The sequence below is a fragment of the Sinohyriopsis cumingii genome, chromosome 12, assembly GCF_028554795.1.
Source record: "Sinohyriopsis cumingii isolate HCF-2022 chromosome 12, ASM2855479v2, whole genome shotgun sequence".
In the NCBI taxonomy this organism is placed as follows: Eukaryota; Metazoa; Mollusca; class Bivalvia; order Unionida; family Unionidae; genus Sinohyriopsis; species Sinohyriopsis cumingii.
The window spans coordinates 86,238,741-86,310,829 of NC_142972.1; the positions used below are offsets into that span (position 1 = coordinate 86,238,741).

Consider the following 72,089-nt stretch of genomic DNA (forward strand, 5'->3'; position numbering starts at 1 on the left):
CGGCTATTATTACGTCATAACTGAGAGTCAAATTGAAACAATACTTAAATGTGCATCCGTTTGTCTGCACAAAACGACTATTTATATTTTGTATGGATAAGATGAATTTAGTGACTTGTTCGTTTGTTCAGTTATTATTCTGAAAATTGTATTTTCACGAAAATACATCTTTTATTGGCGTTATAATGCCATGAATTTGTCGATGTTAAAGTGCACACTTGCAATCTTCTTTTTTCCTTGATATGAACAATAAATACCAATATCTGAGATGAATGGAGAAGGAGTCGAGGTCTGAGATGAATGGAGAGAGAGTCGAGGTCTGAGATGAATGGAGAGAGAGTCGAGGTATGATATGAATGGAGAGGGAGTCGAGGTCTGAGATGAATGGAGAGGGAGTCGAGGTCCGAGATGAATGGAGAGGGAGTCGAGGTCTGAGATGAATGGAGAGAGAGTCGAGGTCTGAGATGAAGAAAAAAAAACAAGTAAGAAAAAGTTATGGGAGCGAGCAATGCGGTCGTGTGCCTTTATGTTCTGAAAAATACAACTGTGTGTTGAACTTCGTTCTTTAAGTTATTACATAACAAAGTCGAGACCAAAATGTTGTTGATTTGTTCCTAACAGCGCAAGTTTGAAATATTGCAAAGATCGTACAGGTTCATACACTTATAGACTTTTATCTTTAGACCCCAGGAGAGATCAAACATTCTACACGTGAAATGACGAAGAATGACAAGATAAAAATGGCAGATGTTTCTGACACTCCACTCACTCGAAATTATTTTAAATACTATCAATTTTGTAATCAAGGCTTTCGGGAAATTACAGTGTTTGATCTGGAACCCTTCCTATAGTACGTATTAACACTACCAACACTATTAACACTACCAATGCTAGACGCCAGCAATCTCCAACTTTCTATAGTGTACAAGTTACTGATGGGCAGATTACTTAAAGCCTTGGACTCGAGTTCGGTACCCGCCCAGGCAACCACGGGCAGGCTGCATGGATGTGTCCTTGGGAAAAGGGAACCTAGCACCCATTTCCTCGGCACGATATAACCAAACAGATGCAAAAAAATCCATTACGTATAGCATAACTGTTTGTTTATTAATGTTACCGTAATTTTTCCAGTCAGATATATATAACAATTATAACATTGCATCATAGAAGCAACATTCACGGACTTAGAACGCAAATAAACACAAAAGGCTACATATGTATTTTGTCCGGAGTCTGTGAAAAGAATGAATTTGATATGTCGTAGGGACCCCTATTTGACGTCGTTAAGGGAACTTAATACCAGGGTAATTAACATGTCGATACCGTATATACTCACTTATAAATTGAGTCCAACTGCAAACAATATAAACACTGATCTGTCGGCACATAATGTGCCGGCAGATCTTGCTTTCATTTAAATGATTGCAGCGAACAAGCGGTATACGCCCAGATCTGCCCGCGCATTATGCGACGGCAGATATGAATCTTTTCAGTTTGCAATAGGACACTACTTATAAGCAAGTGCAAGCGGTATGTAATTGGCATTGCCGATCTACTACGAACATCATGATTTATCTTTGTACAGTATACTCTCTCTACTAAACTGGTTTGTAATCATTCGAACAGACTCTGATGAAAATCCTCCCCTGTATGTATATTATGCAATTTGAAGAATATGCCAACAACAACTGTAAAATATCGATAAAACCTTCTGTAATTAATGCTTTTCTCAAACAGATTTCACCAATTCGAACTTTGAATTCTACGCATCGGTTTATCAATTTGGCCTTTATTCCACGATTGCTGAAAATTACTCTACGCAATTTTTTAATGATTTTCCGTTAAGATAAAGCAGGCAATATTAGATCTTCACTACAGAGAAAGTTCGTGAAATCCGTACTCAAGAATGTAAGGGCGCATAAAATGATGGTTGCCATATGCTCTGCTACCATAAAAAAAGAAAATGTTTGTCACTAGGACATAGGAGGCAGGGTCCAGTTTCGTAAATTGGCAAATTTCTTAAGGCCATTGTGTGACTTTTTCAGCTATTATTGTTTATATATATATATATATATATATATATATATATATATATATATATATATATATATATATATATATATATATATATATATATATATATATATATATATGAACTAGGTGTTTCGGGCTTGTGTTGTTCTTGATATTGACATCTGGCTTGTACACGTTCCAGTGTTACTCTGCAGTATGTTGATTGTGAAATACCAATAGTCGGCTAGGTAGAAGAACCAGACTCCCATAGCAGTAAATACTTGGGTTTGGGGGAAGTAGAATATCTCAAAAAACGGCTTAGATGACAACTATTTTCAATAGCATCGGAATGTTTAGTACACACTGGTTTGCACAACGGTCATCTAGGAAAAGGGCTTGTGTTTGCACTGTGAGCATCACATGGTGTCAAAAATGACCTTAGGACATGAAAATTGCAGCTATAAATTTGGGATTGGGGTGCACAACTGCTTCTGGTATGAACTGCCATTGACTTCTCTGGTCAAGTGGATAATATCCTTATGCTTTGTTTTAATATAGGTATCCAAAAATATGGACCTTTCTGACCTCACTTGTGTATTTGATTTTTGATGATTTTTTTTAATACTAGGTCGCTGATTGCGGCATTATTTTTTTTTGCATAAAAACTGCCCCGTCCCCTTAAGAATTTTATGCTGATTACATATTACCGAAATGAAGGCATATTTCAGCCAAACAAATCTAGATTCTGGATATGTTAGGATCTTGAAATAACAGGTCGGCATACGACGGTCATTATTATTATCTTTTCGGCAAATATCAATATAGATTTCCTGATGAGATTCAGAAATTCAATAAATATAAATGATGGCGTATATAACTCATCCGAGACAAACAATCAATTCGGTTCGCAGCATTGATGACAATGAGAACGTTATTTCTCCACTATATTTAATGAGTACTTATTTAATTTCCAAGACTGATATTACGCGTGCTGACATGGCTGGTCAATATTGCAATAAAGAAATATAACTTTCTGCAGCAGAAGTGTATTCCAGCAGACAAAGCTTGTTCAGCAATTAGTAGCGCGAAGAAAATATTCATTATTATATTACGTCGTATTTTATAAAGTTCCTTTGTACTTCGTCCCTGGGTCTCCAAATTGTAATCCACTGAAGACATCACACACACACACACACACACACACAACCACCCACCCTCCCACCCCACATACACAGTATGTACTGCAGGTGCACCCAACCACACCGAAAGTAACGTTATAGTCATCCTGTGCTTTGAAGAAAACTCCAATACTGTATATGACATGCGTTCTGACTGGTGTAGACTCAAATTCAGATTATGGCACACACACACACACACACACACACGTGCGCGCGTACATAGATTTGTATCCTAAGTAGAAGTTCAAAAGTATGTCAACTTTTACATATGCTTTCCCTTTACTGTTTTCAAATCTAACTTTTGCAACGTTTATCTTGATAATATTATAATTTATCCCTTTTTGTCAAGAACAGCGCATAAATAAATCAAAGATAGCAAACGTGTTTCTCATTTGACATTAGAGGTGTCAACTACCTATCCAAACATGCTTATTCCAGTTCTGAATTTCCATCAAAACGTATGTGCGATGTACCAACTGCCTTTCTAACTTCTCGTTATAATTAACTTGATTGAAGTCTAAAGGATCTAAATGTGTATTTAATTATAACTATTTCAACAAACGAATCTAAATTAAAGGAACGATATTTAATTTATTCTTCTTTTCTTCTTTTAAAATCACCTCCATACCAATACAAATAAAATATATCTAAACAGAAAGCATAGCGTCCATATGTAATGTGTTCGTATTCGTCCTTAATACAGCATTGAAAGCGAGATCTTTGTGTGATACAACGCAATAAATATTCTGTTGTTTCTGTTTTATATGTAAGACTAAAGAAGAAAATAGTTCCAGTTTTAACATGGTAAGACCTACATCTCTCGAGTTTATCTTGACGTTTCGCTGATCCGTGGGCATCTGCAGGAAACCGTTGACAGTGAAAAGTGGTCTCTTTTGTGAAGAGTGATAAGAAGGGAGGTCATTATAGAACGGGGAAACTTAATTTATATTGGTTTTTTTTTTTTTTTGAGCATTAAAATTGTTGCAACATCAATAAGATAAGAAAGAAAGCGATAAGTACTCAAATTCTACGGATTATTTAATTACTGTTGATAACGATAAGAGTTTAAAGAAATAAGACATAATAAATGTGAATATAAACAAAAGCGATCAATTCAACGAAGAGCTTGGGAAGCTGCGGTACAGAATGAACTATAAAGCTTGTTAGGGATTCTCACTGTATCTGTTTTAAAGAGAGATACGTACAAAATAAACGTAAATCTATTTACAGTATAGCGATAATTCATATTAGACTGGCAAATTGTTATTAAAAGATTTACAACTGTAATGATAACGTGATTTGAAAATCTTAAAATTTATATCGACCTAAAGGAAGAATTGCGTCATTATGGTAAATGTATTTTTCTACGAAAATGAATTTATTGCAAAGACTTCTTAGCTAGCACGGCCCGCTAACACGTACGAGTGGAAGCAAAAACCTATAGAGTGTAAAAAATGATATTTTAGATGGCATGCAAGAGACAATGAATTTCTTCTGCTATTAATGTTCTTTTAGAATGAGGTATAACGAAAAGTTAATATTTGAAAAGTGTGGTGCATTAAATTGGTGTAAAAACAGATAAACGCCTTATTAGTTTTGTTTGAGTCTGAACACTCCATATTTGTTGACTTCCGGTGGATTTAGACCTGATAATTCTATTGATTTCAGCACACACCCTTCCCCAAAATACAAAAAGACAAAAAGATCTAATCATATGTTATTATCCACATTTGCATGAATTGTCAAATATGCACAATAAATGTGGCGTTATGAAATGAACCTGCCATTAACATCGCGGGTATTTCACTGCCTACAATATGTGATGGGGCAAATTTCTGGCGATCTATGAAGAATACATTAGTTTGAGAACAATTAGTTATATTTATGGAGGCAGGCGGCTTGTTAAATTGCTATACGGCGAGAATTTCTAAATATCTGGTCGGTGACTGTGGTGATTCCTAATTACACTTTTGTTTATATATCAGCCAGACGGACTATTAGGGACATGGTAAACTTCGGTTTCAAAGTGGAACTGTAAAAATTGAAATTTTCCATGAACCTGTAGTTGCAACGTAGAAGGTCAAATTGACCCCATATTTGGCGCCTAGTTATAAAAAGACCGCAAATATATTTAATCCTGATTGGTTACGCTAAATAAGGGGCGTGTTTCCCACACTAAATTTCCTAGTTTTAATATCGCCACATCAAACATTTTAATTAGTCTAAGCTTTTCTGCAAGAGAAAACAAGTATAAGAAGACACCGGGAGTAAATTTGGGAGAAATTCTCTCGTAAAACTGTTGTCCAAGAGGACTCTTGTCGAGGAAAACCGACGAACAAATTTGGCGGTAGAAGCGAGGAACGCTGAAAGCTCAAAGGTATTTGTGACAATTCCATGTAATTTGTTGATGTCATATATAATGCTTTGCTGAATTTATTTACTTATATTTGCATGAATCTATATGCTACATTCGTATATCAATTTGCTTTATGAAGTATACCTGTGTTGAGTTTATGCATAGGAAGTCGTACATTAATCTTTAGAGAAGTTTGACGAATTGTTTGAATTTGTCGTCTTGTTTGCATAAGAATTAGGTTCTAATAATTTCATGCATTACATTAGTTAATATGAGTTACGAGAATCCGTGTGAATTAACCGAATTTAGAAGATTTCACTTATGATTAAGCTTGAGTGTGTATTCGCCTAATATGACGTAGTAAGGCATGTAATGTATTTCATTCATTCACATGTGTAAATTGCGGCTGGCTGGGATCCGTTATGCCTCGTGTAGTGTTAATGTGTGGTGTTAATGCGTGATGAATTAGCCATTAGACTAACTAGGGTCATTATAGGACACGTGGAGCCGACTGATAGCCTTAGCATCTATTTAGCACCGATAGTAAGATCTGATAACGAGAGGGGGATAATGCAAGCCCCTGTTATCATAAGCAACAGAAAATTTAGGTTGTCTCTACTTATATTTTTTAAAAGGGAGAAAATAGCTCTTGAAACGTATTATCTCTGAGACGTATCCTGGAACGTATTCTGAGACGTATCCTGTGACGTATTATCTATGAGACGTATTCTGAGACGTATCCTGAGACGTAAAGTGAGACTATTATCCTGAGATCCAGGTATCTGTGAATATACGTGCTGAGGACCGAAAGAGGAAAGAACAGAGGGAAGTCGAAGGAACAGCTACAGTGGAAGTGGAGTTAACCGGAGAAGCAGGTTATACAATTGAACAAGGCATTGCCTTCGATTGTTCACTCGATCTTATGATGAACTAAATCTATCAGTAAAACAGATCGGCTACTTTATTTAAATATATTTGTGTTTTGTAATTCGGTGAAAGATTTATTTCTAGAAGCAGAGTATATTCCTGATGTAATGGATTCACACAGTTGTTTTATGCAATTGATTAAATTGCTGTTTGCTTTTATGGGGGCTCGTGTTGGTCTGTTCTATATCTCTGCTCAGATCTCTATCTATTCCACCTATAAGTTTCACCACTTATATTTATATTTACTCGAACCGGGCAATAACATCGAGGGCTGTCAACCTCTAGGTAACGAGAGCCAAATTAAGCGGACACCTTGAAAGAAGGTACAATCCGCCAACCCACAAACCTCTTGAAAGAAGAGCGACTTTGTGTAAGGTTTCTACAAAGTGGGCCGTGGGTCGCTCACACAATCCTTGAGGATTATTTTGACATTTCCTGGTTGGAACCACGTGTATTCGCCGAGTAAAATTGCAAACAATATCGACCCCGATCAGCTGTGTTATATTGCGCCGGAAGAACAGGCTATGTGTAGTTTGTTCTACTGATTACTCCTGACAAGCTGGATAGTACCTGATTTTGAGACTGAATATCTAGATTTGTGCATTTTAGAGTTGGGTTCGACTGATAACATGTATTTACAAAAGAGGTAAGCTTCAATGTACATGGGGGCCCCGAGTGGCCGAGTGGTCTAAAGCGCTCACTGTTATGGATCACTGCCATCTCACCTCTGTCGCTTGGGTTCGAGTCTCGGGCTCGGCCATTGTGGGTACATGGGAAAGCTTGCTACTAGCTTCTCGTGGGTCGGTGGTTGTTCCCGGGGTTCTTTCTCCACAATTTATACTGGCCGCCATGTATAGGCTATATATCGTGTGCTGAAAAATGGATTTAAACCCTACAACATCAGTGCAGATGTTACATTAGTAGCAGTAGTGGTTGTAGTAGTAGTAGTAGTAGCAGTAGTAGTAGTTGAAGTACTAGTAGTAGAAGTAGTAGTATTAGAAGTAGTCGATGCAGTATTAGTATTAGTAGGGGTAAAACAGATGTTTTAGATATTCATTTTAGGAATAATTAATGGTTCTTGGACGATTAGAATTATCTGCTGGGATGAAAATTATAATCGAGAAAACCTAAAACAAAAATGGATATAGTTGGGAGTCAAGAACAAATGCCACTCTGATCAGGGTTACTTCTCAAAGCTGACCTTGACAAGAGCACACATATCGCTCGGAGGGGCGTAAATGAGACCTCCCACTCCAGATAACTTTACCGACTACTATTAATTATACGAGTATTCGAGAAGTGGTAGGATAACCCTTTGATCTTCACTGAGATTCAACTAGAAATGTCGTGCGCTGAGCCAAATCAAGATATCCTTCTAACGAGAGGAGAAGAATATATGATCCCTGGAGGTGTCATTATTGACCCTTTACGACGGAAATTTTTTTTTATTCACTTACGCTCGACAGATACTCTTCTTTGACTCATGACAGTTAATCTGAAACTCTTGCATGGATCCACGAATTTTCAAGTCAGCGTCAGTTACGTACAATGAAGCCTAAGTAAACTCATCATCTTCACGTAAATTATAAAGGTCATATTCTCCTCCTTTTCAAGTGTATGATCAAGGACTAGATATATGACAGAATTTGGAAATGGTGGAGCATGTAATTCCATTTTCTTACAGTAAATGCGAGATACACATTAACTTTAATAAAAGACGATGTCAGATTATTTCTTCACAAATCAATTCCTTCAATGAGCAATGTGTGCTTCATGCTCATACAAACCTACCAAAGGCCACTAAAGATAATTCCCAAAAATCAAGTGTAGGAAAAAAGCAACTACGTTTATGCTCTCTAAAAAGGAAACAAAGGTCATGGTGCTCGTTGTTTACATGTATAGCTTATTCAGGTTAACTTGAAGGTCCTTATAAATGTGACATTATTCGTTCCGGAAGTGAAGATGTCTTATAAAAGAGTGGTTTGGTTGAATACTTTATCTCGCCTGCAGACATCACTATTAACACAAGATCTTTGAAACTGGTATGTATTTGCTTGGTGAGTGACGCAAGATAGTCATACAAGATAATCACACGTTCTAGGGAAATAAAGACTATAAAGAAAGAAAAACTGAATTCTGAAATAAAAATAAATTAAAATATGTTATTTTTTCATTCATCACTTCAGTACTATTAGTCGTGCAAAATATAATCACAAACGTGATTGAGAGTGATTCCAAGAAACACATACTACGCGAGTGTTTTTAGCTGAACATGTATCGTGTTGCTTTGAATCTGTCCCCTTAAAGTGGACAGTGTTACTCTGTGTTACGATATAGCCACTTCCATGCAAAACCCCAATACAGACACCTAGCTGGAAATTTTTGAGTATTGTATAATATTTACAACAAAAGGTACAGAAAGAATACTTGCTGCCAATTCTTTGCCTACTGTACATAAAGTTAGTTAACGAGTGTAGCATGGGTTGATCATAATCAATTCATGAAATACGGATACGAATATACAGTTGCTGAAATTCAAGCGTGATCAACCAATTTATTTGCTACTATATTTTTCAGTTTAGTAACAAACCGACATTTGTATTTTAAAAAAATGAGATAGACAAAAATACATATACATTCTTTCGTGATGTATTGTTTGTATTGAATAACAAGAATATGATATATGCGATAATTATTACAATTGTTACATTAGAATTGATTTCCCAATGACAATGACTTCACTACTTTCACTATTAGCATAAATATTCCACAAGGCAATTCTTCGTATATTCTTCCACACATGGTTGGGGGGGGGGAGAGGCATAAGGAGCACGTACTCCGGGTACCCTGTTTGCGGGTGGCCATTGGTTCATGTGGATAAAATTACATGTATAAAATAAACTATCCAAACCTTATAATACTTAGCCTAATATCATTTTAATAATTACACACGTATAAGGGACAGTTCAAGGACTCCTTCCAGGTTGTATAGGTAGATCGATAGGGGCCACCTTATTTTAAGTGCCGCACAACGCCATAAAGCCTTAATTCGGTCCTGCACACGCTCACACTCGCATATATATGTAGCTAGATAAACACAGATCTTTTGTAAACAAGAAAATTAATACAGTATATAAAACCAAATGATATTTTCTTTCTCGTGATAATTGCGATCTCCTCTCCATTAATAAGTGGAATTCCACGTTAGCGTGTGAGTTCTTAACACAACAATAATCATGCCCTTAGCAAAGATTAACTACCAGTGCATTTATGTCAAGAAAATATTTCTCAATTAGACAATTTCCCTTCAGTTATATAAATCTCTCAATATTGTCCTTTACCTTGATTAACCTTCAAGGGGGATATCATTCCAATTTTATTCTCGTTTCGTCCATTACTATAAAATTTACTTTATTTTATTTGAAAAAGACGTCGAACTTCTCGGTAGAAGACAAAATTATTGGCAGCAACATCGACTTGCAGAAGTATCCCTATGTAAAAGCATTCAAGCAATTTGATTCTAAATGTATAGTTTTATTATGAAAATATTTCCACGGCTTGCACATTGTGCTTTTGGGTTTCAATGTCATACAAAATAATAGCTGCAATCTTCCATGAAAATGACGTGCCAATAGAAAAAAGTATGATTCTATTTTATGCAATAAAATTACATATATATCCCTTTTTGTGATTATTTTCTACTTTATTTTCATAAATTCATCAGCATTCGCAATCCAGTATCCCAATGTAGCTCTTAAACACAATGTTGCAGGAAGTTCACGTTAACCTTGATACACACAATGGCACTGAGTACACGTAAGAGATTCTGAGATATTTTGGAGCGGATGAACCGAAAAGTTGTTATTAAAATGTAATAATACTTGAAATTGAGGTGTTATAAAAGACATTGTAAATGTATGAAAGGTTCTAATCACAAATGAACAAAGAAGGGAATGAGATCGTTATGTAAAGATAAACTACCATATATGGAGACCCATTAACCCCGTCACACACTACCATGGGAAAATGACTAACCACTTCATAAATGTAAAGTGAAAATGTGTTCCATTACTATTATATTAGCTTTTGAATCTAGTTGCTAAATTTAGATCATAATATCAGTATTAGTATACTGAATACCCGTGAGAATTTGCAAGACTGATAAAAAATGAACGTGCATTGAAGAGTCATGTTATATGTTCGCATTTTGTTTATCTTTTTGTAAAGCAGAAGCTAACGTGGGAGATGAACACTGACAACATATTTAGTGTAACTATTCAAGTAATATGATTGGTGTCAAAGGTGGGATATGTGAAGTCCCACTCGTTACGGTGCTTTGGTTATCGTTATCTAGAGATGATAGACCACTGTGTTATTGTCCGGATCGAGTAAACAAAAAGAAAATATGAAATTAATGGATGGAATAACAAAGATTCTGACCAGAGATATAAAAAATATAACAACATAATCAATTACATAAGCATAATTAAACTGAACATGACATTCGAATGATTCACTTTCTCTTAGAAATACAGTTGCAAAATTTATGCGAAATTCAATTATCCGTTCTGTTGTAGACTGTGGTCTTTTCCACTGTGCAGTACACGTATTCTTCCTTCAAAAAAATATAATACCCACTCTAAATACGTGTCAGGTTTTTCCGTCTGCGATCAAACACAATTCTAACACTTGTTTACGTCAGATATTATCTTATGGGAATTCAACAGAACAAAGATATGGTCTTCCATTTATCTTAATGTTATCCGTTTGGCTGTAATTAAAATTAAATTCTGCCTCCAGCCAAGAGAGGTTAGCCATTACAAGCTACCAAGTTATTGTGAGCCTAGTCCATACGTCAGTCTTGATGGTGATGTTTCCAAATATCAGTTCATATACGGCATAAAAATACATATAGGTTGTTTAGTGCTGAAGAAATTGAGTGCCCCAGGACACACAGACGTAGCTGAACCAGGATGGTCTAATGGCAAGAATCCAACCTGCACCCTTTTGATCGTGAATCATGCTCCCTAACCACTAAGCAAACTGCAAGCGCAGCTCCCACGGTTGTATTTGAAGGAGGTAACCAGATAATGCATATATATATTGGTGGATACTCACCCTAAAGACGTCCATAGGATATTAACACATATATTGTTTTGTTCTGATTACATAAAATAGTCACTTGTTTCATGTCATATCTAAGAACTTTTCTTGTCTATCTATATAAAGTAATCACTTATTTCTTATTATATATAAGAACTTTTCCTGACTGAATAAAGTAATCACTTATTTCTTATTATATCTAAGAACTTTTCCTGACTAAATACAGTAATAACTTATTTCATATCTAGGCATTTTTCCTGACTAAATAAAGTAATCACTTATTTCATATCTAAGAACTTTTCCTGACTAAATACAGCAATAACTTATTTCATATCTAGGCACTTTTCCTGACTAAATAAAGTAATCACTTTTTCATATCTAGGCACATTTCTTGACTAAATAAAGTAATCACTTATTTCATATCTAGGCACATTTCTTGGCTAAATAAAGTAATCATTTATTTCATATCTGGGCACTTTTCCTGACTAAATAAAGTAATCACTTATTTCACATCATATTCAGATTATCATTATATGTGATTGATTTATACATTGACGACAACACAGTGTATCTTCATGCTGCATGAAATGAAGGAATCGAGATTAACCAAAAAACATTTTTTTTTTTTACGAAAGACTCGACACCCACCCCTTTCCGTGTATGAACGAAGAAAATATGGTTCAGAATGCGAGGCTACGATTTTATATACAGCACAATACCATTTTGAATAAATTTTGTCCTTAAATATTCTTGAGCAGAAATAAAATTAATGAATTTAATTAAAATGTATTGAAACTTCCCTTGAATATTATGTCTCCATCAAATTCTTTTTCAGAATACGTGAAAATGATTTCTTCATAGATGACTCGGATGATAAGAAAACAAATGTAAATAAATTAAGAACAACCGATAGAACATCACCTTGAATAAGAAAACAAATGTAAATAAATTAAGAACGACAGACAGAACATCACCTTGAAATATGACTATGCGTGAATGCACAGGAAAAGTTTTGATTTTGCTTTTACTAGTTTTAAAAGCAATTTTAAAAACATAATTGTTATTCCGTGCCGAGGACACAGACACGGAAACTATGTATCTTGCTAACTACTGCTGCTCACTTACCAGAAGCGGAATTTTAGTCACACGATAAGTTACAGGAATGAATTGAAAATGTCATTTTTATTATATGCTGAATTAAGTAATTTTTTAAATTATGAAAACATTAGATGGTTAAAACAGATTGGCAGAGATACTTTTATGTTGTTCAGAATGGTCATTTTTGTGAAACAGGGGACAGTCATCTCAATCTTAGACGCTTTATCAAGCACTCTTTCAGTCTGAGCAAAAATTAATACTGCTGACAAAAGGAGCTTGAAAGGAACAGGCAGGGCAAATGTTACAAGTATGACGATATTTTACCGGTCTACAATATAAATCATTGTCTCTCTTGTGTGCGTCTGTTTGTAATACAAATTCATATGATTGTATCCTAGTGTATTTGTCTTCCTTTTATCACCATTTAATCCCCTGTCCATAGCTGTATGATTGTATCCTAGTGTATTTGTCTTCCTTATATCCCCATTTAATCCCCCTGTCCTTAGCTGTATGATTGTATCCTAGTGTATTTGTCTTTCTTATATCCCCATTTAATCCCCTGTCCATAGCTGTGTGATTGTATCCTAGTGTATTTGTCTTCCTTATATCCCCATTTAATCCCCTGTCCATAGCTGTGTGATTGTATCCTAGTGTATTTGTCTTCCTTTTATCACCATTTAATCCCCTGTCCATAGCTGTATGATTGTATCCTAGTGTATTTGTCTTCCTTATATCCCCATTTAATCCCCTGTCCATAGCTGTATGATTGTATCCTAGTGTATTTGTCTTCCTTATATCCCCATTTAATCCCCTGTCCATAGCTGTATGATTGTATCCTAGCATATTTGTCTTCCTTATATCCCCATTTAAAATCCCGTGTCCATAGCTGTATGATTGTATCCTAGTGTATTTGTCTTCCTTATATCCCCATTTAACCCCCTGTCCATAGCTGTATGATTGTTGTGAGATCAGTCTCTTGATGAATTAAATACACTTTAGGAATTATAGCTATTGAGGGTTGTTTTAAGAAACAAGATGAAAACTGTTTCTTATTTGTTTTAAGGTAATGTTGTGAATTTTGTCATAAGTAAATAGCAAAGGGAGAAAATTCGTTTTTCATACATCGTTTTCACAGACATTCTAATTTAGTTTACGAGGGGATGAGAACCGAGTGGCCGTAATGAATTTATATATTGGCAAATACAGAGACTGCACTGTTTACATTTCTGCAAGAAAACATTTTGGATTTAAATACCAAGCAACATTTCCGCAGCATGAAAATGGAGTCAAACTGATTATTTCTCAGAATGTTCAAATAGTGATTTATCTGCACAGTGGCGGCGCCAGGATTCCAGGCACACTTGGGTAATGTTCCCCCCCCCCCCCGCAATAATAGTTTTCTGAGGAATTGCTGACGTTATACTAAGGTGAAGGTAAAATAATTCGCTTGGCGGGGGGAAGGGGAGGGGGCTTCTATGAGCCTGAGTGGGCTGCTGTGTTGTAGTCCCGGGCAAAGGACGCTACTACAATTGCAATCCATACAACACCAACTCAGATGGCAGGGCCCAGTTTCGTAAATTGGCCCCTGGCAAATTTCTTAAGATAAGGCTATGATGTGACTTTTTCAGCTATTATTGTTTACTGTTTAAATATATGGATATATTTGTGAAAGAGGTATTTCGGCTTGTGTTGTTCTTGAAATTAATGTCAGGTTTGTACACCTTCCATAGTTACTCTGCAGAATGATGATAGTAAAATACCAATAGTCGGCTGGGAAGAAGATCTAGCCTCATCATCATCATCATCATCATTTAAATTATAGACGTTTTCGCCCATACGGTCATGTACATCTGGTTAATAATAATAATAATAATAATAATAATAATGAGGACTTTGTATAGCGCCTAATCTTTAGAAGCTCTAAGCGCTTCACAACATTAGACAACACCTATAAGATAAAAAAAAAACGATATGATTACAAAACAAACACCATGAAATTAGAAAACATATGCTGAGAATATTTAAGGTAGGAAACATTATTAGGTCTTTAAGTTTGTTCTTGCAGTCGAAATAAGTGAGTTTTGAGAGCACTCTTGAATGTGATCACTGTGTCTTTGTGTCTAAGTTCAGTGGGCAATTCATTCCACGATGCAAAAGAATGCTGTCCATATGACTTTGTTTTCACAGTGGGAATAATGAGTATACGATTGTCAGAAGAGGAGCGTAAGTATCTTGCTGGTGTGTACACATGGGTGAGATCGGATAGGTATGTTGGACTAGAGTCCGACAGTGAAACATAGCACAGAGAACAAATTTTGTATTTGATTCTGGATCGAATGGATAGCCAGTGTAGTAGGGTACAGAGCGGCCGGGATGTATGCTCTGATCGTGGTATTCTAAGTACGATCCGAGCAGCTGTGTTTTGAACTTTTTGAAGTTTCTGGAGCAGATATTGAGATGAACCAGACAGAATTGTGTTACAGTAGTCCAGTCTTGAAAGTACTAATGAACATACAAGTGTTTTAGTGGCATCAACTGAAAGATATTTGCGAATGGAGCTGATGCGTCTCAGCTCAAGATATGCAGCCTTGCATATGTTCATGACATGTTGGTGCAGTGTTAAAGTACTGTCAAGAGTAACACCTAGGTTTCGTACTGATTGTGTGAATTTAATGTTGGTGTTGCTGATATTTATTGTTTGAGGTAAAGGATGTGAATGAGAAAGTCTTTGTGTTGTGATCAGAATGGCCTCAGTTTTATCATCATTCATCTGCAGCTTGTTACATGTCATCCATGATTTCACATTAGAAATGCACCTCTCTACACCTTGGATGGTAGCATCAACTTCAGTTGGGTGGCTAGATTTTATATTTGGGTGTCATCAGCGTACAGCTGGTGAGACACTGGATGATGATCTATATGACACTTGAGAGCGAATGAGTGTACAGAATGAAGAGAACAGGTCCAAGAACAGACCCATGTTGAACACCACAACATAGATCAACTGGGCTGGAGTGTATTCCATTTGCAGATACAATTTGTGTCCTGTTGGCCAAGTAGGACTTGAACCACAGTAAGGTTGTATCATGAATGCCAAATACATGCTGGAGACTGTGAAGTAATATATCATGGTCTATTGTGTCAAATGCTGCAAACAAATCAAGGAGGGTGAGGACTGTAATCTTCCCGCTATCCAACGCAGAGAGAATGTCATTAACTACTTTTAGAAGAGTAGTTTCAGTACTGTGACAAGGGCGATATGCAGGTTGTACATTGCTAAAAAGACTGTTTGAATTTAGATGAGATACAAGCTGGGATAGAACAACCTTTTCTAAGATTTTTTACATGAATGGGAGATTAGAAACTGGGCGGTAGTTCTTTAAATCGTTATGGTCTAGTGTTGGGTTCTTCAGCAGAGGCTTAATGTCCATAAGCGGACTATTTAATCGATCACGGGGGAAGGAATTAGAGCCTCATCCCCCATGCATTACTGTGCATAAAAGGCACTGTTTAATTGAGCCGTCAAGTCTTGGGTCAATACGACTGGCTTCATAGACCCTAGCGACCTGAATGTAAGGCTATACTCGAGTGGGGATAGACCCAGGACACACTCGAGTTAAAGGTAGCAATTCAGTTTACCAGAGCTAGCCTCCCATAGCAGTAAACACGTGGGTTTGGTGCAAATCAAATATCTGAAAAACGGCTTGAATGACCACCAGTTGCATCAGCCTGTTTAGTACATACTGTTTTGCAGAATGACTTGTCATATAGGAAAAGGGCTTGTGTTTGCACCGTGAGCATCACATGGTCTCCAAAATGACACTTGGACATGAAAATTGCGGGTAGATATCTGGAGTTGAGATGCATGAACTTCTTCTGCTATGAACTGCCATTGACTTCTTTGGTCAAGTGGGTAACATTCGTATGCTTTATTTTAATATAGGTATCCAAAAATATGGACCTTTTTGACTTCAATTGTGTATTTGATTTTTTATGATTTTTTATACTAGGTCGCTGATTGCGTCATTCAATTTGTACGTAAAACTGGCCCCTGTCCACTTAAGGAAAATTGATAATTTTTACTGGTGCAGCCAGTCACATCTATTATACTTTTCTCTTTCTTTGTATATATTTAAATAATTTGTATGCATTAGCTTCATTATATTTCCTTCCTTTTTCCATATATCACTTAGTGTTGTATGTAATGCTGTTTGGAGGGGGGAGGTAATTGTGTTTTGTACCTCAATGGGAGAACTGTTTACATCATGACAAAGTAGCATATTTTGGACTTAACTTACTAAATACGGGAACAAAATGATGACCATAATGTATTGTCTTGCTCTTTCTGTAGATGTCAAGGTTCACACCCCTATTTTTATGAATATTATTCACATTTCAATACAGACACACAGAAACAATTGTATAAGATGTCAACATGCATTCTTAAAAGTAATTTAACTCCACAGGAGCAGATAGGCTTCAAAGGAATCATACATAAACATGCTTGGCATCCGTCCGTCTACGGGAGACGATGGCGTAGCTCCAAAGTAAGCTTTTGTTTATCCTTCTTTCTAGCTCTCCTTTCAGCTTATGTTTTTTTGCTCTCTTCCTCTGCGTTTTGAACTCCCTGCCTGACAGCTAGACGCCAGCTGGAACGGTTGTTTGCACAGCTCTCCCAGTCGTTGACATTGATGTTTGCCGTCTTCATATCCTTCTTGCAGACATCTTTATAGCGCAGATGTGGTCGTCCAGTTGGTCGTGCACCTTCTGCTAACTCCCCATTTAACAGGTCCTTGGGAATGCGGCCTGGGTCCATTCTCTTGACATGGCCAAGCCAGCGAAGGCGCCTCTCGCTGAGAATAGAGAACATGCTGTTCATGTTGGCGCGTTCTAGAACTCTGTGTTGGGTACTTTGTCCTGCCACTGGATGTGCAGAATGCACCGCAGATATCTCAGGTGGAAGCTGTTGAGTTTCCTCTCATGTCTTGCATAGGTGGTCCATGTTTCACTGCTGTAGAGAAGTGAGCTGAGCACGCAGGCTTGGTAGACACGCACTTTGGTCTTCTCTGTGAGGTTGGGGTTGTTCCAGACCCTCTGGTTAAGTCTGGCCATCACCTCAGAATCAATAGAGAGTGAGCTGGAGATGTTAGACCCGAGGTATGTGAAGTTCTCGACAACTTCCAAGTTGTACCCATTGATGGTGACAGAGGGAGGGGAGTCTGCGTCCTGCGCCATGACGTTCGTTTTCTTCAAACTGATGGTCAGTCCAAATTCCTTACAAGCATGGGAGAGGCGGCATACCAGCTGCTGAAGTCCATCTTCCGTGTGTGATGTCAAGGCTGCATCGTCGGCGAAGAGCAATTCACGGATAAGTACCTCTGTGACTTTAGTCTTAGCACGGAGACGGGCGATGTTGAACAGCTTGCCGTCAGCCCTGGTATGGATGTACACTCCCTCGCTGCAGTCCATGAATGCGTACTGGAGAAGCATGGAGAAGAAGATGGCAAAGAGCGTCGGCGCAAGGACACAGCCTTGTTTGACTCCGCTGATGACTGGGAATGCTTCAGATGTTGCATCATTAAAGCACACTGTGATGTGCATGTTCTCGTGGAACGACATGATGACAGCAAGCAGACGTGGGGGGGGGGGCAGCAGATCTTCTGCAGGAGTCTGATGAGTCCACTCCGACTAACCAGGTCAAACGCCTTCGTCAGGTCTATGAAGGCAATGTAGAGGGGCATCTGCTGCTCGCGACACTTCTCCTTCAGCTGACGTAGTGAGAAGATCATGTCTACAGTTGACCTGGTGGCTCGAAATCCACACTGGGACTCTGGGTAGACGCGGAAGGCTAGGATCTGCAAGCGCGCCAAGGCAACACAGGCGAAAGCCTTTCCGACGGTGCTGAGGAGGGAGATGCCCTGATAGTTGTTGCAGTCGCTACGGTCTCCTTTGCTTTTGTACAAAGTGACGATGTTGGCGTCACGCATGTCCTGTGGGATGTATCCCTGTTCCCAGCAAAGGCAGAGGAGTATGTGTAGGGGCTGGAGCAGTGCTGGTTTTCCGCTCTTGACGACTTCAGGCGAAATGCCGTCGCTTCCAGGAGCCTTCCCACAGGCAAGGCAATCGATGGCTTTTCCAAGCTCTTCCAGGGTGGGCTGTGTGTCTAGCTCCTCCATGACAGGCAGGTCTGGAATGACGTCCAGGGCAGTTCCAGTGACATTGTTTTGGGTTGCATATAGCTCGAGATAGTGCTCAACCCATCGCTGCAGTTGTTTCCCCTGGTCTGTGATGACTTCGCCCGTCTTGGACTTGAGAGGGGCGGTCTTGTAGCTTTCGTCTTTGTTTCAGTCACGGGCTCCATCTCCTCCCAGTTTGCCTCATACCAGTCGACATTCTTTCGCTCCCTCTTCCCGTAAGCTGTGATGGCTGAATTGTACACAGAGTCACGGATATGGGACCACTTGGAGTCAATGGTGTCATCAGGTGTCACTTTGGTGAGGGCTTCCTTCAGTTTGCTGATGAACTGCTGTGTTTTCTCTGGGTTGCTTGCACAGCAGGTGTTGATGTGTGGTGACCCTTCTTCTTGGCGTGGTGCAGCTTCTTGGGTAATATTCGCACCTCGCTGGCCACAAAGGAATGGTCCGTGTCGCTGTGGTAGCTGCGGGTGAGGAGAACACTGGCCAGTTCTGCACGCCTGGTGATGACGAGGTCTAGCTGGTGCCAGTGGCGTGAACGTGGGTGTCTCCACGACACCTGGTGGATCACCTTGCATTTGAAGAAAGTGTTGGTCACACATAGGCTGTGGAAGCAGCACATCTCCAGCAGTCGCTGACCATTCTCGTTGATCTTGCCCCTTCCGTAAAAGCCGAGACAGGTGGACCAGGCCTCATGGTCAGCTCCCACTCTAGCATTGAAGTCTCCTAGTAAGTAAAGGCTTTCATTGTTGGGGATACTGGATATTGCCTGATCCAGAGCCTCATAAAACTTGTCTTTCTCCTCGTGGGTGGAGCAGAAGGTTGGGGCGTACACGCTGAAGATGTTGACCTGGCCTAAGGATGTTGAAAGCCGGAGGGCAAGGATTCTCTCAGTACCTGTTGATGGAGGTTCAATGAAGGCGATTAGCGTGTTCTTTACGGCAAAGCCTACACCATGCTGCCTAGGTTCATCCGAGGGCTTCCCCTGCCAAAAGAACGTGTAATTGGCTTCCCTGATGGTACCGCTGTCAGCCAGTCGGGTCTCTTGGAGGCAGGCAATGTCGATGTTCAGTTGGGAGAGTTCTCTGTCAATGACGGCAGTCTTCCGTGCGTCGTCGATCTTACTGTAGGTCAGCGGTCAATCCAGGACACATGGTCCTGATGTTCCAGGTTGCAAAACGAAGAGTTTGAGTCTTCTTATTTGTTCTTTAAGTCTTTCCTGGTGCGGAGTTTTGTGGCCCACTTGTCGAGATGGTTCTCTAAGCTCCACGCACCCAGTGAAGAAGGCAGGCCATGGCGGGCAGCACCTTCCTGACTGGGGGCTGCCCAGCTTGAGGCGGGCGGTAGCTGTCCAGTGAGACCTGGTGATCTATCCCACCGTCAGAAGTAACCCCTGGCGTCAAGCTCTACGCCAATCGAGCTTTGACTTAGAACCGGTAAACTGCTACTTCTCGTGTTGTGCCGACGCTGTACGACGACGCTGGAGTGTCCTCTCCAGTGGAGCTATGAAGCCTGGGCAGGGTGGTATGGAGAATCAGCTGTTGTCCATGCAGCAGATCCCCCCTCTCCTCGCAGCTGGTGGGCCCAAGGGAACGACGAATGCCGATACAGCTTGGCACCAACGGCGTCGCAGGAGTTGCCGGAATGACGTTGAAGTCAATGTCAGACCGCCTTAGGGACTCCATCTCCGGATTTTCTGTCGGGGTTTACTAACTTAGCATACATAAACATACTGTTGTGAATATTGAATGCCACCAGTAGAACGGTCTTAGAAATAGTGATGCATATGGAATATAACTTGCTGTATTTTGGTGAGAAGAATGAAAGTTTTTAGCACACCGACATAATTTCTAGCTTCATGACCAAACTGTGAAGTTGACGTAAGAGATTCATATCTCACACGTGGGTGATAATAGGAAATGCTTCAGTGTTATGTATATATCTTGAAATTTCTAGGTTCAGTTAACAAAGGGGGAAAAGCTTAAAATTAAGTGGCAGTTTCATGCATTTGACAATACACATACAGTTTCTCTTTTGAAATTCTTATGTTTTCACTGAATATTAAAAGTAAATCAATATCACTTGTTTCTTTCCTTTTTGCAGGTTTCAGTTTGCATGGTAAAAGATTAGGATTAATCGGTTAGTAGTGCTGAAAGAAACAATAGCTTCAATCTCATACAGATACTCATTTTGATCCACATGCACAAGAGTGACTTTCTGTCGGACAGATTTAGCTTCCGCAGGAGTTGTTTTATGGTACGTACTTATTAAAGCCAAGCAGGTGAAATGCTTTTTACCTTGAACTGAATTTCCCACTGTAAATATTTATTCTATATCTTATCTTATTATTTACTATGATTTTGTAAACTCCAGAAATCATTAAAGTCAGTTGTAAGTAAATTGGTGTCTGAGAAGACATTTCTCTGTTAAATTGTATTCAGCAATTGTATATGTGTGGTCAGTTTCAGTGGCTATGTATCAATGCATTTATTTGATATGTCACTTTGTAAGTTTAACAGGATCCCACACATCAGTATATCAATATTTCAGCATGGTCTAATGTTAATTGATTAAACTTTGATCTCTCCAGATTAGCTAGATTGTTGATGTGATTAAACCCCCACCATCCAAACAAACATACACACACACAACATGATTGCTGTGTTGCCGTCATATTAATGCTTAACATTCCCCTCCAATTTATTTGTATAAATATTGATTATCATTAAGACAAGAGACAGTGGTGTACATGGTAGTTTTAGTTTAAAGGATTTTAAGCGGTCAGATATGGTAATGTTAGAAACAAATTCTATCTAGTTCACATCTGATACTGATAAAGATTCTGACCCATAGGAGTTGGGAGTCTGCATTTGTCATCACTGTTGTTTTGATAAACTATTGCCCTGGTGTAAAACTAAAGAATTGTTCTCTGTAAAGTGCAGTCGTCTTGAGCCCTAGCTTGGGTGAACATTAAAAATTGGCTGGGAATATACTTTGTGTTGGATGTTATTGTTTGTAACTTTTGTACCCCGTAACAATTTTGGTGGCAGCGGTGGGATAGCAAAATTGTTGGAAATTTGACAGTAACATTGAAACAGCACAAGTACCAAAGTATTTTTCGTCTGAGTAGTGTAGCTGCAAATTGCTGTTGGATATACTCTGTAACTTTGTGTCAGTGATTCCTGTTAAGCCAAGGATAAACAAAATAAGGATTGAAATGACGACCCAAGGTAGCGTTATAGATGAGGAAGTAGGAACGATTGTTGAAGAACACAGCATTGCAAGGGATAGAACCAGACGGAAACAGCAAACAAATTTGATGCAATTCACAGATATTGAGGGAGACTTCAGTGGTGAAGAACCATATGACATGGAAATAGAGGAAGAGCAGCCTGTAAGAAAACTAAAGAAAACACAGAGCAAACTAAAAACATCCAAGGACACCAACAGGCAAACTGAACGTGACCGGTTACAGTTAGAGAGGGAATGTGCAATTGAGAGACAAAAATTAGACTTTGAAAGGGAGAAGTTGCGAATGGAGCACAGTCTTAAACTTAAAGAGATGGAGTTAGAGATCGAGAGGGTGAAACATCAGAAAGACATAGATAAAAAGAATGACAGCCTCCCATTCAAAGTCAATCTTCAAACTTACAATCATCAAGCGAATGAAGACATTCTTACATTTCTCTCAGAATTTGACGCCGTGGCTGATCACGCCAAATGGGGCGAAGAAATGAAAACCCTGCAACTGAGAACGCTGCTAACAGGGGAGGCAAGAGAAGTAGCACAACAAACAAGTAAAAGCTATGTTGAGCTAAGAAAGGCCCTGATAAATAGGTTTGGGAAAAGACCTCATGAATATTTCAGCCAGTTAGTTAGCATAAGAAGGGATGCTAATGAAACATACAGAGGTCTGATGGCACGTATAGAGCAGTATTTAACACGGTTCATTGATAGTCGTGATCCACATAGATGGTTAGCAGATGAATACTTCTTGAAGGCTCTCCCACCAGTGCAGGCCCAGTGGATAAGGCGTAATAAAGGTAATGGCTCTGTTGTCGATGCTGCTGAGGATTATGTTTTGCCCATCAGTGACAGCAAGTTCGACCATAAGTACAGCCGACAACAAGCAAATAACCAAGCGTCAAGTTCACCTCAGTCCAAGAAAACTGGTTTGATAGAAAAATCCTATGGAGACAAAAAGTGCTATAAATGTCACCAGAAGGGTCATGTTTTGCGTGACTGTCCCAGCAGAAAACAAAATCAAGCAACCTACTTTGTCCAGAATACCATTGGTGAACGGTTAATAAATGTACCGGGAACACTGAACAACAAGGAAGTATTATTTGTTAAAGATACAGGCGCAGAAATGAGTTTGATACGTGAGGACCTTGTCGATAAGTCATGTATCCTTGAAGGACAGAACCTGACACTCTACACTGCCATTGGACAGCCTTTTGAGGCGAAATTAGCCATAGTAGAATTAGACACGCCATATTACAAGGGTCATGTCCAGGTTGGACTGGTATCTGACTTGGCAGCACAAGCGCTGCTGGGTATGGACATTCTACGTAGGAAAAAAAGGACTATGGTAGTAACGAGGAACCAGGCAAGAGCGCAGAAAGAGGACGCTGAAGAAAGTGAAAGGAAAATAAAAGAATGTGGGGTCCGATCCCATGAATTGGATGACATGCATCTAGATAGGCTATTTTCGGACGAAGATAGTGATCATGGTCCTGATGAGGATGCGGATGACATCCATCGTGAAGATGAGGCTGATGAAAAGAACTTGTCGCTTGATCAGCTGCACGATGTTAATGTGGAATTAATTTCTCAGTATCAAAAGAATGACAGCTCGTTGGCTGGAATGAGGGAAAAGGCCCTGTCATCTGCAAGTGAAGTAGAAGGCATGGACAAAGCATTTTTTTGGGAGCATGGAATTTTAAAACGGAAGTGGAAGTCGTCGGATGGAGAAAAATATGGAATCCAATTAGTTTTGCCAAAGCAGTTACGTCAAACAGTGATAGAGTTGGCACATGATAGACCGCTTGCTGGTCATCTAGGAAGGGAGAAAACGAAAGCAAGAATAACAACCGCATTTTATTGGCCAGGAATGTTTGGAGATATTCAGAGGCACTGTCAGGCCTGTGACATCTGTCAAAAGACAGCAAGGAGAACAGGGAAGAAGAAAGCTCCAATGGTGTGTCCAACAATTGTGTCTGACCCTTTTGTCAAGATTGCGATGGATATCGTTGGCCCACTACAGCGCACAAAGGCGGGGAAAAAATATATACTAACCATAGTAGTTGAAGCTACCAGGTATCCGGAAGCAATTCCTTTGAAGGACATTGATGCCAAAACAGTGGCCAACGCCTTAATTGGCCTATTTAGTCGGGTTGGTATACCTAGGATTATCCTTACAGACCAAGGTACCAACTTCACAAGCACACTTCTGAAAGAACTCTACAAGATGTTGAACATCAAGGGGATCACAACTTCTCCTTACAGGCCACAATCCAATGGAAAGGTCGAAAGATTGAATGGCACACGCAAAGCTGTCTTGAAGAAACTGTGTTCCACGAACGGTGAAGACTGGGATGTGATGCTGCCTTATGCACTGTTTTGCTATAGGGATGTACCACATGAAGCAACTGGGTTTTCGCCGTTTGAGCTGCTGTATGGTTGGCCAGTAAGAGGGCCGATGGAGAGTCGTAAGGATCTATTCACCGGTGAGGGTGAGACACATAAATCAGTTGTAGAACATGTGCTTTCGATTCGCCAGAGACTGGTTGATGTAAGTGAGTTAGTGAAAGAAAATCTGACTCAGTGTCACAAGAAAGTTAAATCATGGTACGACAAAAATGCTACCAAACGGGAATTTAGGCCGGGAGATGAGGTCCTAGTTTTGTTGCCATCTGATGCATCGAAGATGAAAGCTCACTGGAAGGGACCTTATCGTGTCATTAGTAAGGTTAATGACGTTAATTACAAGATTAACATTGGTGGTAGGCGAGGACAAGTAACCTACCATAGTAACCTATTACGTCAGTACAAGAGATCTGTACTGTTATCAACAACTGTGTGTGATGAATTTGATGGAGGAGGACGGATTGAATTCCTACTGGCCGACATGGAGAGTTTAGACAAAATCAGTCTGAATGGTGGACTGATGAAAGAACAGCGGGAACAGGTGCGAAGATTATGCTCGGAGTTTGAAGACGTGCTAACTTCAAAACCAGGCAAAACCAACTTGATCACTCACAACATTCGAACAACAACAGACATTCCAATCACGCAGAAACCCTATCGTATTCCCCATGCAAAAAGGGCTGAAGTCAGAGCTATAGTAGACGAAATGTTACAGCAAGAATTGATAAAACCATCTACAAGCCCATGGAATTCACCAATTGTACTTGTTCAAAAGAAAGATGGAAGTCTGCGACTTTGTGTTGATTACCGAAAATTGAACCATGTCACACTCTTTGATGCCTATCCTACACCAAGGATAGACGAACTTTTTGAGAAGTTGGGAACTGCAAAATATATTAGCAAACTCGATATGACCAAAGGTTACTGGCAGGTACCTCTGTCAAAAGAAGCGCAGAAGAAATCTGCTTTTGTGACACCCTTTGGACTTTATGAATTTACCGTTATGCCTTTCGGGATGAAAACATCACTTGCTACATTTTCACGCATGATGGACCTGTTGCTGGCCAAATTACGTAATGTTGCATCTTACTTTGATGACATCATTATTTATAGTGAGACCTGGGATGACCACCTTCAGGATCTACGAGCAGTCTTGGAGAGATTGCGAGAAAACAATCTGACAGTTAGACCTTCCAAGTGTGACAATGGAAAGGATACTATTGTTTGCCTTGGTCACGTTGTTGGCGGAGGGCAAATTAAACCAGACCACAGCAAAGTCAAAGCTATGGTTGACTTCCCACTCCCGACAACAAAGAAAGAGGTTCGATCCTTTCTAGGAATGGTGGGCTATTATTGAAAATTCATCAGGAATTTCGCTGAGCTCTCGGCTCCGCTTTGTATTTTGACAAGGAAGGGTCAGCCAAATCGTGTTACATGGGATGAGACAGCTGTTAAGTCATTCAGTGATTTGAAGAATGCACTTGTAAAGGCACCTATCCTGATCAATCCTGTTTTTGAACGCCCATTTGTACTGCAAACGGATGCAGGTGATGCGAGCATTGGAGCTGTTTTGAGTCAGTACAATGACAATAAGGACGAATATCCGATAGCATATCTCAGCCGCAAACTATTGCCCAGGGAGCAAAATTATTCTACAATTGAGAAAGAATGCCTTGCGATAGTATGGGCGATAGAATCTCTTCACTACTAATTGTGTGGTGCTCCATTCAGTGTTGAAACTGACCATAACCCACTAACTTGGCTAAGCCAAAACAAAGGAAAAAACCAACGGCTTCTGAGATGGTCCCTGTGTCTGCAACCATATGAGTTCACGATCAAACACCGTCGGGAAGCAGAGAATGCAAATGCTGATGGATTGTCACGTGCTGGAGTCTAAGACCATGTGTTTTAGTGTTCATTCTTGTTGGACTTATCTGAATTAAGACCCATATGATAATGTGTGTTATAGCTTGTGTGCTAATTAAGTACTTTCGTAATGCACATCAGTTTGATTTTAAGTGAATCCAAAATGTTTGTTTTAGATGTTATGCTAAATGTTGTATTCGGAATATGGAAATATTTAGCGAGTCATTGAATGCTTGCACTATATACTATTTGATAGAACTCTAATTGCCAGGGAGATGCTAGAACTTTCAAATTTCTTGAAGTAAGGTAATTGCACAGAACTGTATACAGCCAAATATTAACCCTTCGATCTTGCTTGTCCATCCTTTATAATTTTGTTCGAAAACTGTTTTCTCTTAAGGGGGAAGGTGTTGTCATATTAATGCTTAACATTCCCCTCCAATTTATTTGTATAAATATGATTATCATTACGACAAGAGATAGTGGTGTACATGGTAGTTTTAGTTTAAAGGATTTTAAGCGGTCAGATATGGTAATGTTAGAAACAAATTCTACCTAGTTCACATCTGATACTGATAAAGATTCTGACCCATAGGAGTTGGGAGTCTGCATTTGTCATCACTGTTGTTTTGATAAACTATTGCCCTGGTGTAAAACTAAAGAATTGTTCTCTGTAAAGTGCAGTCGTCTTGAGCCCTAGCTTGGGTGAACATTAAAAATTGGCTGGGAATATACTTTGTGTTGGATGTTATTTTTGCAACTTTTGTACCCCGTAACATGCTGCTATTAGCATCTCCAGAATGATAACGAAAGGGTAGGAACTGCTTGTTTATATCAGTCTAAAAGTACATCTAAAGCACATTATTTGCTTAAAATGTGCGATTTCTTCAAGTTTGCAAGAAAAATAAATAGAAACTTTTCACGTCTGTCACTGACAACTAACATATTTATGTCATTCCCTATTAAAATTTATAACTTCCAAATCTCTTCTTGACATTCACGAAACACTGTAAAGGAATTTTGATTCTGTCCTGACGTTATGGTGGTAAACAAGGGCCAAAAGCATTGTAGGCTGCGAACAATTTGAAATCTTTCAAGAAATGCAGTCAGTCATAACTCACAACGTAAATAATGCAGTGCTTTTTGCCGCAAAGTAGTCACTTTTCTAAAAGCGTAATACCATTTTTAGTTTTGTATACAAAACGTTTTCTTTTATACCATTTTAATAGATAAAATATGTGATATGTACACAACCTTTGACACAAAACCATATTCAGCCAAATTCTTAAGGTGGCAGGGTACAGTTTCGTAAATTGGCCCCAGGTAAATTTCTTAACTTAAGGCTATGGTGTGACCTTTTCAGCTATTATTATTTACAATTTAAAGATATGGATATATTTGTGAACTAGGTATTTCGGGCTTGTGTTGTTCTTGAAATTGATGTCATGCATGTACACCTTCGATAGTTAATCTGCGGTATGTTGATAGTAAAATACCAATAATCGGCTAGGAAGAAGAGCTTGTCTCCCATAGCAGTAAACATATGGGTTTGGGGCAAGTAGAATATCTCAAAAACGGCTTGGATGACAACTATTTTCAATTGCATCAGTCTGTTTAGTACACACTGTTTTGCAGAACTGTCATCTAGGAAAAGGGGTTGTGTTTGCACTATGAGCATCACATCGTGTCAAAAATGACCTCTGGACATGAAAATTCCAGGTTTAAATTTGGGGTTGGGTTGCATACATTTCTTATGCTATGAACTGTCATTGACTTCTTTGGTCAAAAGGATAATATTCGTATGCTTTGTTTTAACATAGTTATCCAAAAATATGGACCTTTTTGACTTCACTTGCGTATTTGATTTTTTATGATTTTTTGTATACTAGGTCGCTGATTGCGGCATTAATTTTGTACATAACTTGCCCCTGTCCCCTCAACAAGCGCAACACTATGTTTATAAGTGATAGATTTGATTTCATTGTATATATTCCATCATCAATTTCTATATCAAACTTTAAAACATAAAATAAAACATGTATATTTTTTATGATGGGAAGGTTATTAGTTTGAGTGCAAATATTGTGCAGGTTACAATGTGATAAAGAAGAAGCAACATTCGGAAAATAACATTATAATACCAACGCTTTTGATGAACTTCGCTCGTCTAATTTAAACAGACAGATAGACACACACGCCATTATTCAGCAGTTGGATGTCATTCGCAACATTTTTGTTTTTACTTTTATCTTTCAGTACATATTTTCTGCCTCGTGCCACAACTGATATTAATATTTAATTAGGCGGCGGGAGTTTGCTCAATATTTGATACAACAATATATTTAACAAACTAGGTATTGGTCAGTACGACAGAGAGGACGCCAACAAACATTATTAAACTGAAGGGTACAAAGTTCTAAGTTAAACTGAATCATAACGCTGTTAAACGTCGTAAAATGGTGACAACCAAACGTGGCTCAGTCTTTTTATCTTAAAGTTCTACCTCAAATTTAGTTTCAATCCACGCTGTTTGAATATAGTTATTAAGCCGATTCGCGACGACATATTCTTTTGTGACATGACGAGACGGGATGGACGCTGTACGTGATGTGGTGTGACATGACATGACGGAATGGACGCTGTACAAGATGTGCTGTGGAATGTCTGGACGAGACGGACACTAGACATGATGTTTTGTGACATGACTGGACGGGATGGACGCTGGACACGATGTGGTGTGACATGACATGACGGAATGGACACTGTACACGATGTGTTGTGACATGACAGGACGAGATGGATGACGAATATGGCTAAAGTATATGTATCTTCCATAGATAAGTTGTGAGGACACAAAAAGCGATATTAATCACGATACAAGGAAACAAACTAAATGTCACAAATAATTTATGAAGAAACTGGTACGTTCTTGCATGTATGCAAATATAAAAGAATATGGCGGCGTAAAGTATGGCTTAATGGAGAATAGGCAACAGGTTGCGACCGTTCCGGTGGCTTAAGTGGTTAGAGCGTCGGTCTCCGATACGGAAGGTTGCGGTTTCGAACCCCGACTAAGTCTATCAAGGAATTATAAAAATGGTACTTGCAGCTGCCTAGCTTGGCACTCATCATTAAGAGGTTAGTGTTAGGACTGGTCAGCCTGGTGTTAGGATAATGTGACTGGGTGGGACATGCTGCCTCGTGTTTGCGACTTGATGCCACAGTGTTAGACATCACCATAAACTGCCAAATTGCAGACATCATAGTGATACGACTAAAAGTGTTAAAGCTGTGTTAAAAATCCTCAAAATACAAACCCATATCAGGCTTCGTTCTGAAAACTAAATTCTTGTTGACATAGTGAACAATTTTCAGCTTGATAAAAAATATATCTCAACCTGGAAACAGACAATATCTCATATCAACAAATGACAGCTACAAATGAATACCTGACCATACAGAGACTGAAAATCTACGTTGTTTGATATTATGTTACCTGGCTATTGTTCGAGTTTATAGTGCCAGACATTTTCTATTTTCTTAAGTAATTATAAAAGACATAAATGAAATAAACCAAAGTGAAATATGTATACGATAGATCAAAATTTTGTGTGTGACTTTGTCCGTTCAGAGTAATAAAATACGTCCAGAAAGCGGAATAGCTACATGTCCTACAATAGCAAATACATTGGGATGGTACAACCTACTTGCAAAGTGTTAATAGCATCATTAAATCTAAAAAGTTGCATAATGTTATATCTCTTCTAGGTCCATTTTAGCTATATATTAACTTCAAGTGTGTGTGTGTGTATGATCTGGATTTTTAACGTAGCTTTAACAATGTTTCAGTCATATCGCTACGATGTCTGCAGCGTGGCAGTTTATAGTAATGTCTAGCACTGGGGGAACATGCCGCAGACACGTAGCATGATGTCCCACCCAGTCACATTATCCTGACACCAGGCCGACCAGTCCTAACACTAACCTCTTAATGCTGAGCGCCAAGCGAGGTAGCTGTAAGTACCATTTTTGTAAGTTTTTTGGTATGACTAGGCCGGGGTTCGAACCCACGACCTCCCGCTTCCGAGGCGGACGCTCTAACCACTAGGTGACCAGAGCGGTCCTGCGTTTATCAAACAACTAAATGTATCGCTGCATATAAGGTCTTCATTATGGTTTGATAGTTCTTCATAAGAATGAAACAGCAAATGCGTGAAAGATAAAGATTTTGGAGTTTTTAGGCTACTAGCGTAGATTTGAATGGTAAACTACTTCGCCCGTCATCGGGTTTCAAAGAATTAGATAAAAATAAACATTTTCAGATATAATACAATAACAACAGTAAAAGACAGGGGTATACAACAGGGGCTTTGAGCTGCAATATCTGGGAATGTCAGTATATTTAACGACAAATATAAATAGCAAGTGTACATCCACACATTAAAGATGCAAAACTACCGAATTTTAAACCAACATTACAAGCTTGTTCTTTGCAGCGCCAAACAATATAAACGATAACCTAAATCCACATAGCTCGACGTGTTTAATTTTCCAGAACCCTTGTGGTCTAAAAATAATAATATAACCTTTGTGACTTGAGGGTTAGATCATTTAGACTCGCTTTCCGAATGCAAACAAGTACGAAGCGCCGTAGCGGACAAAAGGTGGTACAATCAGAATGTTGGCGTTGAAATTAAGGTCATATGTCCAGAATTCCATTTTTGACGTGTTGTATCAAAAATGCCTGTCCTTAAATTTCCATTTCTAGGTCGAGATTTTAGATTGTATCTGTTAATTAAACAGTAGTAGGTGAAAGTTATATTTTCTATGTCGATGTTTTAGATTGTATCGTTTGAATTAGATTGTATCGTTTGAATTACACGGCGGTGGTTGAAATTTCAATGTCAAACTTCGAGAAGTCCTAATTTACGTACTGGTTCAAAGAGTTTATGTTGAAAGTTCCATTTCACATGAGTATTTTGATATCATCTGTTGAATTACACAGCACTGGTTGAAAATTCGGAGTCCAATGTCGAGATTTTAGATTGTACATTCTAAATTACATGGCGGTTGTTTAAATTCTAATGTCATATGTCGAGAGTTTCAATTTAACATGTTGAATCCCATGGATTGTACTGAAAGTTCCATTTCGTATGATAGTTTTTAGATTGTATCTGCTAAATTACACAGCGCTGATTGGACATTTTATTGTGTTTGTCAGAATTGTTATTTGTATATGGTGAAATGATGTGTTAGTGTTAAAAGTAACATTACACAAGGTCCAATGTAGCAATTCAAAATAATATCGATTATTAAGATACATCATTCGTGTATTCAATTTTGAGGCGCAATCACATTTCACGCATTTACAGTTTGAAAGTTACCATCCACAGGTCGAGAATTACTATGAATGTCTTCGCTAGAGGTCGCTCTCGTGACCGGACTGCGTTATTTTTAAACAAGGAGGCCGCTTCTCGTTGCTGTTTAATTCAACATATGAAATCTAAATACTGGCCCTATGAAACGGAACTTTCGTCAAAATGTTACATACAACGTGTGAATTGGGGATTCTCGACATATGATATTGGAATTTCAACCACCGCTGTGTAATTCAAAATATACACTGTAAAACGTCGCCATAGGAAATAGAACTTTAAACCACCACTCTATAATTCATCATAGAAAAATTATAAACTCTGCATCTAGAAAATGAAATTTGATACAACACGTGTTATTGGATTTCTCGACATATGACCTTAGAATTGCAACGGCAACATTCTGATTGGACCAGCTTTTGTCTGCTACGGAGCCTCATAAACAAGCACTACGTTAGATAATTGTCTTCGCTTTTTATGTTATTGCTATCATAATTTAGGTCAGGCTTAACTCTGCTTTTAGAACACTAGGACAGTGAGAATACGTGCTATTTAGCCATGATTTCATACTCCTTGAATTAATAATGAGTGTGTTCTGTAGTGTTGCGTGTGCTATGTTTGTCTAGTCGCCGGCTTGTTGGCATCTTGTTACGAGAGCGTAATGAACAATGCCATGGGAAATACCCACACCATTAAGATCCTACATGTCTGCCGGACGTTTTAGGACTCCCGGCATTAATTCAGCTCTCATTACAAACCTTTGGAATCACTATGATATTACAAATTCAGAACGTTCTTATTGCTCAGAATAGACCCATCCTCGATGAAAGTTCTATGTAGAGAAAAAAACCGTATTAGTCGCGGTTTTCAATTCAGAACCTAAAGAATCAGGAGCTATTTTCAGGAATAGTTTTTCAAAGTCAAGTTTGTAAAAGAACTGAAAATTTATCAGTAAAACAGTGTCTCTTTTTTGCAGTTACTAATAGGAATATAGGAATAAGCTCTTCATGAGTTTTAAAAATATTAAATAATCTTCGTTTCATTATCAGAAAAGCATGACCATCCGACCACTTTGTACTGTATTTTATCTCCGCCCGTTTCTAAACTGGTTCCCATTCTTTCATATAATTAGTACCGTAAGTCCTTTAAGCCCGTGATTGGATTGTCCCATGTATTATTTTGAAAGAGCCACAAAATCATGTCCTACCATTACCTAAATTTTAAATTTTAATTATTAAAGAATTTATTTTTAAAATAAAAAAGATAGGTGGGTGTTGGAGAATTGGGATTTAAGGTCTTTCAGAATCATGCTAGGGACGTCTAATAACCGAGTTAGCACCAATGAATACTGGTTTCAAATACATCACGACACCATTTGCGATGTCTAAGTTAGCCTTGTCATATCACAGACAAATGTAGAATACGAGGTTATTGTACGCATGTGAAATATTGAGCGATTCAGGCTAATGACTCTTCCTCTTTCCTGATTTAGAAATTATTCACAAGGCACTGAACTAAATAAACAACTTGTATACAAAACAAAATTTGATCAGTCGACGACTAGACAAGCCATTACTGCTAGTGTCTATTTATTCTGTCATTTTGAATTGAATAGTTCAAAAATAAGCACTGATTAAATTTTATCTTTGTAATAAAGATGGCGGAAGATTATGCAACTTTTTGATGCACATTACTTGTTTATTGACGGCATATCATAGCACATGAACGATTGATTTTTTGTAGCATTACCTTGTTTAGTTGTTCTTATATGAACTAATAAGTCATCAGGGTCTCTTAAATTTCGGATTGTAGTATGCATTATCTAAGAAGCCATCGATAGTGTTTTCAACCGGTAGATACTTATATCATTTTATTCGTTGGTGATATGTTTGCATGTAATATGGGAATGTAATTCGGGTCCGATTTTGTGACAGATAGGCCTACGTCATCAATACCTAGTCCAAGTGATGATGAAGGAAGTGAATCGATGAAAATGGTCCACGTATAATAATGGGAGACAACTGGAGAGGTACCCTATTCCGCATTAGATTTATTTACAACTGTTGGTAAATGCAAGTAAGACATGCAATTTCCACTGAATGTAGGTGATTCAGATTCAGATTTATTCCTTTGGCTGTAGTAAGTTCTAAATACCAAGATAAATCAATTAAGAAAAGATAGGGGGACATGTACACATAGTTTAATTGATAAAACCAATTTGTTCATGAAATGAAACACTATTGTTTCTAATGGATGACCATGATTTGAAGCAAATTAAGCGAAACTGAGACATATTTTAAAGCGTCCGTCTTAGCATTCGGTCGCCGATGGACACTGGGAAATTAATGGTTACTCATGTCAGAGTATGGTCAATTTACCCTACACAGAAATCTCTGAATGCAAAACTTAAACAGGAACGCACACTGCTTCTACCACGCGGTATTGAACTTGCGCCCCACCCAAAGGACAAGAGTGTATGTTTAAATTTTAACATATATTAATAAATAACCTCACCTAACTTATGGAAAGAATGTTACCGAAAGTTCCTTATAAATGATACTAGTTTTAGAGTTGTACTCGCGTCTGGAGCTAATTTTCACGTACAGGAACTTAAAGGTGCAGCGCCAGAGCCGGAATTAAATGAAATACCGAAAATCATTTGTTCTTAATTCTATCTAAAAAAAAAATCCGCCAAAATAAACGTTTGTCATACACAGAATCTAAAATAGTTAATGAAAATTATGCAAAGAATTTCATAATTTCAGTATTGAATCCTAAGGCATTTCACACCCTTTATTTATTATATGCTCATTATTCCCCCGTTAACTTGACATTGTCAGAATCGTGCAGTATTACCCGATACTGAACCCGCGCGCCAATACACATATAGCATTCACGTACATCAAGGAACTACTTTCTATTGTAAAAAATCACTGGACGCAGACGCCAACACTTTTGATTTGTAAACAAATCATGTACACTCGCGTAAGAGGCGCTTTACGCTGTGGTTGTTTAAATTTGTTTCTGAATGAACTAAAACAGATGTTTTGTGGACTGCCACATACCAGCTGCTTTGGCACAATCCGTGTTAATAACATTGTTTCGGATTTACGCTAGCTACAGTATACAACAGACGCAACAAAATGTCCTTACAAATAACATACAAGTGACAAGTCATATACTGTCTTCTTTAGCTGGTGATATGAATGGGAAAAAATATAATTACAGTTTTACATCCTGAATTTCCTCAAAATGTACTTTCTTAGTTCTGCAAATCCGAATTACATGAGCCATGTCATAGGTTCTCAATCTTGATTACACACTTCGAAATTCTACTATAATTTCGATGACAAGTGCAATTACATCCTCCGGATTATGGACGTTTCGCCCCATGGACGTTTCGGCCCAGGACATTTCGCCCCACATCAATGGAAATATCGAACATTTATTGAAATTCACAAGCATTACACCATTGTCTTCATTTTACTTTAGGGGCCTACCGTTAAGATTTAATTTTAAGCCCCATAATCCCATCACTCTCATCCATTTCAATTACATTCAGCGTGCGTTATATCAGACAATATTTTCCTTTTCTTTTTTCTTCATTTATGTAATAAGACTGATCAGAAAATTAATCAATCGTTTACAGTGATCATTTTCTATACGGCAGTCCTTTTATTTTCGCTGTTACACAAACTGATGAAAACCACTTTTACCGTTTGTATGAAATTGGCATATCGCCATTTATCAATCATGCCGTTCGTTTACCCAGTCAGCGAGCGTAAATTAGACAGCTTAAAAGGGGGCTTTGTAGTTCTAACAGTCAATATCAAGATGGTATATATGGAGTTATATGGAACGCCAGAGCTGTCTTAAGATGAGAATATTTAGTATATGCTGTGCTTTTGTACTTATATGATGTGCAAACTTCATTACATGCTGTGCTTTCTTCCTTATTAGATGTGCAAACTTCATTATATGCTGTGCTTTTGTACTTATATGATGTGCAAACTTCTTTATATGCTGTACAAACTTCATTATATGCGGTGCATTTGTACTTATATGATGTGCAAACTTCTTTATATGCTGTGCAAACTTCATTATATGCGGTGCATTTGTACTTATATGATGTGCAAACTTCTTTATATGCTGTGCAAACTTCATTCTATGCGGTGCATTTGTACTTATATGATGTGCAAACTTATGTATTTCCCTAGTGTAATCTACAGGGTTGTTCATCCTATTCCAGTTTTTGTCACCGTACTCGAAATCCCTCCCCATAATTTCAAGTTGACCTTGGCTTGAGGAAGGGACAGCCACTAAATCAAATTATCCACGTTTTATTATTAAATTTTCTTATTGGATACAATCCATCCAATGATAATTTGTCATTGTTTTATTATTTTAAATTTAATTTGGGATTTAAAAAAAAATTATTGGAATTTCTGCGAATAAACGGTGTATTAAATTTAAACGACAAATAAACCATATTGTTTTGTATGATTGATGATGTATGTCGTTTCTCGCATTACCATTATACTGAGACAGGCTGTACTCGAGTGAGGGTCCATACTTTATTTAATTGTACTTCTCCCGACTGGAGCAGGCCGTCTCTTTAACTATTTAGAATAATGCCAAAGAATTCAGATCACAAGGGACACTTAATTATATTTTTGATCATTTTAAAGTAAAATGAAGAACGTGGTGTAATGCTGATGAATTTCTATAAATGTCCGATATTTCCATTAATGTGGGGCGAAATGTCCTGGGACGAAACGTCCATGGGGCGAGACGCCCATGTATCATGTGGGGCGAAATGTCCATTGAAGTGCGGCGAAATGTCCATTGAAGTGGGGCGAAATGTCTTGGGCCGAAACGTCCATGGGGCGAAACGTCCATGTACCACATCCTCCTTACTGCACTAAACATGAAATAAGCATCAAATTCCATAGGGTCTTTTTGATAATTGCAATTGAAAGACTTCATATTTTCCCCACATTATGGTTTCAAACATTCAATGACAGAAACAGAAACATTTGCAGATGTCAACACGCTTCTCCCTAGCTTATTCAATTCCATGTATTTCATGTGGAATTGTCACATACAAATCCAGTCCATAATCACTAAATTTCGCAGAATCGAAAAAAAAATATGCTAAAATCTATTCATTCCAGATCAAATGGGAAAGTTGTTGCAATGCGCATTCATTCACAACATGACTCCAAATTTCAATTTTAACTAGATTCGCCATTTTCTTTCGAAAGTTATGTCGAGCGCGCGACTAAGTTCAAATTTATCTGGGCGGAGTTATGTGCGCAGTAATAATGCCGGTGTTGCGTAATAATGATTATTATATGCTCAGTTTTTTCCCCGTTAACTTTACATTGACAGAATCGTTCAATATTCCCCGATACTAAACGCGCGCGATAATACACATATAGCATTCACGAGAATAAACGAACTACCTTATTTTGTAAATAAACAATGGACTCAAGACGCTAGCACTTTTGATTTGTAAACAAATCATGTACACTCGCGTAAGAGGCTCTTTACGTTCTGGTTTTTTATTTGTTTCTGAATGAACTAAAACATGTTTCGTGGACTGCAAAAAACCCCAGATGTCTTGACATTTTGCGTTGATACAATGTTACGGATTTAGGCTAGCTACCTTGTATAAATGACGGATTTGGTCCTTACAAATAACAATGTATATACTGTTTTCTTTAGCTGGTGATAAGAATGGCAAAATAAAATATACTTACAGTTTTACGTCCTGAATTACCTCAAACTGTTTTTTCTTAATTCTGCAAATCCGAATTACATGAGCCATGTCATAGGTTTTCAATCTGGATCACACATTTCGAAAGTGTGCTGTAATTTCGATGATAAGTGCAATTGCATCCTCCTTACTGCACTCAAAATGAAATACACATTAAATTCCATATCGTCTTTTTGAAAATTGCAATTGAAAGACTTCATATTTTCCCCAAGTTATGTTTTCAAACATTCAGTGACAGAAACAAAAACACATTTGCAGACGTAAACACGCTTCTCCCGCGCCACTTCAATCCGATGTATTTCATGTATAATTTGCACAGATGAATCCAGTCCAAAATCACAAACTTTAGTCGAATCGAAACAAAATACCAAAATATATTCACTCCAGATCAAATGGAAAAGTCGCTGCAATGTGCATTCATTCACAATACGACTGCAAATTTCAATTTTAACTAGACACGCCATTTTCTTTCGAAAGTTTTGTCGACCGCGCGACTAAGTTCAAATTTATCTGGGCGGAGCTATGCGCGCAATAATAATGATGTCATTTTGTAATGTCAAATATGCGCTTGTGTATTTAGTTTGGAATACGGCATTCATTCATTTATATTGTTTCTTGTAGTGTATTCTGTGTATATAATTAAACCTTAGGTTGAATAAAAAAATGAGCATATAATAAAAAGGTTACTGCATTTGTATGGGAAAATAGGAACTCGTTTTGTCGGAAGGATATACTGCACTCACAAGTTCGTGCAGTACTCATTCCGAAAAACTCGTTCCTATTTTCCCATACAAATGCAGTAACCTATAAATATGCGCTTGGGTATTTAGTTTGGAATACGGCATACATTCATTTACGTTGTTTCTTGAAATGTATTTTGTTTATATAATTAAGCCTTAGGTAAAATAAAAAAAATGAGCATATAATAAAAGGGTTACTGCATTTGTATGGGAAAATATGAATTCGTTTTGTCGGCTGGATATATTGCACACCCAAGGTAGTCCAGTATTCCATCCCAAAAACTCGTTCATATTTTGTCATATAAATGCAGTAACCTATAAATATGTGTCACGTATAATAACACCATTACGTCACAGATGATGTCATAGCGTAATGAAAACAGATGAAGTTACGACCAGGGCATCCACATATTCAATATACAATTTTGCGATTTGATCAAAGAAAATGGATATTTGTCGTCATGCGATAAATAGATTCTCACATTTGTGCTCACTTTAAATGAAATTTATGTAACTCGTCGAACAATTTCAATCTTTATCTCGTCATGGCGGGAAACGTTCAGCATAAGACGAGGAAAATTCAGCACAAGACGAGAAAACAAGACTGTGTTAGGTATGTTTGAGCCTTTTTGATGAAATTGGATATCTGGACATGTCTATTTGTTTTTAAATGATCTAGTTGCCAGGGTTTATATGTACACGTAAATGCATATTACGTAATTTTACAGCTTCGTGAAAAAAAGCATAAGTAACAATCTCGATAAATAGAGAAACTTACATTGGTGCACATGTCAAACAAAATTTATGAAAATCTTCCAATAATGTCAGTATATTTTGCTGACCTTTACCCGTTTTGCACTGACCTTTTCCCGTCTAGTGCTGAACTTATTCCTTTTTGTGCTGAACTTTTCCCGTTGTGTGCCGAACTTTTCCCGTTTTGTGCTGAACTTGTCTCGTTTTGTGCTAGATCATCTCAAAGAGACTTGCTAGGTTTCTTCTTCAAGAGACAAAAGCGGTTATTGAAATCACAAAAATATATTTATTTACAGTTTTATGGTTATATAAATTTCATCTTCAAACGAAAACATGAGGTCCTCCAAAATGTTTAAAACAAACTCTTTTGGCCGTAGTAAACTTCAATCTGCTCCTCCACCCACCCCCAAAAGCCACCCCCACCCCCCAGCAAATCTGTATAAACTATAACCAGTCGATCGGCATTGCATGGAGATTTAGGTACAAAATGCATGATCACATGAGCTTAACATGCAAGTCACCTATTCAGCACACAGTGCATAAGCGGTAACATTCATTATTAAATTTCCAAATCAACGCTAATAAATAAAATGGAGATATACCGCAAGAGTATAACATATTCTCCGTTTCATCATGCCCTTGAACGCTAGGATCAGCTTTTTAAATATAAGTTACTTAATATGTACTTTTCTTTACCAACCCTTGCCTCCCGATCCTATATAACCTCTGTTTTGTATTTACTCATGTCTTCACTGTTTCTGTTAGATTTCTATTATTAATATGGATCATCTATCTGTCAGGATTTTTACTGCACTGACACTATGGATAATTTACACTATTCTCGAAGGTCTCTGCTGCAATCCATTAACTGTTTTATTGTAGGTGATCGCTTAATGTTTGTAGGCATGGCTGCTTAATCACATATTTACTTCTTTGTGGGTGTGAGAGATATAATTATCCACTCATTTATATGGTGCAAGACACGGTATGATAGTAATAAATTCCTCAATAATGAATAGTGTCTAGATTTTAAAATATCCCAATAAGTCAAGTAAAGTTTGTATGAACAAATACAACGCACGAAAACGGTTTCGTCAGCATCTGTACCACGCATAGTGAGAAGAAACACAAAAGAAATTTCAAAGTTCAACGGGTTGCAGATTTTCCCTAGATTGCTACATCATTCAATATGAGGTTCTTAAGGTTTATTATATGCAATTTTCTGTATATACATGTAAATGGGATGCTATTTAGTTCTATTTAACTAATCTGTCCATTTTGATAGTTGTAGTTGTTATGATTATACAATTCATGTAATTAAGGGTTTATATCTACACTCATCATTACAGCAGTTATTTTGACCATTTCAAGTAAATACAGAAAAAGCTTTACATTGAAGCTATTTCGGACTAATTGGTCTTTTCAAATAAATCGTATCAACGTTCATGTGTGCACATGCGCAAAGGTGTTACACTATAGTGTCATATATATTCAATCGATAGTGTTAACTTATGTTACAAAAAACAACCTCAACATTTTAACAACATGTCTAAGGGATCGATTCAACAATGAATGTGATTGTTTGGGACTTGTTTTGTTGGCACCCCCCCCCCCCAAGCCCCGTCCCAGCAAGTGTTGCTCGTTAGGACCTGGAGATGACAGGCCGTTTTCTTCAAGTCAAGGAGTTAGTTATCTTGTTAAGTTTCATCCAAGTTGGCAAGGTGCTTTAGGTATTCTATATTTTGGCTCTTTTTAAAGGCCTGATCACCTTAGGTATAGCCATTGTTTAGATAAATTTTGACTTTGTGTGTGTTTGGACCTTTTTGAGGCACGTGGATATCTGGACATGTCAATTTGTTATCTGTTGACATCTCCAGTGATCCAGTTGTTTCTCCTTATCTAAAACTAGGTATACTTAGTCGATTAGTTATTTGTGTTTCTGTGAATGTTATGTTGTTTCTGTATAATATGTGCGTTGCTTTGATAATTTCTCGTTGGTTTAGAATTGTTGATTTATGGTGTTTCTTTGTTGTAGTAGTTTTTCAAATATAATATCATGCGTCTTTCATTAACTTATTTTTTTTTGCAGGTGGGTCACGGTGGGATTTTAAATTAAAAAAATCCTTATGCATGTTGTTTACCCAGTCCACCTGTAACAAGATAACCGGGTGGGATATTTCGGATTGACAACAGAACACGTTAGTAGTAAATGGGGCCACATTAGGGACAATGGGACTTAGCATTAAAAACACCCCTGGGCCACTTTAGGGACAATGGAAATTTAACATGGAGAAAAACGCTGGGCCACTTTAGGGACAATGGGAATTTAACATAGAGTTTGGGTCTGTCTAGGGACAAGGGAAATTAACATGAGGAATAGAGTTTGGGCTTGTCTAGGGACAAGGAGAATTGAACATGGGGGAATAAAGTGTGGGTCTATCTAGGGACTAGGGGAATTTAACATATGGAAATGGAACATGGTGGGTCTGTATAGCGCCAAGGGGAATTGAACATGGTGGGATTGTCTAGGGACAATGATGGTAGAGGGTCAAACACAACAGAGACAGAAACATACATACACTAGTACAAGCGTGAGATTTATATATAAAGCATTACCAAGACCTGAAATCTTGCTGGGGTGTTCAAAAATTTGCATAATTGTAATGATGCTATAAATAGCTATAATCAAGGAAATGCTCAACGACAAAATGGATGTGACTAAAAGTAACGCTAAAATGACGAAATTGTCCCAGAATTTAAAGGAAAATAAACATATCCCCGAAAATTAAGTTACAATGGTTTAGACTAAAATGGATAAAATTAGTAACTACTTACAATATCAACTTCTGTGACGATCGTGGATAAATACCTATGTATCTATAATCAGCTGAAATTCCTATGAAATCCCACTATCTATTTATAGCTCCAACTTGTGGGTTTTTCCAAAGGAAAATCCCACTATCTTTTTATAGCCTCAGCCTGCGTGACGTTCCTGTTTATGAATTCTAGTATACATGTATAGCTACAAAATGTGGAAATCCCCAAGTCGATATTTATAGTCTCAAAATTTCAAGCGTCAGTGACGTCACTGTACTGAACACTAGGGGATAAATGGCAACAGTGTTGCAAGTGGCTGACCTGAATACGCGCTACTGTAGGTAGGTAGGTAGAGTGTATCTGATAGGGATAAAGTGAGTTTTATAGGGACAAACAGAGACCAATACACACACACACACACACACACACACACACAAACACACACACACACACAACATACGCGCGCAGACACACTCACACACACACACAGAGGGAAGAGGAAAAAACAAACCCCAAATATACTATCCACACTCGGGAGGAAAAAAAAAAAACAACCAAATATACGATCTACACAACGTACGCGAACACACACACACACACACACACACACACACACACACACACACAGAGGGAAGAGGAAAAAACAAACCCCAAATATACTATCAACACAGAAGGGAGATAATACAAACCCCAAATAAACTATCCACACAAACGTACGCGAACGCATACAAACCCGAAATATACTATCAACACAGAAGGGAGATAATACAAACCCCAAATAAACTATCCACACAAACGTACGCGAACGCATACAAACCCAAAATATACTATCCACACAACGTCGCTAACGCATACAAACTCCAAATATGCTATCCACACTCGGGAGGAAGAAGAAAAAACAACCAAATATACGATCTACACAACGTACGCGAACACACACACACACACACACACACACGCACACCACAGAGGGAAGAAGAAGAAAACCATTATACACTATCCACACGCAGTGAAGAAATAACCCTTTATATATATACTATCAACAGAGAGTGAAGAAAATAACCCATTATATTCCATCAACACAGAGTGAAGAAGAAAAAGTTTTCTGAAAGCACCTAAGCCCTCACCTGCAATGACCAACTCTGCCAAACACCTACACCCCACCCACCCCCACTCCCAACACTACAAAACCCATTTAACCCGTTATTTTATGGCATCAGTGTGTGATTTAGGAAACATCAAGACACAAAATGATGGACGAATAGACTGACTATTGTTTACGGACTTGCATGCCTAAAGAGCGTGCGTGAAGGAAAACATCCTTCCATTTCAATTCTAACTAAAACACGATCCAGAGGGATAGAGAGAGGTGAAAGAGCACAATTTCATAAAGTGTGAGTAAAAACAAAACACGCCATCCTTATTATACAATGTCAAGACCAAGAGACACTTACGTTTTCTTTCTGGTCTATTCTCTTTTAGAAGGTAGTATGAAATTTCACATCAGGGCCAACGCATCGGCTCACATTGTCAATTTTTCCATTTCCATGTCTTTACTGGCACAAGTTCTTCATCATCTTCAATTTCTTCTTCTTCTGAATCCCTCTTCTCTGTTTCGTCTTGTTTTTGTTTCTTCTCTTTTCTCGTAGGGCACTCTGAATTCCAGTGTCCTTTCTCCTGACAACGATATTAGGTATCTTGACTTTTGTCTCTCTTTCTTAGACGAAGCAGGTATTCTGGAGACAAATACCCATTTACCTTTGCAGATATAGCAAACTTCATTAGCACTTACACACTTTCGTATGACTCTCATCAAATCAACGACCAAAAGAGTAAGTTTTGTTGCCACTTTCGCATGTGAATTATGCTTTCGTATGACTTTTAGCAAATATTTGACCAGCAGGTCGATCTGTGCTGACTCTTCCATCTTCTTGATCGTTTGAGAGCGGAATGAATACTCTGACGCTAAGACACTCTCCTTATATACATGGACCTGCTGCGTATGAAACCTAGTCAAATGTAATTTTGCAATAAGATGAAACGATTTCATTGAGGAAGTAAAAAGCAATGATGTACCGTATCGCCTCACACAAAACCTGAAGTGTTAGTTCAAATCCGTGTCAGCGATTTCGAAGACGACATAACTGAGCTTTAATCAATGCTCTCCAATTATGCCACAAAACCACGAGTCCTGATTCACGCCAAAAGAAATTTCGTTCGGTCCATAAAAAATAGTATCACATCTGAGAAACGCAAAAAGGAACTTCCAGAAAACTGAGAACGACGGCTTACACCTACAACGTAAATGTGTGAGTTCAAGTAGTGCGTAAAACTTAGTCAAATTAGATTTTTATAGTCAAGACGAAACGATCTCTTTTCGAACAAGAAAGCAGACACCAAGCGACAATGGCGATCCGTGTCACACAACACTTTTCAAAATGTATATTATCAGAGGTTTGTTCTAGCGATCTGCACGGTTAAATTAAATGTTGATGTATTTTGCAATAAGACGGACACAATTTCCATGGGATCGCCCATGGTACGATTGTTCGTGCATTAGTTTAATTTTTAAAAATATTTTTTTTATATAAATCGCCTATAGGATAGACCCAGTAAAGCATGGCCATTCTCGTCACTGTCTGAATAGCTACTCAAGTCAATTCGAAGCGAACGCGGTAAGAAAATAAGTATAGCCAATGAAATGGCTTACAACGGGTGATGCATTGTTTTGTTCTAGGGCTGTGTGGCATAATAATCCCTATGTTCTTGCGTTGTTACCATTACAGTGCAGACAGACTGAAATGTGAACTTACAAGCCCTCTTTGTGTGTGTTGTACCATTTCCTCTTACCACATCAAAATACTGAGCGTCACAGTATTGGTTCGCGTTTTCAAGCTGACCATTTTTTTATATCTCACTTAAACATTTCGACATAAACACTCACATCGGTAGAGTCAGAACAGACGTGTTACAGTATTGAGGGGCATGTTATCTTTTCTTTTTCAAACTAATAAATTTGGGGTTTGTATGAAGTAAAGAACCGAAAGTACAGTGAAACTCAAGGATGATGACCCAATCTGTCTGTCTATTGATGCGTGTATTTACTTAAGAAGAAATATGACCTCTAAAACACAAAGAGATACGGCAAGCATGATTAGATTAAACAACGATGTTTTCCTTCACGCCCGTGTAATTTAGAGTTTCAATCGTCTTTGAAGACAAACTTGGTCTCCTTTTGTAGGGCTTGAAATAATAAAAAAAACTGAAAAATCTTAAGCACTTTGCTATAGATAATTTCATCAACAGACCAAACAACATAAATACCGTTACAACAATAGAAAGCCTTAAATCTTCTATCAAAAAGAAATGCATGAAAAAAATTAAAGATTAACGATAACTAACCAATGAAACCGAATTTAACAAAGGCAATGACATGTGAAGAAATGCCTCTCACTTTGGAAAGGTAGGCGAATGTACTCTGTCATGCACCGTCAACTTGAAAAAAATTATAAACAGAGAGAAACCTGAATTCAAAATTCAGTTGTTTCTTTTTCTTCAAAATTATTTCGTTTCTTTTTTTTTTTTTTTTTTTTTTTGGAACAAATCTAAGCACTAATATAGAGTGGAAAAGGGAAAATGCACATACAAGCTTTGATATTTCTGAAAAAAGGAGGGGATATTCCTAACGTTCATAACCACCTATATATGCTTGGACTTGTCTGTGACTTATCCACAAAACAAGATATACATATTTCTGGTCAAGCTGCAAGTGTGTGCGTGTTTTTGAAAATGGTAAAAATTGGATATACAATTTTCTCGTGACACTTATAAAGTGAAGAGTCTGTGCAAGTGTCAAAAGCCAAAGTCATATAAGTTTTGTATTTTGTACGGCTTGTAAAGATTTCTACTTTAGAAAATGTGAAGTATCACAAGTTATTATCACAAACAGAAGTGGAACATAGGGGCTTGCAAGAAAGAAAATAACCCAGACAGTTGGTGTCATCAAGAGTGCTAGAGACGGTACCCGAACTTGCTTGCCTGCTTACTTGAATTAAAGTGATTTTCGCTCTAATGGAGCATGTATCACTGGTTTAATAACGCACCGCGTGATTTTTAATTACTCCTGGGGAAGGAAAGAGAGCCTCATCCCCCAGGCTTTTATGTACTCACAGACTATTTTTAAATTTAGCCACTCAGGTGTAGGACTAACTAGTCCTTAACAACCTGACTGAAAGACTTTAAACATGAGTGGGAATTGTCTCACCACACACTCATTTTTCTGTCCGAGCGTGGTAAAGGAGGAAAAAGGTGCTCAGCAAGACAGCCATGGATGTTAAGTACTCACCAAAACGCTAGCCCGTACTTATTTCAAATCAAGTCCCGTTTTTGCTAATGGACAATAAAAGGTACCAATAATGTGTTAACCACCTGTGCAATTAGTTCAAATCTAACGAGTCTGTTAAATTTCCTACTTCCTAACATATCTGTCTAATATTAGTACTTAGTGTACATAAAAATAGCCATACTGATCTTATTTTAAATTATTATGTCTAAGCGACATATACCAGTTTGGTCACTGTTAGGTTTAAAAAGTTAAGTTTGTTGTGGTGTTCCAATGGGTCAAGTTTGTTTCGAGAATAGTTTAGTCAAGGAGGGATACCAAGCCAAATATGGTTCCCTATTTAATAAAAAGCAATCTTTTGGAGCCCTAAAAAAAAGTCTGTTTTTTCTGTTAGAAGGTAACACGTCTCTCTTTTGCTTTCACGTTCTTATCCGCACTCGTAGTCTCATGATTCTTGATATCATGAAATGCGTAGCCATGATGGGCGGTAATGTAAGCAGCGGTTTCTACCAGTTGACTGAGGGGGTATCCAGTGTAGGCTTGTCTGCAGAATTGGGGAAGAACTCTGACCCCTAATCCCCATTGAGAAGGTCTTGGTTTAAAGGTGTCTAGAGATTTGTAGGCAACGTATTGTATGGCTGTAATAAACTGCCCTGCTATGTTGACGTCATACAATGCTTGATCTAGCCCCATTTCGGTGTACTTCTCAACGAGGGTCAGCGTCCCCCTCCTCCTCAACCGCCTCAATTTCCTCTTCTGGTTCTGATACTAATTCTTCAGTTGAGGTAGATAGTATCAAATCCGCTGCTATGGTGTCTGTCGCTGTTATTGTTGTTGTAGTTGTTCTTTCAGCTGAGATTGCCTGTAGTATCGGAGTGAGAAAAGAACGTAGTGCCTCCGATAATTACATTTGAGTTTGCCATACCGTTTGTGTAACATAATTGGACCTTTGTTTTGCCACCACTCTTTCCGGGACGGGTTGTTTGTTAGGTATAGTCGGCTGTTGACTAGCTGTTATTTGTGTTCTCGAGGTGGGTGGAGTGCTAACTGGCTAGGTCTGCATTTCTTGCTCCCGCTGCTGTTGCGTATATTTCTTCCCTCCACACCGAGTTCTGGACCTAATTCTTTAAATTTCGTTGTACCCGAACTTACATTATCCATATTATCACCAACAAAAGAAAACAAAACGCACAGACCTAAAAGAAACACTCATTCACTTTTTACAGAACATTACTATTTTTAAAATTTTGATAAGCGACGGAAACGAACAACTTAGAGTCACACTTTCTAACCAAGATAAAGAAATCATGTGCTGATAGACTCACTTCTGTATTTTTTCTTCTAACTGACTAACGTATCATAGGCAATGGAATGTGATTTCTTTTCGAGAGTATGGGGTAGCCCTGAAATTTTTTTTTGGGAAGTTGAAGCTATGGCGATCGCTTAGGTTATAAGATGACGGCCTCCTCTGACGACAGGCTTTCTCACAGGATAAGGTCTGCTTCTTCGGAAAGAGAAGAACTCTTTGGTGTCGATAAAACTGTTAACAAAGCCTCTGCCAGGTTCATGCTGCTGCTGCTGTTGCTGCTCTCTCTGCTGTTTATGAAGTCTGTACTTCTCCGTCCATTCTTCTTTCTCCTTCTTGAATTCCTCCTTGAAGAGCTCTTCTTTCAGGTCTTCAGTGACTTTCAACATTATGATATTGTCTATCTCTTCAGGTCTCGGTATCAGACTTGTCATGACCCTATGCAAATTCACATAGGCTTCGTTCAACTTGGCTTATCTTGAGCACATCTTCGTAGGAAGATGAGTCGACAATGGATGGACAGACTGGAGACAACACAACACAACATTTTTGAATTCATTTTTGTGTTCTCGAGGTGGGTGGAGTGCTAACTGGTTAGGTCTGCATTTCTTGCTCCCGCTGCTGTTGCGTATATTTCTTCCCTCCACACCGAGTTCTGGACTTTGAACTTTTGAATTCAAAAATGTTGTGTTGTGTTGTGTCTCCAGTCTGTCCATCCATTGTCGACTCATCTTCACATGATTTCTTTATCTTGGTTAGAAAGTGTGACTCTAAGTTGTTCGTTTCCGTCGCTTATCAAAATTTTAAAAATAGTAATGTTCTGTAAAAAGTGAATGAGTGTTTCTTTTAGGTCTGTGCGTTTTGTTTTCTTTTGTTGGTGATAATATGGATAATGTAAGTTCGGGTACAACGAAATTTAAAGAATTAGGTCCAGAACTCGGTGTGGAGGGAAGAAATATACGCAACAGCAGCGGGAGCAAGAAATGCAGACCTAGCCAGTTAGTACTCCACCCACCTCGAGAACACAAATAACAGCTAGTCAACAGCCGACTATACCTAACAAACAACCCGTCCCGGAAAGAGTGGTGGCAAAACAAAGGTCCAATTATGTTACACAAACGGTATGGCAAACTCAAATGTAATTATCGGAGGCACTACGTTCTTTTCTCACTCCGATACTACAGGCAATCTCAGCTGAAAGAACAACTACAACAACAATAACAGCGACAGACACCATAGCAGCGGATTTGATACTATCTACCTCAACTGAAGAATTAGTATCAGAACCAGAAGAGGAAATTGAGGCGGTTGAGGAGGAGGGGGACGCTGACCCTCGTTGAGAAGTACACCGAAATGGGGCTAGATCAAGCATTGTATGACGTCAACATAGCAGGGCAGTTTATTACAGCCATACAATACGTTGCCTACAAATCTCTAGACACCTTTAAACCAAGACCTTCTCAGTGGGGATTAGGGGTCAGAGTTCTTCCCCATTTCTGCAGACAAGCCTACACTGGATACCCCCTCAGTCAACTGGTAGAAACCGCTGCTTACATTACCGCCCATCATGGCTACGCATTTCATGATATCAAGAATCATGAGACTACGAGTGCGGATAAGAACGTGAAAGCAAAAGAGAGACGTGTTACCTTCTAACAGAAAAAACAGACTTTTTTTTAGGGCTCCAAAAGATTGCTTTTTATTAAATAGGGAACCATATTTGGCTTGGTATCCCTCCTTGACTAAACTATTCTCGAAACAAACTTGACCCATTGGAACACCACAACAAACTTAACTTTTTAAACCTAACAGTGACCAAACTGGTATATGTCGCTTAGACATAATAATTTAAAATAAGATCAGTATGGCTATTTTTATGTACACTAAGTACTAATATTAGACAGATATGTTAGGAAGTAGGAAATTTAACAGACTCGTTAGATTTGAACTAATTGCACAGGTGGTTAACACATTATTGGTACCTTTTATTGTCCATTAGCAAAAACGGGACTTGATTTGAAATAAGTACGGGCTAGCGTTTTGGTGAGTACTTAACATCCATGGCTGTCTTGCTGAGCACCTTTTTCCTCCTTTACCACGCTCGGACAGAAAAATGAGTGTGTGGTGAGACAATTCCCACTCATGTTTAAAGTCTTTCAGTCAGGTTGTTAAGGACTAGTTAGTCCTACACCTGAGTGGCTAAATTTAAAAATAGTCTGAGTACATAAAAGCCTGGGGGATGAGGCTCTCTTTCCTTCCCCAGGAGTAATTAAAAATCACGCGGTGCGTTATTAAACCAGTGATACATGCTCCATTAGAGCGAAAATCACTTTAATTCAAGTAAGCAGGCAAGCAAGTTCGGGTACCGTCTCTAGCACTCTTGATGACACCAACTGTCTGGGTTATTTTCTTTCTTGCAAGCCCCTATGTTCCACTTCTGTTTGTGATAATAACTTGTGATACTTCACATTTTCTAAAGTAGAAATCTTTACAAGCCGTACAAAATACAAAACTTATATGACTTTGGCTTTTGACACTTGCACAGACTCTTCACTTTATAAGTGTCACGAGAAAATTGTATATCCAATTTTTACCATTTTCAAAAACACGCACACACTTGCAGCTTGACCAGAAATATGTATATCTTGTTTTGTGGATAAGTCACAGACAAGTCCAAGCATATATAGGTGGTTATGAACGTTAGGAATATCCCCTCCTTTTTTCAGAAATATCAAAGCTTGTATGTGCATTTTCCCTTTTCCACTCTATATTAGTGCTTAGATTTGTTCCAAAAAAAAAAAAAAAAAAAAAGAAACGAAATAATTTTGAAGAAAAAGAAACAACTGAATTTTGAATTCAGGTTTCTCTCTGTTTATAATTTTTTTCAAGTTGACGGTGCATGACAGAGTACATTCGCCTACCTTTCCAAAGTGAGAGGCATTTCTTCACATGTCATTGCCTTTGTTAAATTCGGTTTCATTGGTTAGTTATCGTTAATCTTTAATTTTTTTCATGCATTTCTTTTTGATAGAAGATTTAAGGCTTTCTATTGTTGTAACGGTATTTATGTTGTTTGGTCTGTTGATGAAATTATCTATAGCAAAGTGCTTAAGATTTTTCAGTTTTTTTTTATTATTTCAAGCCCTACAAAAGGAGACCCAAGTTTGTCTTCAAAGACGATTGAAACTCTAAATTACACGGGCGTGAAGGAAAACATCGTTGTGTTTAATCTAATCATGCTTGCCGTATCTCTTTGTGTTTTAGAGGTCATATTTCTTCTTAAGTAAATACACGCATCAATAGACAGACAGATTGGGTCATCATCCTTGAGTTTCACTGTACTTTCGGTTCTTTACTTCATACAAACCCCAAATTTATTAGTTTGAAAAAGAAAAGATAACATGCCCCTCAATACTGTAACACGTCTGTTCTGACTCTACCGATGTGAGTGTTTATGTCGAAATGTTTAAGTGAGATATAAAAAAATGGTCAGCTTGAAAACGCGAACCAATACTGTGACGCTCAGTATTTTGATGTGGTAAGAGGAAATGGTACAACACACACAAAGAGGGCTTGTAAGTTCACATTTCAGTCTGTCTGCACTGTAATGGTAACAACGCAAGAACATAGGGATTATTATGCCACACAGCCCTAGAACAAAACAATGCATCACCCGTTGTAAGCCATTTCATTGGCTATACTTATTTTCTTACCGCGTTCGCTTCGAATTGACTTGAGTAGCTATTCAGACAGTGACGAGAATGGCCATGCTTTACTGGGTTTATCCTATAGGCGATTTATATAAAAAAAATATTTTTAAAAATTAAACTAATGCACGAACAATCGTACCATGGGCGATCCCATGGAAATTGTGTCCGTCTTATTGCAAAATACATCAACATTTAATTTAACCGTGCAGATCGCTAGAACAAACCTCTGATAATATACATTTTGAAAAGTGTTGTGTGACACGGATCGCCATTGTCGCTTGGTGTCTGCTTTCTTGTTCGAAAAGAGATCGTTTCGTCTTGACTATAAAAATCTAATTTGACTAAGTTTTACGCACTACTTGAACTCACATTTACGTTGTAGGTGTAAGCCGTCGTTCTCAGTTTTCTGGAAGTTCCTTTTTGCGTTTCTCAGATGTGATACTATTTTTTATGGACCGAACGAAATTTCTTTTGGCGTGAATCAGGACTCGTGGTTTTGTGGCATAATTGGAGAGCATTGATTAAAGCTCAGTTATGTCGTCTTCGAAATCGCTGACACGGATTTGAACTAACACTTCAGGTTTTGTGTGAGGCGATACGGTACATCATTGCTTTTTACTTCCTCAATGAAATCGTTTCATCTTATTGCAAAATTACATTTGACTAGGTTTCATACGCAGCAGGTCCATGTATATAAGGAGAGTGTCTTAGCGTCAGAGTATTCATTCCGCTCTCAAACGATCAAGAAGATGGAAGAGTCAGCACAGATCGACCTGCTGGTCAAATATTTGCTAAAAGTCATACGAAAGCATAATTCACATGCGAAAGTGGCAACAAAACTTACTCTTTTGGTCGTTGATTTGGTGAGAGTCATACGAAAGTGTGTAAGTGCTAATGAAGTTTGCTATATCTGCAAAGGTAAATGGGTATTTGTCTCCAGAATACCTGCTTCGTCTAAGAAAGAGAGACAAAAGTCAAGATACCTAATATCGTTGTCAGGAGAAAGGACACTGGAATTCAGAGTGCCCTACGAGAAAAGAGAAGAAACAAAAACAAGACGAAACAGAAGAGGGATTCAGAAGAAGAAGAAATTGAAGATGATGAACTTGTGCCAGTAAAGACATGGAAATGGAAAAATTGACAATGTGAGCCGATGCGTTGGCCCTGATGTGAAATTTCATACTACCTTCTAAAAGAGAATAGACCAGAAAGAAAACGTAAGTGTCTCTTGGTCTTGACATTGTATAATAAGGATGGCGTGTTTTGTTTTTACTCAAACTTTATGAAATTGTGCTCTTTCACCTCTCTCTATCCCTCTGGATCGTGTTTTAGTTAGAATTGAAATGGAAGGATGTTTTCCTTCACGCACGCTCTTTAGGCATGCAAGTCCGTAAACAATAGTCAGTCTATTCGTCCATCATTTTGTGTCTTGATGTTTCCTAAATCACACACTGATGCCATAAAATAACGGGTTAAATGGGTTTTGTAGTGTTGGGAGTGGAGGTGGGTGGGGTGTAGGTGTTTGGCAGAGTTGGTCATTGCAGGTGAGGGCTTAGGTGCTTTCAGAAAACTTTTTCTTCTTCACTCTGTGGAATATAATGGGTTATTTTCTTCACTCTCTGTTGATAGTATATATATAAAGGGTTATTTCTTCACTGCGTGTGGATAGTGTATAATGGTTTTCTTCTTCCCTCTGGTGTGCGTGTGTGTGTGTGTGTGTGTGTGTGTGTTCGCGTACGTTGTGTAGATCGTATATTTGGTTGTTTTTTCTTCTTCCTCCCGAGTGTGGATAGCATATTTGTAGTTTGTATGCGTTAGCGACGTTGTGTGGATAGTATATTTTGGGTTTGTATGCGTTCGCGTACGTTTGTGTGGATAGTTTATTTGGGGTTTGTATTATCTCCCTTCTGTGTTGATAGTATATTTCGGGTTTGTATGCGTTCGCGTACGTTTGTGTGGATAGTTTATTTGGGGTTTGTATTATCTCCCTTCTGTGTTGATAGTATATTTGGGGTTTGTTTTTTCCTCTTCCCTCTGTGTGTGTGTGTGTGTGTGTGTTCGCGTACGTTGTGTAGATCGTATATTTGGTTGTTTTTTTTTTTTCCTCCCGAGTGTGGATAGTATATTTGGGGTTTGTTTTTTCCTCTTCCCTCTGTGTGTGTGTGTGAGTGTGTCTGCGCGCGTATGTTGTGTGTGTGTGTGTGTTTGTGTGTGTGTGTGTATTGGTCTCTGTTTGTCCCTATAAAACTCACTTTATCCCTATCAGATACACTCTACCTACCTACCTACAGTAGCGCGTATTCAGGTCAGCCACTTGCAACACTGTTGCCATTTATCCCCTAGTGTTCAGTACAGTGACGTCACTGACGCTTGAAATTTTGAGACTATAAATATCGACTTGGGGATTTCCACATTTTGTAGCTATACATATATACTAGAATTCATAAACAGGAACGTCACGCAGGCTGAGGCTATAAAAAGATAGTGGGATTTTCCTTTGGAAAAACCCACAAGTTGGAGCTATAAATAGATAGTGGGATTTCATAGGAATTTCAGCTGATTATAGATACATAGGTATTTATCCACGATCGTCACAGAAGTTGATATTGTAAGTAGTTACTAATTTTATCCATTTTAGTCTAAACCATTGTAACTTAATTTTCGGGGATATGTTTATTTTCCTTTAAATTCTGGGACAATTTCGTCATTTTAGCGTTACTTTTAGTCACATCCATTTTGTCGTTGAGCATTTCCTTGATTATAGCTATTTATAGCATCATTACAATTATGCAAATTTTTGAACACCCCAGCAAGATTTCAGGTCTTGGTAATGCTTTATATATAAATCTCACGCTTGTACTAGTGTATGTATGTTTCTGTCTCTGTTGTGTTTGACCCTCTACCATCATTGTCCCTAGACAATCCCACCATGTTCAATTCCCCTTGGCGCTATACAGACCCACCATGTTCCATTGTCCCTAATGTGGCCCCATTTACTACTCACGTTTTGACGACATATATATGGTTTAATGTGGTGATTTATATGAGCAGAGATTATGAAGATGTGTGCGTATTTATAATCCAGATATTGGATTTATTTAACATAAAACGCAGATTCAAAGATGGAAAAAAATACGAATAAATTAGTTCAGTAACAAAAAAAAAACACGGATAAATGATCCACAAATGATTCAATAATGGAAAGATGAATATAGTTCACTCAAATAGTAAACGATGTAAGCTTTTTACTCATAGTAAAAATGTATTCGCTCAGGTAGCGAAATTATGTTGCTAAACAAGAACGGACATACTGTCTATCTTTCCAGTCCTGAATGATACACTGGATCTTACTAACCCAAAAATTAGCCTACAGCTAATAAAATACATGTAGCTATACACTCCGTTACCCGTGCACCATATCCGCTCCACAGCTCCTACGAATCAATTTCACAACTGCTACAGACTCCGGACCCTCGGAATACTATGATCACTCGGAACATTAGACCCTCCGGACACTCCAAATATTAGACCCTCCGGACACCCTGGTCCTTTGACGGCTCTACAGCTGGGTCACCTTAGTCACTCTTGATATTAGACACTCCGGACACTAGACATTAGACACTCCGGCACCTTAAATGCTCCGGACAAACGGACGTTTCTACACTCAGACAACACCAGACACCCCGGATATTCCTACCTTCAGACAACACCGGACACCACGGCTATTCCTACCCTCAGACAACACCGGGCAACCCGGATATTCCTACCCTCAGACAACACCGGACACCCCGGATATTCCTACCCTCAGACAGCTGAAAATATACCCGATACAGTGTACTAAACTTGAAACAGACATAATAACGTAAGGACGCCATACATGGTAAATTATAAAGATTATATTATGGCAATTACAAAATGACAGGTTCAATGGTAAACCTAACCCTTCTCGATAAGACTGTAAACAATTCTTTAAAAAAAAAATGTAGCTTTACATTACCAATATAAATCCTGTACTACGTCGCAACAAGAATAAAAGAAATGCACGCATTATGCTGTATAAAGAAAACTATATAACAAACATGCAAAGGTAAATATGGTAATACACTAGTTATCACTTAAGACCAAAAAAATACCTACCCCTACAGCTGGAGTTGTGCGAATCCTTTATGTAGGCCACTTGCTGACAAAACCATTAGTATTGTAAAGACCCTTTACATACAGTAAAGTATTTATACGTTTAGACTTTTCGTTTTGCCGTATCGAAAGCACCTTGCACGTGTGGCATAGGACGAATCGTACTCACGATTTCGAAATACAATAGACCATATACATAATCACCCCCGGGTATCGTTGTACAGCGAAAAAACGAAACCCGAGTACATGTATTTAATGAATGACATTTACACCATTCCGTGACCCCACCACGCGTCATGCAAGTATACGAAAATGTTATCCATTAGTCGTATGATCGTTTCGTGTCATAAAGATTGCATTCAGTTCATATTCTCTGTATGTAATTAGTTCGTTTATAATATTGTGTAGTTATTGAAGGAAATTTACATCATATTTCATGCTTAGTTATATTAGTTGTTTTGCTTTAATGATGTCTATCCCATTTACATCGAGGGATAGTAATTTAAATATTGTATTGGTTTTGTCCGTTATCAAAACATTTAACACTGTCGTATAGGTTTGGTAGTTGTACATTCTTTTATATATTGTCTAATTGGACTTGTTAGTGTGGGGGGTTTTGTTTACATTTTCTTAGGGGTGTTTTTTGATTCTTTTTTGTTGTTTGTTGTTTCTGTCTGGGTTGTGGTTGTGGTTGTTGTGTAATTTGTATGGCAGTTTGTTTTAGTTGTTGTTCTGTGGGTTGTTTGGTTGGTTGTGGTAATTGTGTTTGCTGAGCTAGTTGTACTTGTTCTGTTTGGTTTTCGTTTGTTGCTTGTGGTGGTTTGTCTGGCTGATTTTTGTTGTGTTGATTTATTTTTTAAAAAATATTTTTCTTGCAATTTGTGGATTTGTGGGTACCCATTTCTCTGGCTATGTTTCTTTTTTGTTTGTTTGTTTGTTTGTGGTGTGGTTTTGTTTGTTTTTGGTGTTTGTATTTTCGATATAGGTGATTTTTCATTTTTCTTTCGGATTGACCAGTTGAATTGTTGTATTTTTCCTTCCCTTCTTCAACATTGGTTGGGGTGGCACTCCAATTCAGTTCTCCTTTGCTTCCTGATAGAGGTACACTCCCCGGTATTGTTTTTTCTTGTATTTGTGTTGGTGTGATTGCGTTTATTGCTGTTGGCACTGGTGTGATTGTTGGTGGTTATGTCTGTCCATATTCCATATTGTTTTTTTCATCTTCGTCCTGCCCTATATCTCTTTTAGAGATCATTTTATATGGATGCTGGACATGTAGACGCTTTTCTTCCTTGTTTGCAGTCCCTTCTACGTGTCTCTTTATACCACAGTTGATGCACGGACGGGTGGTCTGGAATCCCTGGTACCATATTTGAACTAGTGTACTACTAATCTTGAAACATTCAGGAATTTTCTCCATGAGCCATGGATGGATCTCGACTATTCTCTTTCCAGTTGATTTTCCCACCCAACTTCTGTAGTACTTTCATCTGGCTCAGTATATCGTGGTCAGAGTTCTATTTGCAAAGCCTGATCGAAAATCTTCCATTGGAATTACATGGAAATAACTGGTGACATGTATGTATATATATATATATATATATATATATATATATATATATATATATATATATATATATATATATATATATATATATATATATATATATATGTGTGTGTGTGTGTGTGTGTGTGTGTGTGTGTGTGTACTTTTTGAAACCAATCTGGTAATATGGGGTGGGAGTGTTACCCGCACCACCTTGCATTGTATTATAACGTTAGTTTCCGGTAGTAGTTTTGTTTTCTTCAAACAATCTAGCACAAAATCACTTTAGTATTTCGCGTGGATTTTGCTCATTGTCGAACTCGTCATAGAACGTAATGCTATAATCTACATATTATATAATGAATATTGGGTGAAAACAGAGAAAACAATGTGTGGCAAGATCGTTGTAAATATTAAAGGGGAAGAAATGCTAGTACTGCCTCTCCTTGGATTAACCTGAAATTTTTTGAAATTTGGGAACATCATAGCGCCTCAATTGTGTCTAAACGTGACGTAAATTAGTCCTAGATAATTGCTGATGAAGTTATTATTCAGTGCGAATTAGCCCACATTATATACAATGTTATTAGCTGATATTATGTACAATGATCCTGTAAAATAGCCTGTAGAGTATGGGCTATGTCTTTCTGCCCGATTTTGCTTCTTGATATAACACGAAGGACGAATAATATAAAGCTATTGCATGTGAAGGGAACATAAACAGAAAACAAATTAGGGAAAGAGGAGTATAGGGCACAACGATGGACTACTGATAACAGGTAATGACATATTTCCTGTACATACCCGTCTCGCACCTGTTATTTTGACATATTATGCCTGTCACCCAAGTAACCCATATATTCCAATAAACCAATTTAATTTACTGAACAACAATGAGACTCTAACAAATGAGAGAGAGAGAGAGAGAGAGAGAGAGAGAGAGAACTGCATTATACATGTTAACACTGTTGTGTTTAAAAAGTTTTAAGTATTTCACAAATAGAGTTTTCACCAAATATTTGGAGAAGGCATACAGGTAGTCCAAAACACAGAATTAGATTAATTCCACATTTGCTGAGGAAAAGACTGAACTCAAATACACCTTGTAAAACACAAAGACTCCCCTCCATAGATCTTAGTATTGCCTCAAAATCTTTAAAGTGTATATATATAGTTCAAGTGGACAGTGGAATCGTAGTTCTAGCTTTAGAAAATATCACAAGACATTCATATGACCGATTCATTCATAGTCCTGGGCTACTCAATCATTGAGTTTACAATATGAAAAATGTGCATTACATTTTTGGGGTAGTGTCATTTACGGCACAATACAAGCAGTTTATTTACTGCCCTATCTGTTGGAGTGAACTGCCTGGCCCACGATTACCCATCCTCCCCAAAGCCGATCCAATGGTAGGATTCTAACCCGTACTATTCCCGTACCATTCCGGTCTTCCGTCCAACGCGCCAACCACTGCGTCACCGCAAAGCCGACCTCGGTGTCTTTCCTCTTACGAAAAACGAGAGGGTGCATAAAACCTATCAAACGTTCCCCGAGTCCCCGTGCTGCTGTGCCGTACTGTCAGTACCTTCACTAATGCAAAACGCACTCAGGAAAGGTGGTCTGTTTGTGTGTCCAGTGTAGATCTAATCACATAATGAGTTTATGGTGTATGTATATGTACCGTCTGTTAGTTAACAATGTCAATAGGTAATTTCGGACACTAGCGATCAGACCTCCCATCGCTATTTCCATTCAACTTGTAAACTATGGGCGAAAAAATAAAAGCTATTATGTACTAGGAAGATTAATATTGAAGCCGACAGCCAGGTAAGTTACAGTGTCAACATAAGGCATCTTTTCTATCGTCTACCTTTTTACAGATATGGTGACATGTTTTTAGAGCTGATAAAGAGAGAACAGAGTACTCATATAGAAGTGTTTCTTTTAAAAAGTACGTATAGTTTTACAATTGTTTTAAGCATAGATGATAAAAACGTTTTTTCGTTTTATATTTTACCTCGAAAAACGCGTTTTTTTACGTTTTTTATTTTTTGCTGGACAATATAAATTGTATGGAGGAAACCATAGAGTGGTCAGATCAGTTAGATGGTGATAACAACAATGAGTGAAAAAAATTTCAATGTTATCTGCACTACGGTTTAAAACTTTTGACATTTTTTTCATATTTGTATCACTGAAACTTTAAAACTGGTATGTAGCGTGTAAAATATTGATTTTTGTGTTGCCTAAAAACTTCTGGAACGTTTTTGTTTCGTTTTTTATTTATTGAGAAAAAAATCGTTTTTTACGTTTTTTATTTTAATTTTAACGTTTTTAACATCTATGGTTTTAAGAGCTCGCATATTTCAGATTGTCACAGAGGTGTGTAAATGAATTTGATCACACGGAAGATATTCATATATTACAAATTCTAAATAAAACTTGGTACAAAATAATACAAATCCTCAAGCTCAATGGCAAGGAAATAAAATACGGATGTAGAGGTAATCTCATTTCAATTAGTGGTGAGCTAAACCTGTAGAATTAAGATTAAAAATATGATCTGAGTGAGATTTAAAGAGCATTATAGTCAATATCCATATATGGGTCTGAAGGCCATGACTACTGGTATGACTACTGGTATTTCCAATACAGCCAGTGGGTCATGGCACTTAGGTTGTGAACTTCCACACGCTCTAACCATTTATTCGTTGAATGACAAAAGAAGAAATCAGACACATTTCCAGTACAGAAGTTGCCTGTTCTCAGTTACCATCCCTTGTTGGTTCTGTTGTTGTTTTTGTTGTTGGTTCCTTTCTTGTGATTCTCTAATTTCTGTTTGTGTCTGCTGATTTGGTGGGCATTTAAAGGGTGTATGTCCTGTCTTCTCACATCTGTTGCATTTGCGGTCATAGATACATCCTTTATACCATGCTTTTGCTAAAAATTCACAAATGAAGAAAGCTCTCTTATGTTTCTTTCAGTTTACCTTTTTCGATTTCTAATATTCATATCCCATTGTATAATGTTGTTAGAGGAATCGTTGCCAGTCTCGATGTTATTACTTTTATGTTGAATTTCTCTTCGAACCGTTTCACTACTTCCTCCAATGGAATTTCCAGGGGAATGTCAGTCAAATGTAGTTCTCCTGTTTGTTATTTTACTTTCCTTAACATATGCATTGGTTCCTTAACCCTGACTTTTTCTTTTCCTACATATATCTCTCCATAAGGTAGTATCGGTGTTTTCCCTTTGGGCTTAATGATGTATCCTTTGTATCCAATAGGGTTGATTGAGTACAATCTATTTACGTAGTCCGGATTTAGTACATTAAATGCAATCATTACGGCTGAAGATCCCGGTATTTTCTCTCTCGGTATATGTGACATGTCCAGCTCTTGTGCTCCCTCCTTATATGCACACTCAATAAAACTCCCTTCATGTGTTGCCTAAGCTTGAAGAACTTTTCTAGGTTTTTCAGTTCATTTCTACCGCCATGTTTTCTCGGGTTTCACGTGCTTTGAGTTCACCTTGGTTTTCAATCTGTACGTTTATTTTTCTGTTTTATGATTTATTTTCTTTTTGATTCACGTACTTCATTCCTTGTTCTGCCATCCAATGTCATTTGTAATCAATTGTAATCCTGGTTCCTTTTTCAGAATCTGTGATTTTTTTTACATGGGTTACTTTGTACATGCCATTGCCGACGATATAATAAGTAGTTTCAAGTTGATATAGAGCGCACCCAAAGTACGTCTGCTCTCCTCGACGTACAGCAGCTTAGCCTATCTTCTGCTGAAAATGGCGTTAAACCCTACAACAACAACAACGACAACCTAAAAAGAAAATTGCGAAGAAAGCAGTTTTAAGCTTGTCGTTAACTTGGATGTCGGTTATTCAAATAGAATTTAATCCAAGTCCACCGGTCCATTTCCTGCTGTCAAGTCGCCATTAACAAATAAACATCCGTTATCCCTCAAAGAATTCGCACGATTGTACCAGTATCTCTTATGCTATCAATTACTGTTTAAATTCGCTTGCATGTCCTAGTCAATCCTGACTGTATATGGCATTTGTAAACAGTTCAAAGGGTGACAATAATGACATTTTACTCATATCTCTTGCTGTAAATTTGTTGCTGTCTCCAGCATACAATGGTAGTGACGCGAAAATTATCGCTCGCTCGTAATCCATATATTCAGAGGAAATAGTAGCTAGTACGGCTTGAAAAGTTTTGAGTAAAGTGTAAGATGCGTTTCCCAGTAATTTCGCTAGGTTAATTTGGCTGGTATCAGAGTACGATGAATGTACAGGAAGTGAATACAAAGACACTGATATAATTCTATCCGAAGGCCCTAATGGTGGGTCAGAAAGTAATTAAAACGAATTTGCTTAGCATGGTAAAGAAAGCAAATGAAAGGAGAAAGCATGGTGATTTCTTGCATCTACGACATTCCCTGTCGTCCAATTTGTATAGAGAATATAGGAAAGACAATGAATCCCAAACCACGCTGAAGATACACTGTCAAACAGAATCAAGGGATTTAATAGGAAACAAAATGCCGACCATAGACCTAACGGAAATTAAAGGAGATGAAAGTTCCCAAAATGTACAAACATGGGGGGGGGGAGTACCTTAGCCCGAATAAGACAGGGAAAGCCCCTACACCATTAAAAGGGGGACAAATTGCATTAAGAAACAGGTTCGCACTTTTGATAGAGGAAGAGAGCTCTATGGACCAAGCTGATAACGAGCAAAAGATAGTGTCAAGGCCACTATCGGATACCCAATTGACCTCAACCCCCATAGCCAAGTTAAGACTTAAAAAAAAGGAAGAAAGATCAATCAGTGTCAAGCTCATCACCGGAAAGTGAGAATACAAAAGTAGATATGGACACACCACAGACAGCACATGAAACAAAGGTAGATATGGACACATCACAGACAGCACATGACACAAAATTAGATATGGACACACCACAGACAGCACATAACACAAAAGTAGACATGGACACACCACAGACAGCACATGACACAAAAGTAGATATGGACACACCACAAACAGCACATGACACAAAATTAGATATGGACACACCACACACAGCACATAATACAAAAGTAGATATGGACACACCACACACAGCATATAACACAAAAGTAGATATGGACACACCACAAACAGCACATAACACAAAAGTAGATATGGACACACCACAGACAGCACATGACACAAAAGTAGATATGGACACACCACAGACAGCACATGACACAAAATTAGATATGGACACACCACATACAACACATGGCACAAAAGTAGATATGGACATACCACAGACAGCACATGACACAAAAGTAGATATGGACACACCACAGACAGCACATGAAACAAAGGTAGATATGGATACATCACAGACAGCACATGACACAAAATTAGATATGGACACACCACAGACAGCACATGACACAAAGTTAGATATGGACACACCACACACAGCACATAATACAAAAGTAGATATGGACACACCACACACAGCATATAACACAAAAGTAGATATGGACACACCACAAACAGCACATAACACAAAAGTAGATATGGACACACCACAGACAGCACATGACACAAAAGTAGATATGGACACACCACAGACAGCACATGACACAAAATTAGATATGGACACACCACATACAACACATGGCACAAAAGTAGATATGGACATACCACAGACAGCACATGATACAAAAGTAGATATGGACACACCACAGACAGCACATGACAAAAATGTTGCTAGTATCCTCTAATACAAAATAAGAGACAAAACAAGGACGAAGGGAGAACGGAGACAGATAGAACCGACGAAAAGGACGAAAGTGACGACGTTGACGAGGTTGACGATATGGAAACGGGAACAAGACTCGGGACAGACAGTGGAAATGAAGAGAATGACAGGAATACGGATACGGAAGACGAAATAGACTCAGAATCTAAACTTACAGACAAGACTGGAAAAAATGAAACAAACGAAGACATTATAAGCGAAGAGCAGGAAAGGGGGGGGGGGGGGCAGTGCCCGCAAAAATTATTGAATAAATATCCCTAAAGGGAGCTTGATAGAATTCAATGCGAATAAATATCTTAATAGCCAAGAATGCAACAACCTGGTGGAGAGGGAGAAACAAATGGAGGGAAAAAACTTCCGTTTAGCCTCAACCAACTTAAATGGAGCAAGTAAGAATTTTTTTTATTAAATTAGGCAATGAAATAAATTATGATTATGATATCCTTTTCTTACAAGAAACGCATAATCATTTTACAAAAGAATTACGAGCCTTTTGTGAAGAAAAACTGAATGGACTCTTAATTCTGAATGAATTTAAAAAAGTAGACAATGCCTGCAAACAAATATACGAAATGACAAAATGACTGAATTGTTGAGGGAGGGGATTATTACTTTAATATACAAAGGGAAGGAAGAGAAGGAAGACTTAAAAAAATTGGAGGCCCATCTCCCTCTTTAATATAGATTAGAAAATTTTAAGTAAAATATTAGCTAATAGAGTTCAAATAGAATGGGTAAAATCATTAATTATAATCAAACCTGCGTGGCAAAAGGACATGACATACAAAAGAATGTTTTAGGTATAAAAACCATTATCGACTATTTACAAGAGACAGATTGCAACAAAACTATGTACAGAAAGTACTAAAAAAGTTTGGTTTTTGGAAATAATTTTCAAAATTGGACTAAAATCCTGTACAAAGAAATCACTGCAAAAGTGCAGGTTAATGGGGCTGCTACTAAGAAATTTGACATTAAAAGATCGGCGATGTTGCCCACTACCAATGCTATTATACGTAATAGCAATTGAAATTCTATGTATCAAAATAAGACTGCATAAAAAGATAGAACGCATTCAAACCCCAAATATAAGAGAAGAAATAAACATGCTGATGATTGCACTAACTTCGTAAGAGACCCAAACTCATTTAAACATCTTGAAAAGGATTTTGAACATTTCGGAAAAGCATCAGGGTCGAAAATTAACCATGCCAAAACTGAAATACTAATAATAGGCAACTGGTGGGGGAATCACACCGTATTATCCACATCAAATCAAAGAATCTTTTTTGGGAAAGGAGAGCAACAAGACAATTGTAACATTATGAGAAAGACAATAGAAAAAAAAAACAAATGTGAATATCTGGGCACTTACGCCACTCTGCCTAATGGAGCGGGCCCAATTGTCCAAAACATATATGTATGCCAATACACCATGTCAATAAAGAAACTCTCTATAGAGCAAAGCAAAGAGGATGACTAGCCTTACCAAGATCTATATTAATTAAATGTGCAAATATTTAAAATACGTTAAAAAAAGAAGATATGAACCAAAATCGCAATGGGAAGGTCTGTACATATACTGGTTTGGCTTTACAATGAGAAATAGTGGGATATTTATACAAAATAATAAACTAATGGAAAGGCTATAAGTTCCAAGAAAGTTGAAACACATGAAAGATCTATTAGTTACATACAGTGATGCACAGGAATTATCGGAACAAGATGGGAAATTTACATACAAATGGGTAAGGGAACAAATTACAAAAATAATCAGACGCATGGTGGAGCAAGAAGATATAGACATAAATTGGGACAGAACATGGGGGCACTGGACTAAACTAGGCTCCCTAAATATTTAAAGCCTCTGCTTCAAATACATGCATAATACGTGGTTGACAGGAGAGGTGGCAGTGAGACGGCATATGATCAGAGTATCGCCTAAATGTCCACTGTGTAAAAAAGCGCCGTTTAGTAAAATACATACCATAATGCAATGTGATAAAAACACAAAAATGGAGTAGGAGTTATAAGTGAAATTACAAAAAGAGAGAGTTACCGGAGGAACAATATATTATGTTTGGATAGAAACTTCGATAAGAAAACCTTCTATAAAATAACTGACTATATAACAGCAACCATGATGGCCTGTGGGCAGGTTATCACAATAGGTCGTTAGCCTGCCCCCTTAGCTATCAACCAGGGGGTGGGGGTGGGAAAGAGACTCCGGTAGGGGCGTTAACGCAAATGCGGGCTGGAGCCCGGTCTCACCTCTCGCCCATGGCTAAAATTTTCTCTGCACAGGGGACCCTCCGGTGCCTTAATAAAATTAGCATACAATAGAAAAACTGAAATATTGCCATTACTTTCCTCAGGCTACTAACTAAATGATATGAAATAGTTAAATATAAAGTGCTCGCGGAGTTATGAGCCGGGACGGGGGGAGGGGATGCTACCCACTAGGGGGTATTACCGCCAGTGCGCGGGCTGGAGCCCTCACCTCATCACTCACCTCCAACATACGTTCCGACTCCTCTAGAACATAAATAAATTTTCTTATTAAAAAAAATCTTTTGAATCATAGGGAACCTTTTTTCTTCTTCTAACCAACACTTGTAAAATATAAAGGGTAACTATCAGCATAGGACTTAACCAAACTGGAAATAGAAGTTTGTAGTATTAGGAGGGAACAGGGGACCATCATGTGGAAAGTACAATGCATAGACGTAGCAGAGCACAAGGCGCCTCGCGAAGTGGACAGATCAGCGAAAGAGCATAAGAAAAACTCACATGATGAAATTTTACAAACCAACAAAACACGGGACTAATAAGTTACCCTACACTAACTTACTAATAAGTTTTAAAATTTTGGAACATGTTTTGACAATAAAGTAAATAATAGATAGGAGGCCTAACTGAGTAGGGAGAAACGCCAAGGTAATAAAGTGCGGATCCCGACTCGAATACAGCCTGCCCACTCCGGAATTATGCTTAATGAGAGAAACGGCACTCACATAGAACACTAGGTTTTATTTTTGCCTGAACTAATAGTACACCGTTTCATCTCGCCAAAATTCAAAATTATGAAAAGTCTATAACTGTTAAATTTTTGTATCAGGACAAACAAATGTCCAATTAAATAATAATTAAAATAACTGGAAAACATTTGGAAAAATTCTGGCTGTCCTAGCAAATAAACTATATAGCATACACACAAATAGCATGGTACACATAGCATTGAATTTTAAAAAATCGGATGGTGGGGGTGGTGGAGAGGGGCAGGGAACTGCATCCCTGAAAACTGCGTTTCTAACTTGTACAAAACCAATAAAACAACAACAACACACCCCCACCCCCACCCCCATATATATATATATATATATATATATATATATATATATATATATATATATATATATATATATATATATATATGACAGATAAAGACGGTTTATAAAGAGACATATTCTACATATTCTAACTATATTACAGAGATGAGACAATGATATATATGGAAGGAGAGAAGGACTTATAAAAGTAAATTTTCAAAAATGTCTGCTATGTACATGGCTTTAGTCAACTGCAGTACTATCAGATAAAAACTTGTTAAAATGTTATTAAAGTGAGATTCTCTACATCAGCCATACTGTCATTTATTATTCCATCATTATCAATGATGCAGAGAGTGGTGTAAACAAAAACAAAAAGAAACACCAATTAGATAATGAATTACATATCTTTGTTTTAATCGATATACTGCCCACTCGAGTACGTACAAATGTAGTGGACTGTCAATCTATAGGGAGTTTTATATAGATAATGATGGTAACGTTCTCGTAAAAAATGATTATTTACAGCCATGAATTTAGACTGCTACAAAAACGGAAGGATTATTATGACAAAAAAGAGATGGATTAACAGACAGGTTGCACACATCATGTCAACAATTTCGACTTGACAGAAAAAGACAATGTTAAGCGCACAACCTGTCAATACTTTCAACATGCAAGAAGGAGGCAATGATACCAGCAGTGTCAGTTTGTAGACATCATCTTAACATTGTCACTATGATAGAAGGAGGCACTGTTACCAGCAGTGACATTTTGTAGATATCGTCTCAACATTTTAAATATGTTGGAAGGAGACAGTTGTACGAACAGTGTCAGTTTGTTGACATCCTCTCGACATTTTCAGTATGCTGGAAGAGTTCACAGATACGAGTAGTGTCAGTTTGTTGACATCCTCTTGAAACTTTCTAATGTATTCTGAAGACTTATAAGCAGTAGCATGCTAACGGGGGTGGGGGGGGGGCAGGGTGTCAAAACAGCTGATGAAAAATTTGGGCCTCGTATTCTGGGCCATCATCGTGGCCCATGGCACCATTTACCCTTAGTACGCCACTGAATGAAGAGCATAATGTACAAAATAAATGACAACTAGGAGGAAAATATAATATGACGAATTTAAAAAAAAATGCTAGTCATTCTATAACAGTTACCAATACTCTAGACAAAATAAATTCAATATCAGTACTTTTAGCAGCATAATTATTGTACTGTTCAGCAACTAACAATTCTAAGGGTTCCTTACTCAGATTACTACACTTATTACGTATAGTATTCCAGTGGCATGAACATTTGGCCTTAGATGAATGCAGTATATGGCAATGTCAATGCATTCTATAGATAGAGTTTCTTTTTCGTCATTCCCAAACCATATATTGACTACCATAGAAGCTACCTGAGTACTTTCTATCGCCATGTTTTACATACTTGCTTCGTACTTAAGTTGGCCATGGATAGATTGTCAGCTCTGGTATGTGCACTAGTTTATAGTTGCCCATTCAAGCTTAAAGAATTTGATTAAAGCTCACTCACCCCCACCCCACATCCGCCCTGCCCTACTTTCATATGGACAGTAGCAGCTTGCTTGGGATATAGATATTACCTGCAGCAGTACACTCAAATATGAAAAACATAGATCGACTGCAAATATCGTTCAAGGAAAACACATATCATATCATGGAGATACTATATATATATATATATATATATATATATATATATATATATATATATATATATATCTGTGTGTGTGTGTGTGTTAATAATAATAATGAGGACTTTGTATAGCGACTGTTCTTTAGAAGCACTAAGCGCTTTACAACATTAGACAATATCGATAACATAAAAACATATATAATGATATGACTACAAAAAACAAACACCATGAAATTAGAAAACATAAAAAACATGCTGAAAATATTTAAGTTAGGAAATATTATTAGGTCTTTAAGTTTGTTCTTGCAGTTGAAATAAGTGAGTTTTAAGACCACTGTTGAATGGGATCACTGTGTCTTTGTGTCTAAGTTCAGTAGGCTATTTATTCCACGTTGCTGGGCCTTGGTATGCAAAAGAACTTTGACCATATGACTTCGTTTTCATAGTGGGAATAATGAGCATACGATTGTCAGAAGAGGAGCGTAAGTATCTTGCTGGTGTGTACACATGGGTGAGGTCGGATAGGTATGTTGGACTAGAGTCCGTCAGTGAAACATAGCACAGAGAACAAATTTTGTGTTTGATTCTGGATCAAATGGTTAGGCAGTGTAGGATACAGAGCAGGGGGATGTGTGCTTTGATCGTGGTACTCTAAGAATGACCCGAGCAGCTGCGTTTTGAACGTTTTGAAGTTTCTGGAGTAGATATTGAGATAAAACCAGACAGAATTGTGTTACAATAGTCCAGTCTTGAAAGTACTAATGAACATACAAGTGTTTTAGTGGCATGAACTGAAAGATATATGCGAATGGAGCTGATGCGTCTCAGCTCAAGATATGCAGCCTTGCATATGTCATGACATGTTGGTGCAATATGTGAGTATTATCCAGAGTAACACCAAGGTTTCGTACTGATTGTGTGAATTTAATGTTGGTGTTGCTTATATTTGTTGTTTGAGGTAAAGGATGGGAATGAAAAAATCTTTGTGCTGTGATCAGAATTGCCTCAGCTTTATCATCATTCACCTGCAGATTGTTACATGTCATCCATGATTTCACATCAGAAATGTATCTCTCTACACCTTGGATAGTAGCATCAACTTCAGTTGGGTGGCTAGATTTGGATATTTGGGTGTCATCAGCTTACAATTGGTGCGACACTGGATGATGGTCTATGACACTTGAGAGCGGCTGAGTGTATAAAATGAAGAGAACAGGTCCAGAACAGAACCCTGTGGAACACCACATCATAGATCAAGTGGACTGGAGTGTATTTAATTTGCGGACACAATTTGTGTCCTGTTGACCACGTAGGACTTGGACCACAGTAAGGCTGTATCATGAATGCTAAATACAGGCTGGAAACGGTGTGAAGTAATATATGATGGTCTACTGTGTCAAATGCTGCTTACAAACCAGTCTGGATGAGGACTGTAATCTTTCCGCTATCCACAGCAGAGAGAATGTCATTAACTACTTTTAGAAGAGTAGTTTAAGTACTGTGGCAAGGGCGATATGCAGACTGTACATTGATTAAAAACTGTTTTAATTCAGATGAGATACAAGCTGGGATTGTACAACCTTTGCTAAGATTTTTTGATATGAATAGGAGATTAAAAACTGGGCGGTAGTTTTTTAAATCGTTATGGTCGAGTGTTGGTTTCTTCAGCAGAGGCTTTACAATGGCAGTTTTGAAAAATGATGGGAATTCCCCGGGAGAATGAGGTATTAATAACATCAGTTAAAGAATACTGGATCTAAGCACTCAAGCAGCAGTGATGTTGGAATTGGATCAAGTTTACATGACTTTGATACACTCTTCATCACGATTATACGTACTGAATCCATAGAGATAAGTTCAAATGCTGCTAATGGTTGCCGGTGAAATTCTGTATCCCAACTGTATGGTGACGACGAGTCAATGGAAATTGTGCTGTCAAGCTTATCTCTAATGGTTTGTACTTTGTCACGGAAGAAATTTGGAAACAGGTCCGGAAGGTCGACTGGAGAGAAGGTAGTTGGAAGTTGTGTAGATTTGTTCCTTGACATTAGCTTGTTAGTAATCTCGAAGTGCTCTTTGCAGCTGAAACTTTCCATGATCATAGTACTGGAGTGGGCTGAATTCGCTGCATGGACTATGTTTGTGACTTTGTTTTTAGCGGCTTCATAGATTTGCTTATGAATAGTGAGTGTGGTGGAAAGCCGAAGCCTCTCGGCTTTACGGCGGTCTCTTTTACGTGCGAAGATGGTCCCTAACACTGCTATACCATGGAGAACACTTTTGAATTGATATTTTGCACTTGGTGGCTGGGGCATGTTTGTCGAGCAATGAACGCAGGCAGTTATCGAGTTGTTCTGTTGTAAGAGGTAAGCAAGTTGTTGGGCTTGCTTGGATGTCATGCATTAGTTTGTTTCTATTTATCATATGGAGGTTTCTCTTAGTAGCAAATAAAGATGGAAGGTTAGGGACTGATACGTCAAGATGGCATATGAAGCAGAGGTGATCTGATGCAAATTCGTGGGATACCAGGGAGGACCGTAGAATATTATCATCAGGTCTATGAAGAATCCAGTCTAAAATGTGACCATGTTTATGGGTGGGTTGGTTAACTGACTGTTTGAGGTTGAAAACAATAATGGAATCTAGGAGTTTTGATGTGTTTGGGTTTCCGGGACAATCTGTGTATGTGTGTGTGTCTGTCTGAGTGTGTGTGTGTGTGTGAGTGTGTTATATGCTCAAATATTGTTACCTACCAATCAGACCTATGGTACTTTCTACGCCTAATTTTTGTACCATCAGAAAGGGAAAAATGGGTTGTGATGGAGGTAGTTAACTATTACTGCACGTGGCAATTTTGTTAGACATCCAACTGTGTCTCATGCACGTGTCAAAGAAAAGACATTAAATATATCAAATCTGCAATACAAATGCATATATCAAACGTCTCTTCCGTAAAATTATTTGTTAAATGGTGAAAATACATAGGATAATGGGCTAATGTTTTGTTGTTTCTTTTCTTTTTTTTTACATTACTTAAATATAAAGAATTCTTACCTGTCATCTAACACAAAGGGTCTATACTTTCAAGTATGTGACTTCAATGGGAAGATAAAGTTAAATTCTGGCATTCCCACGATCCATGCTTCACTTGCTTCACATTAGTGAATAATGTGGTTAAGAAGCTGTTTACCCTCTACATCATTACTCTTTTCTTTAAATCAATCAAATGCGCGCGCGCGCGCGCACACACACACACACACACACACACATATATATGTACAAATGGTTTGAATTGCACATGCTCTATCTACAGCACGCCTTCGTTGTAACGCAGGCCATAGTAGAAATAGGTTATATCGCCATATAGTGAGCCCGCCTTTTAATGAAGTACACGATACATATAATTTTACTATAGTCTTATCAAATGGGATCCGCGACTGTACTCGCGAACAGGAACCGTGTTGTATTGTAAGGCTTTATAGACAGAACATCTGCAATACGGAATGTTGTTCTTGTTGTTCTAGGGTTTAACGCCATTTTTCAGCACAGGATAGGCTATACATGGCGGCCAGTATAACTGATGCAGGAAGAAACCTGGAAAACCCAGGGAAGAACCACCGACCCACGAGAAGCTACTGGCAGGCTTTCCCACGTACCCACGCTAGCCAAGCCTTGGACTCGAACCCATGCAGACAGAGGTGAGATGGCAGTGATCCGGAACGGTGAGCGCTTTAGACCACTCGGCTACTCGGGGCCCCGTAATACGGAATGAAAAATGCACAACAATGTACATCAATCTGGTGAAATGTGACACAATTTTCAATTTCATTTAAGAATCCTTTTTAAAAGAAATCTATGAGTTTCAAGGACATCCAGGACAAGCAAATACTTAATCTTTACTTCATGATGTAAATCTGTTTTAACAAAATTCTGATGATTCTCAGCAAAAACACTGAAACAAATATTATCCATCTGTTAGATTCACATCTGAATTAATATACGATATCCTGGTCTTAACATATATTTTATGACACCTATCATATCCCAAGGTACTGAATACTGTTTTCATACTATGCCTGAGCCACTAGGGCCCCTTCGTGGGAGGCAGGTTAACCATAGCATAGGTACGCTGCAATCTTTCAGAGTCACTGTTATAAGACCAGATACTGGGACATGGGAAAAAGGGCTGGGAGTGTGTTAGTCTGCTGGTATACCTCTAATAGTCAATTAAGATATTTACTTAAATATCTTGTAATGCAAGCATAAACCAAAACAGTGGTTCACTTTCATCTATGGCTGGCAGTGTGTGTGGTTCTCCATTAGGAATAACAGGGAAGTTAAATGTTAAGTAATTCGATTAA

At 38.0% G+C, this 72,089-nt stretch overlaps 1 protein-coding gene across 1 annotated transcript; it reads left to right on the top strand.

Moving 5' to 3' along the window:
* The first annotated feature begins 22,086 nt into the window (after positions 1-22,086).
* On the top strand, positions 22,087-32,753 carry LOC149786899 (uncharacterized). Its single transcript, XM_089975991.1, has 2 exons — positions 22,087-25,449; positions 32,736-32,753. Exons 1-2 carry the CDS (start codon positions 22,087-22,089, stop codon positions 32,751-32,753), a joined length of 3,381 nt encoding a protein of 1,126 aa, XP_089832117.1.
* The last annotated feature ends 39,336 nt before the right edge of the window (positions 32,754-72,089 follow it).

Excerpts from the sequence above, each read along its gene's own strand:
- LOC149786899 (XM_089975991.1), top strand. The coding sequence starts at position 22,087 with ATGACGACCCAAGGTAGCGTTATAGATGAGGAAGTAGGAACGATTGTT.